Source organism: Scophthalmus maximus, chromosome 9, assembly GCF_022379125.1.
Source record: "Scophthalmus maximus strain ysfricsl-2021 chromosome 9, ASM2237912v1, whole genome shotgun sequence".
Taxonomy (NCBI): domain Eukaryota; kingdom Metazoa; phylum Chordata; class Actinopteri; order Pleuronectiformes; family Scophthalmidae; genus Scophthalmus; species Scophthalmus maximus.
The window spans coordinates 5179053-5251141 of record NC_061523.1 but is presented as its reverse complement, the minus strand read 5'-3'; the positions used below and the strand labels follow the sequence as shown (position 1 = coordinate 5251141).

General features: G+C 41.1%; 1 long non-coding RNA gene and 14 other non-coding genes across 15 annotated transcripts; 14 read left to right on the top strand and 1 right to left on the bottom strand.

Annotated features, from left to right (window-relative positions):
* Positions 1-43726: 43726 nt before the first annotated feature.
* Positions 43727-48512, bottom strand: LOC118320053. The gene is made up of 3 exons (XR_004796204.2): positions 48374-48512; positions 46823-46903; positions 43727-46406 (listed from the first exon to the last, which is right to left on the bottom strand). It is a non-coding gene; the product is annotated as an uncharacterized LOC118320053 (long non-coding RNA).
* A 531-nt stretch (positions 48513-49043) lies between these two features.
* Positions 49044-49136, top strand: trnar-ucu. The gene is made up of 2 exons: positions 49044-49080; positions 49101-49136. It is a non-coding gene; the product is annotated as a tRNA-Arg (tRNA).
* An 812-nt stretch (positions 49137-49948) lies between these two features.
* trnar-ucu lies at positions 49949-50041 on the top strand. The gene is made up of 2 exons: positions 49949-49985; positions 50006-50041. It is a non-coding gene; the product is annotated as a tRNA-Arg (tRNA).
* Positions 50042-51025: 984 nt separating this feature from the next.
* Positions 51026-51118, top strand: trnar-ucu. The gene is made up of 2 exons: positions 51026-51062; positions 51083-51118. It is a non-coding gene; the product is annotated as a tRNA-Arg (tRNA).
* A 991-nt stretch (positions 51119-52109) lies between these two features.
* Positions 52110-52202, top strand: trnar-ucu. The gene is made up of 2 exons: positions 52110-52146; positions 52167-52202. It is a non-coding gene; the product is annotated as a tRNA-Arg (tRNA).
* Positions 52203-53014: 812 nt separating this feature from the next.
* Positions 53015-53107, top strand: trnar-ucu. The gene is made up of 2 exons: positions 53015-53051; positions 53072-53107. It is a non-coding gene; the product is annotated as a tRNA-Arg (tRNA).
* Positions 53108-54053: 946 nt separating this feature from the next.
* On the top strand, positions 54054-54146 carry trnar-ucu. Its single transcript has 2 exons — positions 54054-54090; positions 54111-54146. It is a non-coding gene; the product is annotated as a tRNA-Arg (tRNA).
* A 983-nt stretch (positions 54147-55129) lies between these two features.
* On the top strand, positions 55130-55222 carry trnar-ucu. The gene is made up of 2 exons: positions 55130-55166; positions 55187-55222. It is a non-coding gene; the product is annotated as a tRNA-Arg (tRNA).
* A 946-nt stretch (positions 55223-56168) lies between these two features.
* trnar-ucu lies at positions 56169-56261 on the top strand. The gene is made up of 2 exons: positions 56169-56205; positions 56226-56261. It is a non-coding gene; the product is annotated as a tRNA-Arg (tRNA).
* A 983-nt stretch (positions 56262-57244) lies between these two features.
* Positions 57245-57337, top strand: trnar-ucu. Its single transcript has 2 exons — positions 57245-57281; positions 57302-57337. It is a non-coding gene; the product is annotated as a tRNA-Arg (tRNA).
* Positions 57338-58302: 965 nt separating this feature from the next.
* Positions 58303-58395, top strand: trnar-ucu. The gene is made up of 2 exons: positions 58303-58339; positions 58360-58395. It is a non-coding gene; the product is annotated as a tRNA-Arg (tRNA).
* Positions 58396-59188: 793 nt separating this feature from the next.
* Positions 59189-59281, top strand: trnar-ucu. Its single transcript has 2 exons — positions 59189-59225; positions 59246-59281. It is a non-coding gene; the product is annotated as a tRNA-Arg (tRNA).
* Positions 59282-60092: 811 nt separating this feature from the next.
* On the top strand, positions 60093-60185 carry trnar-ucu. Its single transcript has 2 exons — positions 60093-60129; positions 60150-60185. It is a non-coding gene; the product is annotated as a tRNA-Arg (tRNA).
* A 984-nt stretch (positions 60186-61169) lies between these two features.
* trnar-ucu lies at positions 61170-61262 on the top strand. The gene is made up of 2 exons: positions 61170-61206; positions 61227-61262. It is a non-coding gene; the product is annotated as a tRNA-Arg (tRNA).
* A 991-nt stretch (positions 61263-62253) lies between these two features.
* Positions 62254-62346, top strand: trnar-ucu. Its single transcript has 2 exons — positions 62254-62290; positions 62311-62346. It is a non-coding gene; the product is annotated as a tRNA-Arg (tRNA).
* Positions 62347-72089: the final 9743 nt, after the last annotated feature.

The following is a 72089-nucleotide window of genomic DNA, read 5'->3' as shown; positions in this document are numbered from 1 at the left end:
GTGAAAGCTCAGCCCTGATTAGTCTGAGTTTCTTTCTTTGTTGCCTTCCCTGTCCTCACCCCTTTGATTATTTCTCTCTCGTGCTTTCTTTTTCTTCGGCTCCAATTCAAGTTTTCTTTCCGCATGAATGGTTTTGAATAAACAGCGATCGCGGATGTTGGCTAGGTGCCACGGGAGATTGTATCTGTCACTTTAACACCAATCTAACCCATGACTTTAATTCCTCTTTCTACTTTAAGAGACGCAGAGGATTTAATGTTACATCTGCAGTGTCGAAGATGTGGGAAAGCAGAAAATATATACTGAGGCTATCCCACTCTGTGGTGTTCAGTTAGAAGGGTTGACGAGTCTAAATGTGATTTGATAAGAGGTGATGATCAAAGTCAGGATTGGCTATCTGACCTGTTCCCTTTCAGACAATTACCGGACTAATGAGGCATCCCTTATTTCTCCTATGAAACTTTTTAAGTTCATGTTGCCTTTAGTATGACACAGCCAGGGGTTGTTAAAGCATGGCTATGGATAAATGAATTATGAAAGACACAATGCAAACAATGCAAAGTACACTGCAAAAGAAGGAAGACACATTACTTCATCATTTTGAAATTTCAAATTGAGAGAACCAAAAATGCTGACTTGTAGTGAGACCCTTGGAGTTCCTGGTGGTGGGAGTGAAGGACAGATTTTCAAAGTGCACAAAGTCTTGAGCAGACATGGAGATCTTGAGGGCACATAATGCATCTAATTCATATGTAGGTGCACTCACACAGAGTACAGTGAAATCACATTAGTGCATCAGAAGATCACATTGTCCTGCTTGTTTCCCGACATTTGCCCAGGAAAGAAGCACGAAGCCCTTTTCGCATTGGACATCTTGAAGGTGTATGTCCTGGTATTCTTCATGCTACTTCCGTCTCACACTTTCATGTGGACACTTGAATAGAGCTGCAAGGAAAAACACCAGAATTGTCTTTAAAAGGACTCCCTATTTATTATACAGTGTAAAATCCTGCTCTGTATTCATCCATCAATTTATTTTTCAATATTTCACTAAAAAACAGTAAATTACTCTATATGGGGTGTGCACTACCCATATGTGCTGTAGGCATTCCATATCAGAAATATTCCATATTTCGCTCTCATTGAAGAGGCCTGGTGGGTCGCCAGGGCAACGAAAACAACCGGCAGTCCAAAACCCTCAAATGTTAAAAAAAAGAAAAAATGTAAAAGCCAATGTAATTAATTAGAAAATCAATATTCATTTGCACTGGGTAGCATCTGTGCAGTGCTGTGTGGGGTTGTTCCAGAACGTGAGTCAACCTCTGTGTCGTTGCCTGGGCAACTTTTGATGTGATGTGAGTCCTTAGAAATTGAAAGTGCGGCTATGAATATTGTTGATCCATTTGGACCTATTCACTGTAGCAACTATATTGCTGAATGCTATGTTATCAGGACCGGCAGAACTTATAGCAAGAGTTAAACCCCAAGAAGCAACAAACTGTTGTTTCTTCTTTTCCCAAAAAATCCCTGTGTAAATGTACCCATGGTTGTGACTGGACTCCCTCTGAGTGTGAGACTCATGCTTATTGCAGGTGGAAGGGCTGCTTCAGTCTGACAGCCGACACACAGGGCGTCACAGGTGTCTCGTCGCTCTGTGCACCAAGCAGCGTACCCTCTGTTGTACATCCGGCCGGTGTCTGTACTGACTGTGACAGGCTGAGAGGAAAGAGCTGCAGATCGCCACTGCGGCAGCTAGTGCCCCATATATTACAGTACACATGAACTTATGTGAGCAACCTTGGAAGAGCATAGTTCCAACGGGATTTTTTTAAAAACACAAACACAGCATTGTATAGGCTACATTAAAATGTAAAACGTGATCTCATATTGCATATCACGACATGGTTAAGTTGCAGTAGCCTATAGAAGATGACCTGGAACCAGTGTGAAGAGCTGGGGGGAACTGCGGAGTTGGGAGCATGTTCATCACTACGCACACAAACGATGAAATGTCTCCAGAGCAGGGCATAGTGTAAAGGAGCGGTCCAGCTCACAGAGCACGGCCGGAGCCCTCTGCAATGCAATGAACACCCACAGGCGCTCTAAGGTGCTGTGGTGGTTAAAATGACACCATTAAATATTAACCGGGAGAGTACAATTTTTCTACTGTATGTCTCTAATCCATTTCAGTTCACACTGGAGGGCGGAATAAATCCCCTCTGCCTCCAGGCTGGAGTTCAAGAGAACAACCCCCCTCCCCCCCCCCCCCCCCCCCCCCCCAACTGAGGATGAAGTGAGCCCACTTTCCACAGTTTTCTTCCTCACTCTGTCCGCCTATTGAGCACCGCTGACACATAGGCTCATTGTCAAATTGAGTAACAATCCACAAAATATGCCACACAATTGAGAGGACACAACTTTGTCTATCGCTCAGCATCAATTTCTCCGGACGTGTGTTTCCCCTCCTTAGACAAGAGTTACAAAAACACGACACACCCTTGACAGCCTTGACACCAACATCGTTGACCTTGAAATTGGTAGACCGGGTCACAACCACGGATGAATCCAGGCTCGTAAATCCAGGGCACAAACCCAGAGGCCACGAGACACAGCCTTTGGGGTGAACTGATTTCTAAATAATTCTTGTTTAAAAGTCGCCGAGGTCAGTTAAAAGATACAAAACAACTGCAAATGTAGTCATTTTGTGTCTCTGGGGCTACTATATGGGAGGGATTTGGGGCCATTTCCCTGTTGTATACTCAGGGCCCGATGTCTTTGGCCTCTCCTGGGACACATTGAAGACTGAGGAAAACTGGAATGGAATTTGACATGACCTGCAATAACTGCAAGGGGTAGGACAACTGTGAAATGACAGGTGACTGAACTACAACCACAATCAAAGTTTTAAATTATTATGTTTCATTGGCCGGTAGTTTGTTTGGTAACATAGAGTAGCTGAGAAGAAAGGAGATGGTGAAAGCTTCAGTCGATGTTGGACTTCTGGCCATTTCCTAAAAGCAGAACATAGCAGTGGAAACTCGATGTGTGTCAAACTTGCAATAAAGGACAGCCGCACTAAACAAATGGCACAATGTCAGTGTTATAAAAAAATAAGGGGAGGCTTTTCGGTGCATGTATTGATAATTAAGAGGGGAATTGAATTTCAGGATGCAGCTCTCTATCCTCTTTGGATAGAACAGAGAGTCAGTAGCAAGAATCAAATTACATGAAGTGTTGGAAGGATAGAGGTCAAATATACATCAACGCATGAATGTATTCCACGGGGTGCATGTTTTTGGCCCATATAATACATTAATGTCCCGATGAATGAAAATATAACCAGCTTATATTTGCCCCTAATTTTTCAAATGTCAAAGATTTAATTCGACCGTCAGGTCAGATTCTTGCGTTGCTTGTGGGATTTTCTCCCCACAGACACAAGGTTGTGTCGAAGCATGTGAGGTCTTTGAGCTGAGGTGAGTCACACACTGTATTCTGAGCACATACTTCAATATAACACATATATATGCCAATAAACCTCCTATCACAGTATTCCCAGGCACCGTAATTCTCTCTAAAACACTGAGGGCTGCTGGTTATTGCATGATGGCCCAACCTTACACACTGGATAACCCCAACCTCCTCATTCTGTTTCTATTTACTCTGCCTCCAGTGTAAATATACCGCCGTGTGGATTACATTACATACACATCTCGTCATGTACACACCGAAAAGCCGAGGAGTGTGTGATAATGTTGTTTGATGTGAAACCTGCAGTGTGAACCGAACTTTGCACCTGAACCTTGCATCTGGGATTCTATAAAGCTGTGTGTGTGCGTGTGTGTGTGTGTGTGTGAGAGAGAGAGAGAGAGAGAGAGAGAGAGAGAGAAAGAAAGGTGGGGTGGCAGCAAAGATCAGCAGGCCAACTATATTTACTGTTCCTCCCCTGTGCAGGGGGGGACGCAGTACACAGCGGCGTCATCCTCCTGCCGCGTGCGCTCGTGCGTGTGTGTCAGGACGGGTGCAGATGTCCGCTGTGTATTTGAATCAGCCACAGCACTCTGCCTCCCGACACAGCTGAAAGTCCCGTCTCACGTCTCACCGACAAAAGCAGTCCATTTGGACAGAGAGGCAGTGGAACGGCTGCTGCCTCCGCCTTTCATTTAGTGTCCCCAAATAAAATGATGATGATGAGTCGATGACTCACTCGGAAAAACCCCCAACTACGAGCGGAATCATTCTTAGGATAAAGTGCAAACCTTCACTATAAATAAGCCTTTATGGCTCCCTAAACTGGCGGGATTCGGTTTCACAAACGTCTGCCATACATCATACTTCTCGCGTTATTCCCGTAGTGCCATTCGCGCGACATCCGCGGCTTTGCATTGAATTTGTCTTATCGCGAGAACAAATTTGCGTCGCGTTCGGTGCGAATGCACCATAGGAGTAGGGGGTGTCTTCAGCTGAAGCTATAGCTGCCCTGCAACCCCACCGTGCCCAGCATTTGTCACACAAGTATTAGTAACAGCTTCTAACTGCGCCTCCTAAAGCCGCGAATGGTCGATCTTACACTTTTCCGCATCTGTAGTGATCACACAAACATGTCAGTCAGTGAGATTTACAAGCGTTGGAAGGCAGGTCTTGCTTTTTTTCTTCGCATTTACAGCTAAGTCCGCTAAGGGCCCCCTGTTTGACAAATAACTGACATGTAATATTGATCCTATTAAATAGGAGGATGAAGGGGTCTAAATGGGGTCTCCTTAAGCCTGGTTCCCACAAAGGACCAATACCAGTCATGATTAGTCTATATACACCCCCCCCCCCCACACACACACACACACACACACACACACACACACACACACACACACACACACAGCCAACTCTTCCCATCACATCCCTTGGCCCGCCAAGGCCAATTAAGCTGGCACTCTCTTCTGGCCTTTACTAAACTCTCTTTCTCTCTCTCTCTCTCTCTCTCACACACACACACACACACACACACACGCGTGCACACGTACATGCACATTTTCAATCAAAAACTAAGTCTCTCTGTGCATGTCTCTCCAGCCCTCACTCTGTCTGACAGGGACAGATGGACGTGCGCGGCTGATAAAGAAAGGTAGTCTCACTTGCTCCCCAGAAAGAGTTCAATGAAGATTAATAGCATCACTTAACTAAACACACACACACACACACTAACACACACACACACACACACACACACACACACACACACATTTTGATTAATATTCAGGCTCTCGGGAACTCTTCAGAGACTGTGTGTACCAGATGTCTGCAGAACACAGAAAACTTCAACTACCTTTGACTAGAACATCATTGGGTGCTGTCACTATCAAACTTCTCTGTCGCCTCTGAAGCTCTGCGTGTGTGCGTGCGGCTGGGTGTCATTCTGAATTAGGGCATACATGGGGACACATTTAGGACTTGACGCAGTTGAGTAAGAACAGCTTGTCAATGTAGGAACCAATGGTTGTATAGAAAGATCGACAACACGACAGCTCCACAAAAGTGAAGCCAAAACTTCTCAGTCAGCAAATGGGACGCGACACCTAAGGAAAAGAAAAAAGCCTTTCTTTTATGTTCTCGTTGAACCCATAACAACTAGGGATGGGAAAATGAATCGTAATTCCATATATCGCGCTCCAAAAATTTGAAGATCCATTTCGTCAGTCAGAAAAGGATACTGCGATATTCCCTGGTATAAGGAGATGATCTGGGACGACAACCCCAAAAAAATACCCCTGTCAGTAGTAACACACTTTAGACAACAGAGATCGCATTTGGCACTGTACGCAACAGAGCCTACAGCCGGACGTTCCCGGACTGAAGAGACAAAGAACAGCAGGAAGACCGCTACGACAGTCGTTTGTGACGACGAGAGGCTTGCTGTATCACGCATTGTGCCGCTTTGTGTGCATGATTGAGACGAGCATGTCACCCCATGAGGGGGACGCCCCCGTTGTAGCGAGTTTCACACGCTGAAAGACATCGGCCGGTATCCTGGCGAGCTGTATACGGATGTATGTGGATTTTTGGATTTTATCAACACAAGTAAGGGCGATGCCGGGGCGTTGGTTAGCTCACTTGGTAGCACCGGTGCCCCTCGTCCGGAGGCTTGAGTCCTCACGCCGGGGCCGTGGGTTCGACCGTGCGTGATATCGAATCGAATACTTCATATCATATATTGAACCGAATCATGAGATAACTGTACCCCTGATAACAAACCAGAATCAGCAAAAACCTAGCACCTGCCCTTCAAGTTAAAACACAGTTGCATATGGACAGCCCTGAGTGCACTGATATCAAGCAAACTATGGTAAAACTGCTGAGTTACAGCTTCTCTCACGCACAGGAGAAAACGTCAAATAGAGCAGTAGGCTGCTCGCAGACCACGTGCATATCCACTCCTGGGTTTTGGTTCTTAGGTTTCTTCAAAACAAGTATAACCATGATGCTCGACTATCATATCATGTTCTTTCTTACAACCAAAGGCCTTCTGTCTGGTAATTATAAATAGAACATTGCCTGTAAGCCGGACGTATGGGAAAAACCTGTTAACAATTTCTGTAAACGCTTTTTTCGCTGTTTCCCCCTTCCCCCTGCATTCTGCGAAGAAGACCCGCCCTACTCTGCCCCTGATTGGCTCTGTGTCTGAACCTAACCAATCCAACCAACGAAGGTAAAACGGGACGCAGCATTTGATTTTAAAATAGGGGATGATTCCGTATTATAAGGGTCGGCTGGCAACCCTCTCTCCAAGGCGCAGGAGAGTTACTTGCAAACACTCGGCGAGGAGACTAGATCTTGAAGATGTAAAAGTTCAGCCACGAACAATACCGCAGAGCAGATACAGGTACGGCAGCCGCACCTACTGGCCCACACTCCCACATACTCACACACACAACAGAGATAAAACAAAACAAAACGCAAAAACATGAACGCAGGAATCACAGCGAGAGCCGTGACGAAAGGTTTTACAACAATCTAGTCAAATATACTTTTTCATTCGGCTTTATTATTGTTTTTCACTATCTCTATGAACAAGCACGATTCCCACGTCCCCTGTTTGACTTAGTAATTTATAGTTAAGTAGACCCCGAGAAAAGGAACTTTCCAGGCGCATGCATTTGACTGACTGAAACCTGCAGAATAATCTCAAGTAGAGGTAGAAAGTCAGACTCGAGTAAACAGCCTCTCTTCTATGAGACATCTGTCCCAGTCCGCCCAGACACTGCTGTGAAACCTTCCACTGAAATGACAGAATGAAGCCCTTTTATTTGTCCTCTCTACTCTCTCTTTTTTTATTGTGTGTATGGGCGCGTGCGTGTGTGTTTGACAATGAGTATGTCACAAATGAGTAATCGCGCACTAACCTTTTATTTTAAATAAAATGTTCACTGTGATGCATTCTGAGCAGGTGTGTGTGTGTGTGTGTGTGTATGCGCTCTTGTGCTTGTTTCTCTCCCCAAGCCTCCAGCTTTGAAAAAGTTGCAAGAGAAAAACAGGAAAGAAAAGAAAAGAAAGAAAAGACCCGGGGATAAACCTTACTCCAGAGAAATGAAGACAGTCGAACGTATAAGCAAAGGCAGAGGGACACAAACGGCAGGCGCAGTATCAGCTGGATATCTAATTTGCTGTTAAGATCGAGACTGATGCCACTTTCCTTCCGGTGGCGTTCCCCTGATGTAACAAGAGCCGGTGGCTGACTCAAATTAACATCTCCTCTGACTCGGTGTCCCCACAAGCGCACATCAAGGTGCAGAATTACAAACAGGACCAGAGCAACAGAGCAAATCAATGCTGCCAGGCCCTCAAGTGTGAGTGTGTGTGTGTGTGTGTGTGTGTGTGTTAAAAGCACTCTCACCATTTGTTTTTTCTTTCAAGGAGGCTGCGGATTCCAAATTAAGAGACATACAACATTTTCAAAGGTGTTTTGAGTGCAGTCGCACTTAAACTAGTCTTACTGCTGGCACATTTAATAATTATGATTTTAGAAATTGTATATAACACAAACATGCTCACACACCCCACCTGACAGACTTGGTGTTGTATTCAAGAAATAGTCCGTTTTTTTGAATAAACTATAACCACGTCATAGCATGTCAGAAGCATATTTAGCTCCTGAAGTTGTCTAAGCTTTTATATTTTTTAAATGGCTTTTTGAAGTTTCTTCACTTTCTCTTATTGCTGTATTCCTATTGCGTTTGCTGCACGCTGAGTAACAGAGAGACGTAAGAAAGAAATACAGAAGAGGCAGAGAAAGTAACTGATTTTCACTCAAGCCATTTTATGCAAATTGGCCTGAACACTGACCAACAGATCAGTAAAGTCAGGCTTACAGTATGAGGGCCATTTTGTATTAAATGAAATCTGCCCAGTAAGTTTTTGTCTACATTTGTTTTGATGATAATTATGTGCATATATTGTGAACTGATCAATGCTGCCCTGGTCATGCTTGTGTTAACACAGACCCTGAGCTGATTCAAATGCAGCTGCTGGGATTAGATTCTACACAAGTCTGCGCATATCAACAGGATAAAAAAAACTAATTTATCAGCATCTTTAAGTCAAAACATGATTCTATTACATCACCCTTGTGAAAAAAAAAAATCCTTCTATAGCAACAAAATTAGTTGTCTGCCATTGCCCCCCAAAACATGACTGTATCGATTCTTGTTTTCTGCATCAGGAGTACATAGTGTTTTTCATGGGGGATGATAAATCTGCGGATGCTGAATATAGCCGGCAGCAGGACAGTGTACTGCATGTAGGATCAATTCACCGTTGGCTGAGGCCTTTCAAACAGATTCATAATTTGGAACATCACCACAAGAAAGTTTTGTGGAGCTACAAACAATGTCTTACAACAGAATGAATGTACGGAGAGAGCTAGATAACCACTCAGACTCGCTGTGAATTTGGCCAAGTTACGAACTCTGGTATTGCCCCTGCTGGACATGGTCAGTCATTAATCGTCATATTCTTAATTTTCTAACAGACCAGTGAGCTTCATCAGAGACGCCATATGGGAGGAGGCAAATCCTAATAAGAAAAGTCAGTAATGCCAAAGATGCTGGTTATATGACACATATTCCACTCTAACTCTAATATTCCAGTATAACATTTTAAAGGGGCAGTAAGCGATTTTAAAGCAATACACGTAAAAATCCTCGAATATTTCCTCGTCGTTCGCTAGCTGTCTGTTCTGTGTGTACGCTGGAAAAAATCTGGGTTTTCGGCTCAGCCCTGGCTCTGTAAAGTGGAAACAACAAAATGGTGCGGACCACACGGACGTGGTAGCGGGTGACGCTATGACACGGGGGTTTTGGCCTATAGTGGTATGCTTTCTCCAAAATCGACGACTGAAAGTGTCGTCATAGCTCCGTCTCCAATCATTTGTATTGGAGCCTGGTCTTGTTAGTCCAAAATAACTGAGTTAAGATGGCTGCCACATGGCGAGACTTGCCTGCAAGTCCAACATCAAGGCTACATCCAAATTTGCTCCAGACAGATAAGAGACAACATGACCCTGACTGTTACTTAACTTCAACCAAGCACTTTTGGGTGTCTTTAGTTAATCAAACCCTGACCATCGTGGTGGTTCTTCAGAGAACCGTCATATGAAATATTTTTGCAGGGATCTTTTCAGTTTAAAATGTCATCCTACTGGTAAGGGCGTCACATCCCAACACACAATATGGGACAGTTTGGCTGGCAAAATTGAGTAATTATACTTGAAAATATGTTTTTAGAGTTCTTTATCACATTTTATTGTATATATATTCTGTACATATTCTGTATATATTCTGTATATATTCTGTATATATCATTATACTTTGTGTGTATGTCCACGTTTTATGATTGATTAAAGTTTCGTTTGAAACCACCTTTAATTCTTAAAGTAGACAGTCGCTGACATTGCTGTCAGGAAAATGTCATTTTAATCATTTAAACAAATGATTCATGCTTTTTGTTTTTCCGGTGATCGCCCCCATGAAAGAAAAGAAAATAAAAGAAAATAAGCGCCCGAGATGGATCTGTGTTTGGTCTAAGAATGAATCCATTAGTGATGAGGGCCACAATCCTTTTTTCAGAGTTTTCTCCTAAATATCAGATTACTTATCAGATAAATTACTTCCATAACCATTAGTTGGTGCGTTAAAGTACCACCCGGTGCATTGTTACATCCATCAGCATGAAAATTGGTCAACAATTGCCGATATTTTAAAACAATAACAAACAACATAATGCTAATCAGTTACTTTTCCCTAATGCAGCTCCAGTCTGTAGTTTAGAACCGTCTTATAGCAGTGGGAAAACACATTTACATGATTCTCATTTTATTTTTGGTGGCATTTCCAGAGTTTGCTGGAAATTCCCCCGACAGCTGGATGGAAACATTCCTCGTCAACGAGAGAGGATACTCAATCTGTTTCATTTTTAAACCTTGCCTTGTTCATTTAGCACAAGGATGCCTTAGTCTTTATTCCATCTCTGCTCTGTCACAGCCTGTCCTCACAGATTCTGTCAGGGCTAGGCTCATCACTGGGACCGAGAGCTGAAATGCGAATCATATAAAAAATAAAGTTTTCTCCTGGCAGGGACTGACGACTGGGGCAAAATGGGGACACCAGGCAGAAATATTACTGTCATCAGAAGGGGGTAAAGTGACTAGAAGTTTTTGGGAACGAAGGACAGAAAGTTGTTCTCCAACTGGTGCTGTGGGTTCTTTGAAACTGGAACTGTTTTTTAATATTTGGAAGGGTCCAGAGGAAATTCAGACAAGTTTGGTGAAGAGACTAATTCAGTAACAATGGCCTGTGATGAAAATATAATATACAAAACAACATAATCTGAAATGGAGGTTGCGCTCATCGTTGTTCGATGAGAGGTCAGGACGGGACACTCAATCGTGATGAATTTTTGAACTCAGAAGCTGTGTTTGAAGTTTAGCCCCTTTAAACCACTGTACCGCAGATGAAAGTGAAACTGAAATCCCAGAGTATGTTCATCTTCGTTCATCCCATACACAGTTCTGGCCGTTACTGCTTCGGTCTGACTGATGCTAATTTTTTTTTTTTGGAGGAATGTTGTCACAGAATGTCACTTTCACTTGTAAATCAAATCATAACTAACATTCCCAGCAACAACTAAAATAAATATCATTTTAGAATTAACAGTTAGAGGCTCCTCTCTTCTGAACATTAAGGAGACTGTAGTTCAGACTGTAGTGCAAGCAGGCATTACTATTTTCTATTTTCTGTTTGTTGCCCTTTGGTGAGTATGGGTGAAAGTGACCCAGTTGAATGAAGTTCTCTCATCTGGATTATGGCAACTGGCAAGTGAGAGAACATGGTTGAAGCATGGTTGACCTTGTTGATGGATTCAAAATCTGAAAAAGGATGTTCAGTTTGATGTTCAGTTTGAGGCTGCTCACAACACCTGATGAATTACCAACAGCTCTTGGATGATCAGATGGATTTTCTAATCTAAGAAAATTTGGTCAACTGTCAACAAGTTTGAGCAGTTCCACTGTCTGATTTATGTGAGCTCTGCGTCCTGACCGGTCAATTTCGGCCCTACAGTGTGCGGATAAAAGTTGCATGCTCTGGCGACGTAGTCAGTTGTACTAAAAGTGCAAAAGCCGTACCCACTTGAGAGATCAGTGGGACAGTAAAATTTAAAAAAGGTGCAGCCCGAAAATAAACAGCTGTTCAAAAATGAGACTCATCAAATGGATCACTGTGTTTGATGAATGGTGCAACACTAAAACCCTTGCTGGATTAAATCTTCACACACACACACACACACACACACACACACACACACATATACACACACACATTGAGAAATTTGAACACTTACTATCAGCTCCCATGTCACAACACTGCAGTCGGACTTCGTCAGATAAAAACTTTCTTCTCCAAGCGGTCTGTCAGTACAACTTAAACCTAGCGTCTTTACCTGCCCATGTATTTGCCTGAAAGCTGTGTGTCTCTGTATTACCCTTGCGATGGTTTTTAATTACTTCCATGGTTAAAACACCAACAGCAGTGATATGCATTGTGTGGCATGCACCTCCTGCGGGGAAGGAATATTGCAGGCAATAATCACGCAGAACAAACAAAACACTCAAAGCAGCTATGCTATTCATACACATGATGGCAGAATAGGTTGCAACACAGGGCCTACCTCAACCTCTGCGGTGTTGCCAGTTTTGTCGGCTTTTTGGAGACGGCTGTTGGACTGATGAAGAATTATTGGGCTGGTATCAGATAATTTGGGGGATAAAAAAAATATATATATACAATATTTGGCACAGTGGGCATGTAACCTTGTCATGTGTGTTAGGGGGTTTACGATAATATTGGTAATGAAATAAAGTTGTTGAAAAGAGCGATCAGTTCAGCTATTGTAGGGTTTTATGCTTGCTAATGTGTAGTGTATAAAAAAACACCATTTCTTCGCACAAACCAGATGAAGAGAAACAAGACAGTAGCGTGCAGCAGCCAACAATCAAAACGAAGACAACACAGAGGTGACTGTTGTGGGAACTCTGCAGATGGTCAGCACGATAAAAAGAAAGGCATGAGCAGGGACGCAGATCCGACCCTTTGTATTTTCATACGGGACCACACACAACTGCATGGCTTGTGGTGTTTCATGGTTTTCCTATTGACTGTGTCCTGCCAGCGGGGCTCCCATGTAAAATAAGTATGCGACTGTTGTGGATGAAGGCTCACTGAATGACAAAAGCCACGAGACTCTGGGGACCAGGAATAAGCGCGCAAACCTTTGAGCCAAAGCCAAACTGGACTTCCAAAACTTCAAAGTAACTCCTCCCACGTCACCAGCCGGAGATCCAGCCTTTTCGTGGAAATGTGCACCATGATAGAATCAGGAGGCTCTTAAATGCAGATGGAGGAAACTACAAAAGGTTTCTTGTCATGTCAGGGTTTTTTTGTTTTTTTTTGACATTGCATTCTACCCCCTCTTCTCCCTCTTTTTTTGTACCTCTTTTTATCTTCACCTTTTATCACATCCAAACTGTTCTTCTATCTTCTCATCTTTGCTTAAGGGCTCCCTCCTCTCCTTTCATCATCTTCATGCTGTTGGAGCTTCCTCATCACCTGTGTGTTTGTATTGTCTTTTTGTTTCCTCCTCTCTCTCTCTCTCTCCCTCGTTCTCAATAGATCTGCTGTATTCCATCATCCTTTACTTTCTTGTTCCCCCATTTGTGTTTTACTTTGCCTTCATCATGTGCTATTTCTTTCTGCCCTTTTCCCCACTATCATATGATGTCACTTCCTTTCCCACATCCTGTGTCCCTCCCCACCTGTACTCTTATAATCATCTTCACGTCTCTGCCCTGGTCTTTCCTACACACCTCTCACATTCCCCTTCACTCCCTTCTCTCTCCTTCTTTTTACGTAGCCAACTTCTCTTTCCTTGTCCTCTCCTTTACTCATCTCTTCTCCTGGGTGTTTGACAGATTTGATAAAACTCCACTAAAAGCCCTCTGTCACAGCCTGCTGTTAGTACCGCACGATTCAACTTAATTTGCCTTCAGTGGAGAGAAAAAAAGGCTTTTACTGGCAGCCATTTTGGCAGTGTGCATGCATGGAGAGAATGTTAATGCCAGTTTAACAAGTTGCCTTTTAAAGCTCCCAAAAAACACCCGAAAGTCTGGGACAGTGTAATTCAGAGCTCTTGTAAGGATTATAGGGGAGCAACTCAACACCAGTTGCGCATTGATCTGATGAGATAACTTAAAGCTTTAGTATTGTATAAGAGTCACTGTAATTTACATTTTAAGAAGTAAATAGTTTTCATGCAGGCTGTCAGTGCCCAGTTAATCCTCTTTTTATTCCAAAGAAAATAAATAGAATAAATTCAGTGAACACTTTATTAATTAATTCCACGGGATGTTGTAAACTTTCCTTAGAGACTCTACTCCACGTTGGCACATTGACTGAATCATGTAATTTTGCCGATTTTTCAGCCACACGTTCCTGCAGGCCTGTTCTACCACATCCCAAAGGTGTTCTACTGGTAACACATATGGTGACTAGGGTGGCTACTGCCATGTTCATGAATCCAGTTTGAGGCTTTTGCTTTGTGACATGGAGCATTATCCTTTTGGAAGTAGCCATTACAAGATGGTAAACTGAGGCCATAAAGGGATTAACATGGTCAGCAACAATATTCATTCCCCACACCATTACACAGCCACCTGCTTGAACTGTTGACACGAGCAGTACATAGATCAATGATGTCGATGCTAAATTTTGGACCCAACCATCTGCTGCCTCAGCAAACATCCAGATTCATCAGAGAAGGCTACATTCTCCAAGTCTTCAGTTCTCTAGGTTTTGGTGAGTCTGTGTCAGTGGTTTCAACCAGTCAACTTTTGACCTCTCTCATCAACAAGGTGTTTCCATCTGCAGACATGCTGCTCACCGGATGTTTATTGAACTGGAAGTATTTATATCTTTACATTACCTAAATAACTTGAAAGTTAATTCAACAGTGCATTGTTGCAAAAAAGCCAACCGGACGCGCTGTAACTGAAATGTCATATGTATGTAAGTGTGTGTGTGTGGTGCTGAAAGAGGGTTAGATGAGAACGAAAGAATAGCTGGCTGACTAACAATAGATCCCTTGCCATCCACGGACTAAGGCATCAGTAAACAAGGCTTCAATCCCCCATTGGTTTCATGCGTGGACCATGTGTTTGATGGCGCTGGAAGCTCTGGCTCCATTGTCCTGCTGGTTTCAACGGAGAGAAAGTGTACTGTTTGTGACCCCCAGGACCAAATGAGAGCGACTGGCACTGGAAGGCAGCCATAACTAGCACACGAGGGACAGACAGACACACACACACACACACACAGTCGATGTTTTCTTTTTTTCCCCACTCAAACATGCATTTGCAATCCCTTGGTGCCCGTGGGTGTGTGTTTTGGGGTTTAATTACGGGATTTTCATGGCATAATCACTTGGCCCTAATAAAGCCAAGGCATTCTTGGGGGAGATGTGCACAAACATGCCTCCCTGTCTCTTTCAAACGCACAAACACACACATGCTTACATTCACAGCATGTTAAAATCATCAAAGCATTGTCATTTCCCAGTGTCTCTACATTTAATGATGTGTTGAGATGCCACATCGGCGTGGAAACGCAGTGGCCCAGAGGTGAACTATTTTCCTGAGGTACCCTGCCGTGCCCCACTTCTTGCACTGCTGGGAAGAAAGGTGCAGAAGGGGGTGTGGTGATTTGTGTCACGATCCGACAGGATCACAAACTCCTGTTGGAATATAAAAACTCTTGAAAGACTCTTGGTTACTTTTTGTCATAAAACCGGCAGCTCAAAGCAAGCGATCTGATTGGTCCATAGCTGTGGTGTAATGAGCAAATACCAGGGCTATGACCTCGAAACAGTTTGTACAGGTCCGTATCACTCTGTGAGAGCCTCTCAATTGTTCCCGGAGGTGAGCTGCAGCAGAATGGAGTCAATGGACTGAAGGGTAGGACAAATCAACATGCGCATTACAGCATTAAATTATTAATAAAACTTTACTTTAAAAAAAACATATTGATAAACTACAAAGAGTACTGTTGACGCTACTCTCTCTCTCTCAGCGGCTCGGGGGGGGGGGGGTCATCTGTTCAGTTATGGCTCCCTTTTGGTTTCTACTCTGGTTCTGTTTCTTGGTTATCCCCATATTTTTGGTTCCTAGGGTTTGTTCTTAGTGTGGATTACTCTTTTTAGGATTTTTTCTTTATTGACTGTAAGTTTGGTTGTTTAAATACACCTTGTTCCTGCACCTGCGTTTGGCACCTGCTTTACATAAAACCTCAATGTGAATCCAGAAATGCACTTCACTCTTGGTGCCAAGAGTTTTGCTTGGTCCCACACCTGTCAGACAATGTATTTTGTGTATGACTTGAATTCACGTACAGTAACTCTCTCTAGTATGTCTTTTTTGTATTTCTACTTTCATTTTACATTTTCAACCAGCCGACCAAAAAAACCCAAAACATGCTTACATAAACTGTATTTCTGTTTGGTCATCAGGACAACTAGACAGAATAAAGAATAATGAGTTACATTTCTCAGATCTGTAATACTCAAAAGTTATGCTTCCCATACACTAGACGAGTTTGAGAAGACACTGAAAAGACTTTTAAAAGACTTCAGTCTGACACCCTCTCACATCTAAAGACGATTTTTGTCATTAGTCAGGATTTGGCAAAGACTGGGGATCTTGCAGGGTCACTATTTACACGACTGCAACTAGATTCTTTGTTTGATAATTTCCTACCATGCTCCTGGTGAAGTTTACAGGAAGATAAATTGTTGAACAATAGACAAGAAATAGCATCGTATGAAATGGTTTGTACACGGAAAAAAAGCCAACAAGAAAAAGGGAAGACACTGCAATATGTGGAGACGACAGGAATACATGCTGCAACATCGCATGGAGACTCCGACAAAGCCTTGAACGCTGCAGTTTCCCTAACCCTCTTGTATTTGTGAAATTTGTTAATAGTTAATTTGCTTGAAAGTCGTTGAAAAGGCATTAGTTGGTAGCCTTTACTGTAGGTCTTTTCTTTATAGCGTGGAGTTTCTTTACAGTCCTCTGACGGCAACAGGTGGACTATATGTTCCACTCGCTGTCACTTTCACAAGTGATGTTGTCACCGTGAAGCCACAACTATGGCGGATCAGATGGTTAACTTTGGTGCTAACGGTAAACAGTTGATGCAAAATATCCATGGACACCTAAGGAACCTGACACAGAGAAAGCAGGTCAAAGTCTTTCATGAAATATCAATTAAAACATCACTCTCCACTAATAAATCTCTCATGACCAACTGTTCCCTCCCCCAATGTCTCCATCCAAAACAGTGGATAACTGCGGCAACGGTATGTTAACCGCAATCATATTTTTAATGTGTCTGGCCAATATAAGGCCTGGGGCTCTGCATTTGGAATTACAATACAGGTAATACAGCTTGCTGCGATTACCGACATGTGACAGAGACTGCTTGGGTTTTATAGCAATGGTTCCAAACCAAACAGTGATTTAAAGAACAATTCACATTTCTTGGTGGATCATAGCAGGATCATGTTGATGTCAAAATATGGAGGTGAAGCAGGCAAATATTTATTTACTAGACTGTCAGAAATCTTTGTTTTTCATTTGAAAAAAAATTAATTAATCTAGATTGAATTAAACAGTAAAAAAAAACATTTTCACTGTCCAAATGACACGTACAGTGTTATGTAATGGCAGACGGGTATGGATCATTGTATGACACATAAACTGGCGCTCTATTATGCATAGTAAACTTAATTATGGTAAGTCCTTCAAGTTGTCTGAGGTGAATCCAAAAGTTAGTTCAAATTTAAAAAGACATTTTGTGCTTCTGGCAGTGTATTTAAGCTAATTTATTCTTCGTTCAACTTCTAGGACAACAATACGTTTCCTCTGAGAAAAGCTCTCCTGCAAACAATGTGTCATGACAGGGGATCAAAGTAGTGCATGTGAAAGACATTAACCTCAAACAGACCCAACTGTAATGCGTTCTTTCTGATCCCAGCCCACTACCGAGTTTGCCTTTAAAAAAGAAGTGTGCTTGACACTTATTTTAGGCTTCACGAATAAGCAAACAAAAGACTATGACAAAAACAGAAAAAGGGGCGGAACGTTGTTAGCTAGCTAGCTAACAGCTAATATCTGTGCAGTTTGCACACTGGTTGTTTGAGTGGACAAACACAGACAACACAGACAGTCCAGTGGTCAAAGCTGCGTGAAATGTGCTTTGTCAAACTTTTTGTGTGTGTGTGTGTGTGTGTTTTGTCTGAATGCACCTGTTAATCCCCCAAAGGGATAAAGTTACAAAAACACAGAATCCTACATTCCAAACGCTTAAGCTTGATGGTTTCTTCGGCCCCCATCCCTTGGCCTCATCCTATAAATCAACTCAAGTACTTCCATTTGTGTTTTCTGCTCTGTCTCTGGCTCGGCCCCTGCTGACACCATCAGGCTTCTTCTTTTCTCAGACTCGGGCCACAGAAGACATTATAGAACTGTTTCCGAAGGCTGAGTGCCACTCACCATGACGTGAAGGCTAATTTTTCGTATTCACACAAAAATCGGCGGTGTGACGCTTCCATGTGATCGCATCATACTTTGTATTCTCGTATTATACTCATCGTATTGGTGTTATTTCAAAAATCACATTGCACTGACAATGTGTCTGTGGTGCTCACTCGAGTGTATAACAAGCCTATTGTGGCCTTTGACATCTGGGTTTGCTGCTTTATCCTCCTGTGAAAAGATTTTCTTCTTCATCAAATAATGAAAAAAAAATTTGAAACTCATCCTCCGTCATAGTTTACGACAAAAGATAATTTTCAGTACAAATCGGTGTCAGTTTTACTCTGTGAGATTAGAGAAGAGGGACTGTAGCTTGTGTGTCATCACTCAGTTTGCTCGATAGAGAAAAAAACCGACTTCCAAGTCTTCACTTTGAAGCTCTGTTTTAATGACACAGCCATCCAGGACTCCTAGTGAGGGGTTGACTGACATTTGTCTGAGGAGGCAAACCTCTCCAAATGTACTCCGTTTCATTTCACAGCCCAAAATAAGACCGAACGTCTGTCTGTGAACCGAGATGATGTCTTATCCGAGAAGGAACAATTGTGTGGGCTGAGTGTGCAGGCTATGTCGGGGTGTGTGTACATGTGTGTGTGTGCGTGTGTAAGTGTGTCGGTGGTTTTGAAGTTTTGTGGTCGTGATTCCCAAACTTCAGGAGCTTTTCCCCAGACACTGGAAATTCAAAGGGAGGCTCTTTGAAACCTCTTTGAGAGAGAACCCGAGTCTTTAGAAATGTCTTCAGGGAATGACAGAACTGTGTGTGTGTGTGTGTGTGTCTGCGTGTCTGTTTGTGTGTGTGTGCGTGTGTGTGTGTGTGTGTGTGTCTGCGTGTCTGTGTGTGTGTGTGTGTGCGTGTCTGCGTGTCTGTTTGTGTGTGTGTGTGCGTGCATGTGTGTGAAAGAGACAGAGAGGGAGATAACGTGAGAAGTTTCCCTTGATATGAAACACTTTTGTGAAAAACAGAGTTCTCAGAGCCCTGATGATGCATTCAATTGATAAGGATACTAGTTTAAAGCAGATTCAGGACTGGTTTGCTTCGTTCATTTTCCTGTGTGTGTGTGTGTGTGTGTGTGTGTGTGTGTGTGTGCGCGTGCGTGAGTAGGAAACTCATGAGTAGAGCTATTTGGACACACAACTCCATGGTAGCACCAAAGTGATTAATCTATTACTCTGTCATTGATTTCCCATCCCTGAGCTCATATACCGGACCGCTGTGAGCGCTTTAATTTGGGCGATGTGCACTTTCTGACAACAAAATGACTCCCTCCTGTTAGATCACACTATTAAACTGAAGTATACGGTAGATGGAAAGAGATACCACAGGAGTTACCATCCCAGTCTCCAACTTTAAGGGTAATAACGCTCACTTTTAATGATTCATTTAATCATGTATATGACGGCCAAATCAATAACTGTGAACATGAGCAACTCTCCCCTGAAGCGAGAGGCATCAAGTTCAAGGATCTAACATCTGGTGTCAAGGCCAGAAGGACAGAGCTGCTAGAAAAATATTGAATGGGAAGCTAATGTTGTAGAAGCAGTCGTAGCAGGCTACACAGTGTGATTTGACTGAGAGATGAGAACATATCCGGGTGCCTCACATTTAGCACTAAAGGGAATTTTTACGCACAAAGTCTTAATACAATGGAATTATCTATTCATGTCTCAGTGCCGGCAACAGCTGTGGAAAGTGGCATTGCGTTTTCAGGTTGTCCGTCCCATTCTCATGAACATGATATTTCCACTTTGGAAAAATTTCTTCAAATTTCCACTTGGAATCACAGATAAATTCATTTCCTCATGATGGACAAAGGTCAAGGTCACTGTGACCTTAAAAGTAAAATGTTTAGGCTGGTACTGAGGAAATCATATGCTAATCAATACAAAAAATATCACAAATGTCTACTATGATGACTTTATATATCCAATGGGAAAGCACACCTGACTTTTAAATGTAATGGGTGATGGCTTGGACTTACTATACTGCATGTTACGCACTCACCCATGACCTTTTTTTGTGCTTTCCGCCAAGTCGTTAGATTAGTTCAAATAGAGCCCTTGATCTTTATTCTGCAAATATAATGATTACATCTCTGGAAAATGTTTGAAGGAAAATAGGACATTGTCAAAACTGCACTGGGGTGATTAAAAGCCTCACTTTGCTAGAAGTGCAACATATGAGCAGTTGTCAGTACTGAAGGTGGGGAGTTCATTTTGAAGGGGATAGGGCATGATAATGTTGGACGTGAAATACAGCTAATATTGTTAAGAAGAGAAACTAATGTATGAACTGCCCCCACCCCATGGCAGAGAGAAGCTGGACTTAATGATAAAAGCAGCAATGGCAAAGTAGCACACAAGATCATGATCAAGCATTTGCATGCATGCGTGTTTAAGTGTATTGCACTGTCTATGTATGTACCAGGGTGTGTGTGTGTGTGTGTGTGTGTGTGTGTGTGTGTGTGTGTGCGTGTGTGTGTATGTGTGTGTTTAAAACACAGATAGGACCATACGTTTTCCAGCCAGGGCCCATTTTCAAAATGGCCTGGCAGGTTAAATGTCATTAGAACCACAGTGAATCAGACAGAGGGAAGCTTTCAGAGTAATGGACTAATGGACAACACACACACACACACACACACTCACACACACACACACACACTATATGGGGCCTTCCAGAGTAATATGTTCGAAAGGGACATATATGTCACTACTGAGAGGCAGAGGGGCCACGGAACACTTCATAAATATGGAAGAAGAAAACCCATGTGCTGCTCTATGTGAATACAAAGAAGAGGTGTCAAGGGTGTCTGTGGAGTGGTCTGCAGGAGGAAACGAAGGGTGAGAGTGGATACAAAATGACAGAGAGAGAGAGAGAAAAGCAGCATGTAGCAGCTCATGAATCCAGAGCCACTCAGAGCTGGGACCAAAATATGGCCGGTTACACCCCTTAGGACCTTGGCTGACTTCACAATAGAAGGAAACAAAAAATGATTATGGGATTTACTGGAGCATCTAAATAATCCATCACCTTACAAACTGCAGCTACAGATCTAAACTGAATTATGTCAGTTGTAACCTAAGTCACTCAGTTGATACGTCGTTTATACATTTGCTAAGGGATTTCAAATGAGAGTATGAGGAACTGATGAACAGATTCTACCGTAAGACAGGATTCAGATGGCATTCGCAGCCAACAATGCCAAGAAATCACTGATTGAATAACAAATTCGATAGACAATCCTGATTTTAAGACTGAATATAGTATAATATAATATAATAAGCTTTATTAATATAGAACCTTTAAAAACACGGTTTACAAATTGGTATGACAGACAAAGCAGACAAAAGATACCTGGGGCAGTTTAAGAATGCATTTACACAAATGAAACACAAGAAATCAAAGCAATGAAAGGACAACCTTTTTGTAAAAACAGTAAATACAAATTAAAAGAAAAGGACGACATATATATATATATATATACTGTATATATATACATATATAAATGTTATATCATCTTATATAACACTATGATGTAATGTAATATAATTTAATTTAATAATGTATACTCACTCTGATGGCACAAATTAATCGACTGTTATGATGATTTGGATAAACCAAGATAGTTGTTTGTCATCCTGAAATCAAATTTATCATTAAGGTCCGAATGTGAAAACATGTCAGGTCTTTTCTGAAAGATACAATACAACCAGTATTCAAACACACACACACACACACACATCCACACACTGACAAGTTAACAGCAGCACCTGACAAGACATCAAACCGAAACCTGTGATTTGAGCAATCACTTCCTAATCCACCCTTTTTGTTTTCTCCTTTGCCCTCTGTCTGTCTCCCCCTTCACCTTGTTTTGCTCCTGTCACTCTTTTCTTTTCGCAGCCGTCATCGCTCTTCCTCCTTATGGCCATGCAAAGCACACACCCCAGCTAATGTGAACACATGCCTCTCACTCATTTCCAGCAGGCTCGTCTCTGACTGACAGAGAATTAGGTAAGAGTGTGGTGGAAGAAGGGAGGGGGGTGGCAAAGGGAGAGAAGGTCACCTTGGGAGAGCTGGTTATCGAACGAATGACTGAAAAAAAGAGAACAAGAGGAAGAGGAAGAACAAAAAGGGAACCTCCCTCTTCGTGTTGCCATGAGATGATTTGAGCTCAAGTAGCCGGAAACAGGTGACACAAAGGTTCTACGGCTGTTGCTGTCACTTTTATAGCAGCTAGTCCCATTAGCACTATTTCTGCTGCTAAGACCAGGGCTACTGTCACTATTGGTGAAGACCTAGTGGAAGCGAATCAAAACTGCACAGCTGTTGCTATAGTGCTGCAGCTACAACTCCTGCTATCTATTAATGTTGCTACTAGTGAGGTGGTGTTGTAAACTAAGTAAGCTTAGTTAAAGATACTGAAGGATACATTGAATCATTCATCTGAGGTTTATCCTTGAAAATGGCTGCTGAAAGAAATATATAGGCTTTAAAGAAGATACCTAATAATAAAAGTTGTGAATGATTGAATATGTTACTGTCCAATATCACTAAGTGATCAATAACTGTCACTGTTGGACCAATTTGCGGATGTAGACCCAAATGTTTCAATCTGATTTGAGATTGTCTTGTGGTCCCTTCAAAAAACGCAAGCCTCACCAATAGTGTTTTCTAAAAAAGAGTGGATGGCTAGTGTACGAAGCAAAAATCTGTCACAAGAGACTGGGATTAACACCTGTGGTTACGTTTAGGCATGTACTGGAGTCATGTATTTTCTCTCCCCTCCATATGATAATGGTAAAAAAGGAACCGGTTACAACGCCACATTCTACAGAGCATATTTGCTGTTGCAATATTGGGTTGAGAAAAATGATGTGCGAAGAAGCTCTGGTCAGAAGGATGATGCAACAACATGTAGCTCACATGTATTATTAGTATGTGTGTGTAGCAGCACCCTAGAGGGTACATGATGCAAACATAGCGTACACATTGAAAATAGCATTGGTAGCCATATTTATAATCGGTCAAGAAGATGTTGCCACTGTCATAATTATTTTGCATTTCCATTTTAAGTCAGATTTTTTTTCCCCATTAACCAGACACTTAATCATCACCAATGCATCAATAAAAATACAGTCAACAAAGATTCACGATGCACCAATAACCAAAATGCTTTGTAAGCAGTGACACGGGTGATTAATCAAGACGACATTAATTGACGCCGGTTTGTCTCACACTTTAAAGCTGCACTGAGTAATATTTTTATTTTAACAACTGATCAAATGGCTGCATTTAATTAGTTACAGGGATCGGATGAAAGAAAATGATAACATTTAACACAGCTAAGAGCCGAGTTAGGTGTCAGCGACATGGGCATCAAATCACTGCTCAGTGTCTGCTGGATGTGTAAACACATTAGCTGTCAACTATATAAGGCTATGACTGAGTAATGCAGTATGCATTACTTTTGTGCCAACTGTCTGACTAAAGCGAAGTCATCAGGGATAGTCTTTGTAATGAGAGGCTGCTGTGTTGAGACGATACCGGGTTTATCTCACATACATCAGTATCGGCTTATATGTTGTCCAAAATGTGAGGATATGGAAACTTGTTTTAATAGAACATGGTGCTAATATTGACCAATAGGATGATATTTGATATTTTCCACTCCTTATGATCGGTATCGGTCTGACTCTACTGCTGTGAGTGTTGCGGCTAGGAGAGAACTGTGAATTATTTTCACATCTGATCGCTGCGAATGAAAAGTGAGCTCTTTTCGAGAAAGGGAACAGAAGCGGTTGTTAGCCTGTAGCCACCAATAAACCAATTCAAGCAACACCAACATCTATTCAGCACCAGACAACCACTTCGACAGAAGGGCAATACTGGGTATACAGATATAAAGTAAAAAAAAAAGGAACTGTTAACCCCTGTGTATTGAAATAATAAACCCTGATTAGGACAGTCTTTTTTTTTATCCTAATGGCCCAAACTAACACACTGAAGCTACTAAAGTGCGCTGCTTCTCCTGTAGTTCATAAAAAGGAAGTTCATTTACCTGATGAATACATGTAAGTCAATTCAGACTTAATTATACCATAAATTATGGGCATATGTTGAAAAGAACCTACACACACTCACACGCACACACACACACACACAAATACGTGATGGTAGCAATGGTCTGGGGTAGCCTGGGACCCAGACGAATCCTGAGAGCTCATTTAAATTTGCTCTGCTAGAATACGGTCTGGATCCCTTCCATTTGGAAGTGATTTCCCTCCGGCAGAAAACTTGCCGATCCAATCGCAACCGATTATCTGATAATGGGCGGGGTTTACACCACGACGCGGAAGGAAGTGACTTTTGTCAACAACCGAGGCTGCCGCTGAGGATGAGCATTTGACTACAAGTACCCGATTTCTTCAAATTTCTCCAACAAAAACGGTAACACTCGTTCACAGACATCTCTCCTCTCTGCTCTAGTTTGTTGACATTTTCACATGATTCGTCTGTGTCCTTTGGTAACGCCTCTTGGTAATCGAAAATGAACCAAGAGGTCCCAGACTAATACTCATTTAGTATTTTAATACGCGGAATCAGGCTTATAGTCGCCTTATTCCGCCAGGTTAGTTCTGGGGCACAAAAACGGATAGAAAAGTGCTGTGTGTTGATTTTAAATGTATGTGCACTAATGGATGTCTCCACACCTATTGTACAGTGTTTTTGATTCATCCTTGCATTGTATACTAGTCAGGCAGCAAGTTATACAACTTTTCAAAGCCTCTTTGGAGGCTCAGCTCTTCCAGGATGTTCACAAGGACGTCAGGTTGTCGAGTTCACTGCACTGCGCTTGTTGAACACACCTAAAGACATGTGGGCAGGTGTTCCAGACTGTGGAAGGCCAGGATTAGCTTTGTGCTGCTGAATTTAAAGGCTACAGAGGAGAGATAGTGGCACACGTCTGGATTAACACCGGATTAAATTGTATTCTGGGTCTTTCCCCGTCATTGAGAGTGGGAGTGAGTTACCTTTCCCAAGGTGATTTGGCTCGGTCTCCAAGAGAAGAAACTTTATATATATGGAATTCACTGTCATTCATCTTATTTTACACACACACAAACACACACACAGGCACACACACACACACACACACAAGTAGCAATAAAATAATTCTAATACGCTTAAACAGAATTACAATTTGAAAAAATAAATGATGGAATTAACAATATTAAACTGTAATGTTTAACCCTTAAAACGCACACCCTGGGTCTTTAGTGACATAAAACTAGATGTTCAGTTCTCTTTATTCTTTACTCCAGAGCAGCTTTTCCTTCACCATTGGTGGATTTTAATGACATCAGCCCTGCAAATGTAAATACACCCGAGGCCACTGATGATGATGAACTAGAACCAATTATGGTCATAATACCAGTCATTCACTGGACTTGACCTGCTGATAATTCTATGAGAAATGGAGGTGTGCTCAAACTTTTGTCTAATAGAGCAAAAAATATATAGAGCATAATACGACACCAACACTGGACACAAATAATTGATCAAAATCTGTATTTACCAAAAGCAAGCCCATCCAATGAAGTCTCAGTTCAATTTCAAAGCAATGACTGTTCTGTACGCTGAGGGATCATATTTCCTTTGAGTTTAATTGCAGCATTACTCAAACTTTTATTAGCAATTAGCAGAGGACATATCTGCGTAGAATGCCTGTCAAAGCGCCAGCTGTAATCGTCTCTTTAGATAGCTCTTTGGTTAAAATGGGACCCTAATTGAGCATAATGACCTGTCTCTGTCTGTCCCTTCTTTAGATGTCACTTAGTGAAATAGTGCTCTTTTTGTGGGGGTGACGTCTCTGTCTGCTCCAGCCATCTTAAATGAATCATTAACAATGCCCATCACGGCATGAGGCTCCTCTGCAAAGGAAATTGACAAATACAACTGACTGTCACTGTCAAACAATTGTAAGGAACTGTCTTTAACTGTAAGGTTGTTTTGTGCACGTGCGTGTGTGTGTGTTTTTTGGGGGTGGGGGGTAGTTTTTTTATTTATTACATACTCCCTTTTTACTCAACTGAGAACTAGCTGCAGTCAGAACCTGTTCCAGGGGGATCGTAGGACCAGAATGGGCCACAACTAGCAGTATGTGAAATGTATACAAACAATGCTGTCTCCTACAAATTTAATTTCCATACTAGAAATGACATTTGCTGTGTCAGAAATGTTCAGTGAGGATGGTGGCCAAACACATTGGTTATGCTAAGGCAACTTTGCTTAAGCTTCAGTAAAGATCTAGTTCTTTGGTCAAATTTTGAAAATAGAAATTGATAGTGTCTCAAGATTGACGTCTGTGTGGACTACTTCTGTTTTAACTAAGACCACAATCTTTCCATAACCTTAACCAAGTACTGCGAGTGCCTATACAGTATATTGTATTGTGAGGTTAGAATTTTTGGCAGGATACAAATATATCATTGATATATAGTAACCCCCGTTGGGTAGACCCAGTTGGATCTACCCAGAAGACTGTCCAGGATGCCTCCTGACCAGATGCCTGAAATACATTAGGTGTCTCCTTTCAATCCAAAGGAGCAGCAGCTCAATTCTGAGCTCTACACAGAACGTATTCTTGTTCCTTTGGTCACTGCCCAAAGCTCATGACCAAAGGTGGGGTGAGGGTTGGATTGAAGATCGACTGGTAAATCAAGGGCTCTCCCTTCTGGCTCAGGTCCATGACTGCTTTACAGCCGACACTGCCCCAATCCAGTTGTCAATCTTTCACTCCATTCTCCCATTACTCAAGACCCTGATATACTTGAATTCCTTCAAAAAAACCTTAACAAAACTTGTTCGGGAGAGGATACAGTAAAGATCAAAGCCTTAACAAATAAAATATTCCTCCACCCCCTATATTACAGGGCTGTACAAGGACACATATCAAAGATTCCTTCCTACCAACCAAATTGCACTTTCTGTGTGTGGTGAGACAATGTCCACCCAACATATGATGATGACAAGGCAAACACTTGGGTGATGATTCTCACCAGTGTAGAACATCTGTGTTTCAGGTCCGAGCTGCCCGGTCATTGAATTCACAAGGATGATCTGTACTGACAGCAAAGCCAAAATATAATAAGTCAGGTAAATTTTTTCATCCTGTATCCAGACTTGTCATGCTGCATCCAAGATAATTAAATTCGACTAATCTCCCTGTGCTGGCATATCAGTTCACTCTTGTCATTATCGAGTCAAATTATGAAGTTAAAAGTGTCTTGAAATGAAATGAAAACGAATTGCAGGTTGGGTAAATGTAAAAGCCTGACTTAAGATGCTCTGAAATAAACTTTAGCAGTGTGACAATGAAAACCAATGACAGGCATGTCATATTTCTATATGAGATAGGATGCGATTTAGGATTTAGCTCAGTTTCAAATCATATTAATTCTCTGATTATATTTTAAAAACAGTATTTTCGTCAGAGGAGGAAGAAGGCCGGACTTTCATTTTTACTTTTATTTGACTTAACTCGACTAAACCAAATTTGAATCCACGAATACAAATAAATGCAGTAATGCAGGAACAGTTCAATACATTTTAACCTTTTTATAATTTCTTGGTATGTGAAGGATAATATACTTTACATTGCTGCTGTTTGCTGTTCACCGGCCAATTCATGCAATTGTCCAGTCAGCAAATCATGGGCCAGAAGTGCAGTGCACAAAATCTTGCACGCACCGTAGCTTCAGTTAATGTTTCAAACATCAAACATTAGAAAGAAGAAAAAAATAAATTATCACACAGTGACTTTTCCTGAACAGAATACACAACACATCCAACCTTGATGTAGATGTCCTTCAACACATTTTGGTCCACTTCTGTGGACAACAACAGAAATCTGAGGCTGCTAAGGGCACAGAGGAAAAATGCAGTCTGGTGTGATGAGTCTGGATTTCTGTCCCACTTTGGACCAATTGAGACCAAAGAATCATTATTTGAAAAACATATATCTGAGTATTGTTGGTGACCATGTGCTCCTGTTTATGGCATTGTAAAGGCTCCTTCCAGCATTTTAATGCACCATGCAAGCTGTCTCAAGATTATTGCAATGAGTTCAGTCTACTTCAGTGGCCTCCACAGTCACTGAATCAGACTTCAAGACAGGAAGTGGGAGAAGGGAGGGGAAAGTAACAACATATGATGCTTCATTTAAATGCCACACATGATTTATAGTTGAGTTGATTCACACAGATTTCAGAGCCAATTCTCTTAAAATATTTCATGGAACTTTAAGTGATTTGTACCATAAAGAGGCAGAAACAATAAAATGTAGCAATGGATTTAGCAAAAAAAGTCATACCATGATTAGCTTTAGGTTCCGTTAAACTGGATGGAGCACAACCGAGAGTCGCAATGAATTTGTGTGGTGCCATTAGTAAAAATATCAACTCTCCATGGATCTCCATGGATGGTCTATGGAACAAAGGTCCAGGGGCCAAGCATCCAGGAGCCCCCTCACCTGCAAAATGTCACTGAAAGAGATATTCACATAAACTCAGGGACACAAAGAGCCACAAAAAACTACATGGAGACAAAAACAACTACAAAAAGACTAAAATCACGATAGAGAAACCCAGCTTCGAGCTGAGAAAAAAGGTTTTGATTATGTTTGGTTCATTTTTCATTTAATTCCCAGTTGATTTGATGTAAATACAATTATAAAGAGGAAACAAGGGGGATAATAGAAGTAACAATAACACCAAACTATACAGAAACTCATTCACAGTTATTTTAGACTCCCCCAAGTGAGCAGCTAAGACCTCTGTCTTTTATTGCATAAAACTCTCAGCATGCATTGGTCATTTTCTCTCACATTCTGTTTCGCTATAAGCTAAGGGGGAGAAATTAACACACACAAAATTGATTTTGAAGTGAACCCAGTGTGTCATCCTCTGCTTCATTTTACAGAGGCAGAGAAATGGTAATGGCAGGGGGAAGTGTGGAAACAGGAAATGAAAAGGAAAGAGAGACATGATTGATAATTGTATTCATTTATGTCTTTCCTGTCCTTAATCTTTCCTGCCCCCTGGACTTGTGCTCACTTTGACCTCTGAATACAGTTTAAATGTGTTTATTTAACATGTTAGGCTTGCTAAAGCCTCACTACTGTCATGTTGATACATTAGTGTAATTACAGTAAGCACAAGACACGTAACCATATTAGATGTACAGGTGCTGCAGGGACAAAATCTTCACGCCTCAGCAGAGATCCATCTCCACAGTATATTCTGATAAACAGGTTTCAAGTTTGTGCATCCGGTGAGGGATGGTGGAAGGTTCTTGCTGCGCTGGTAACTCCCACTGCTTGGTTTGGGTTCGGGACATGAATATGGATCTTTCCTTCTGGTTCCATAGTTTTGTCACAGATTAAGACACAATGACACAACCCACATTTTGAGTTGACATAGGCCTCTCATTAATATTGGCCTTATGGTTTATCCATCAAGTATGCTATCACTGATGACTTAATGAAGCACTGTATGTATGTCTTGCCAGTCAGCAAGCATGCAAGATACAAGAGCTCTGAGAACTGCCATTTGTTGACAATCCTTTTTTCCTTAATTTTGAGCACAATAAATGAAGGTCTTTAACTTTAACGGCTCAACATTATGATGACAGTACATATGCTACTAAAATCTGCAGCTTAGTAGCTTCCCACTGTCACCCCACGTAACCCTTTCAACAAGTTTATTGAGAGGTAGCTAGCAATTAAATTGACATATTGTTGTTCGACCCTGTTGTTCTGAAATGTCTTGGGATCTTCTGGAGATTGGTGGAGTGGGCTGCCAAGATTATTGGTGGGGAGGTCCTGTGTCTTTGTTTTTGTTAGTGTGGTAAGACTTACATTCTGCACATGGCCATTGAGTTAGGTGGGAAATCACAAAATCATCAGTCATTGCAGTTGACAAAAACAGGTCCACAAATGTTGTTTGTTTTGAAAGACTGTTTCTGCTCTGATGGATCAGTTTGACAACTGAATATTCGGTATGGGCGAAGAAGGCCGTGTACAAGAACCTCTGAAGACTTGTCTTTCGTATACTAAATAAATGCATACAAAATATTATTAAATGCTAAATTTATTCTTCTACCACCTGTTTGTAGTAGTTACCTGACAGCTCGAGGTGCATTGGCGCCACCCGCTGGGCTGGAGTAGGGCACATTCTGATTTGCTTGTGGCATCAGGAAAACCAAGAAAGATTGCAGATTGCAAGAAAAGATTGTGATCAGGCCATCAGAGACACATGATGTGAGTGTAAATGAAAGTGTCTTGAATCTGACCTGGCTATTGGCCAGACACTTGTACATCATGTGTTCAAGTGTTTGGCTAAAAGCCAGGCCCAATTTTCAAAAGAAACCTCATATTCTATTTAAAATGGTGCAGTACGGACACTCCAAAAGGCCACAGCCCCTCATTAAATTTAACTGGGACACCTTTGGCATCTTATCGTCATTTTATTGAGAGCAAGCATGAACTTAGTGGCAAATAACATGACCAGCTAGTCGAACATTTGCAGTCAAAGAAATAAACACAACCTGTGCAAGTTTTAATTAGGTGTCCTCTGACAAAGGTTGGGCTCTGGCCAGTCTTTGTTCTAAGCGAAGCAACTGTAGACGAGAGAGTGCTATTGATCTTCCGCTTAAATCTAAGCAAGAAAGCCCATGCGCTTTTTTCCCCAAAAATGTCACACCTGTGCCCACCCATGTCCACACTGACACACACAGAAACACAGCTTGACCTAAGATGTCATCTGTGGAATTGAGTGGTGTTTGGGGAATGAGATCTCACTCGTCTGGGCCCCCAGGCGTTCAATCCCACTTAGGACAACCTGTCTGTTGAGCCCATAAATGCCACAGTCGCCTTAAGAAATAAGAGCTGTGATGGCAGTTCAGCGCCAAGGTGAATGACTAGCAGGACAAATGATGCTGGAGTACAGTGGGATGTTTTCATGTTGCACATAATTGTTATAAAGCTGTTTATGGTTGCAAATGCAACCACGCCATTTGAACCTGTTGCTCTGCCATAATTCAGGATGTTATAAAACACGACTATATCCATTTATTGAAAATATCTAGTAATTCTCTGCTTTACTCTAGGCAGCTGGTGGAAGAAATGCATAAAATTACAGACTTGCTTTTTGTCATTGAGGTGTAGCAGGAGTGGAGACTCTGGGTTTAATTTTTTTCCCCCAACAAAAATATATAAAATTGACCCCAAATCTTTCAGAACGTACATTGAATGCTTTCTTTTCTACTCAATGCTGGATGGTTTTATTTGTAAGATTCTTTTAACAGTGTACTTCCACAGGTTTGAAAAGCTGAATGTGATTGCTAAAAACATTTTACTACTTACACCAATGAAAATGTCAGTACAACTACTGATAAAAATAAAGTGCAAGGTTGCAAAGACTTTGCTATTGAAAGCTGCACATTTTTTAATATGCAAAATACAAAGGGACACAAGCCGTTTGATGGTTGAGGAAGGCCATCTGTCTTTGTGAAAGAAAATATAGCAACAGCACATGTTCTCCTTTGTAACCTTACCACCGCTACATTACTAAGTAAAAAGTACAGTGTTACCGCACTGTTCATCTTATAGGATACAATCTACAGGTGATACCGTGTTGGTCCTTTAGTAAGTGGGAATTGTTTTGAAAGTTTTTAAATAGGCATCTTACTTGTTTCAACAAAATGTGACCCAGAGGCAGACCGCCCATCTGGAGGCTCTAGAATTTAACAGCTGTTACTACTCGCAGGTCATCCAACAGAAGTTTACCTGGCCCATTTGGCCAAGCACATAGTATTAGAGCTGCTGTCCTGGCTCATTCAGTTACACCTGTGTTGGCTCAAATCAGTCACAAAGATTTTCATTTCATTTGAAATAATGGCTCTAGTTTTCTCATTTCTAAAAATGTGAAATAAAGATATACATATGCAAGTATTCTGTAGATGCATGTGAGTTAATGCAGCTTTTATGTCACAATTTCCACTTCTGTATCTCAAATGTGGCTGCGTTGTACGGGATTGCAGTGTCACATAGGTTCAAGTGATCACATGGCTAAAACAGGGTGAAGCAACAAGGCTAATTAAGTCAACTCAATGCAATCCACAATTACAAGTAAGTTCTGTGTCACTGTTGTGATAAACAGCAATAGTGACAGAATCCAACCGATAGGTGCCGGGAGCCAGACACGTAAGATTGGGATTTGTGTGTGTTAAGGAAATGTTAATTATTTTTGCTGCAACTAGTGGGAGACAAAAAAATATTTAAAAGATTATTCAACTTTAATAAAAGTGTATGGGTGAATCATAAAAGAACACAAACAACATTCAAAACTTTTTTTATATGATTCCAGTTGTTTTATGCAGAGAAAACCTGTGAGCAATTGTATTAAATTCACATTGGTGCTGTGAAAAATGCTTGTCTCCTATGGTCAACTTTGTAAGTGTCTATTTGAACCTGGGTGAGATTCGTGACTAAGCAGGTGTTTACACCCATATAGAAATCCCAATGCCTCCCAAGGTATTTTGTTTTTTGTTTTTTTTCACCCTTGCCACCCAAGTTTTTTTGTAAAAAGATTTGTAATGTATAGCGCAAACTGTTGCAATACTCTGTTTAATAAGCATCATGCGCCGGGTGGGGCGGTGTTCTAAACCTCTGCTGCCATAAGGCCCTTATTAAAATGGCGCTGACTAGCAGAAAGACTCTACAAAGTCAGGTGAGGTTGTATAAAGAGCGACAAAGCCTGCATGTGGAAGATCCCCGGCATGCGCCTACTTTAAGCCACAGCTTTTTAGTTTTTATTTTAACTCATGCCACAACGCTCCTGTTACGCCTGGAACTGCAACATGTAACGTTGGTGAACCATGCACGATACATGCAAACAATCAGAGCTGGAGCTCTCTGAACCAACGTGTCTTAAAACAGACTCATTGTCGGCAAGTCGTATTTGCACTTATTTACCAGAGGGCGGGTGCCATTCGCATTGCTACTTAGGGCGGCAAAGATAGGCAGAGGGTTTTGAGGGCAATGTTTAGGCAGTGATAGCGGGGTGTTGTGCTGAAATAAGCATACCTGCCGTTTCGGAAAACCACCTAAACACGTCAAATTCAGGTCAAATTAAAGTCCAGATACAATTATAGTGTGCCAGCCATTGAATGAGCTTTTTCTTAATTAAAAATTACCTTGACTGAAATTCAAGTCCTCCATCCTATAGACTTCAAACTCTTTTTTCCCCCACTCAGTTGCATCTGCATCTTTGCATATGAAATAAATGGAAATAACAGGATAATAAAAAAGCATTTCAGAATGTTTTAAGGTTTATAAATACTGTGTTGTTACCATATATTCTGGCTACAAATGAAGATAAAAAAGTCTATGTGTTGCTCTTTACTGAGTCATGGCCCGCATAGCTCATAAGTCTTTATTTTAATGTCTCAGCATTGCATTACTTTATTTTGGCTGGTTTTCACGTCAGAACTTACAGATTTACAACTCATCTGCCCTCTGAGGATCTTGACTGGCTACAATGTGGACTCGGAAATTGTGGACAGCTGGATGAGTGAGAGACCGAAAGAGAGTGAGAGAGGGAAGAGAGAGCAACCTTTAGGAGAGGGAAGCGGGGCAGAAAGAAAATAGATAGTGTTTATTGAACACAAATCAAAGTTTGTCTTGACACAGCACTTTGTCTGTAGGCCTCATAAAATGCATCTACTATTCCCTTCAAGGACACACGTACACACACACACACACACACACACACACACACACACACACACACACACACACACACAACTACTGGGAGAAACCTGACTATCCCTAGATATGCTTCATCAAAATTTAACATCTGTCTTTTGACAGCCACAGAAAATCTGTGCCGTACAGTGTGTAGGTGGAGGAAGCACAAGGACATGAGAAGAATGTTTTCCAGTGTTGACAACCTGAGAGGTAAGTACAACATGTTATCAGTGTATTGCTTGTGTCCAGGCTGGCTGGCAAACTGTAAGATGGACTAAGAGCTTGTAATTAATGTCAAATTCATGTTGATTATTTACCAAAGATCATGGCCATAAAGCCTACATGATAACGAAATAGTGCTGATACTACACTCTAACAAACCTCTTAACGAACACATTTGCTCAGATAAAAACTGGTTGTGAGTTAAAAGCCGGGACTCCAATAATGGAATTATAATCTGAATACCCATGATTTCACTGGGCAACACTTTACATAAACACAAGATTAAAAAAACTTACTCCAACAAGTTTTATCATCAATTGTTAAATTGCAGGTTTCTTAAATAGTCATATTAAATCATTTGAGATAAAGACTGAAGTGTGGTTAATTTTTTAGCTCAGTTTTATTTTTGGTTTGCAAATGCACATCAAACAACGGACACTGATCAGGTTGGGGTTAGGGCGTAATATGTCCCCAACCTTAATACATACGTCACCAAAAATCCTCGCTCAGGATGATTTTCTAATTTATCTGTCAATACAGAGAAATACAAGAATGCACACACGATCTCAAACTAAAGTGCTCTTAAAGAGTTCGACCCCATGCATTAGCCGCCGTGGTCTTGCGTACACACATTTCCACACAATGTGTCTGTGTACACACATCGCCACACAAGCATGCTCAAACACTGCACGCTCATTCTTACACGACATATGCGCTCACATCAGCATGCACCATGAATCTCGGAGCCTAAAGGTTGGCTCTGCCCTGAGGGTTGGAGAGATTATGGGCCGGAGAGCGAGAGAGACAAGAAATGAGCCTCTGATTCTCTGGGAAAGGGGGCTACTGCTGAAAAAGAAATACTCCCCGGTTTACAAGCCTGACTCATTTTGCCTGCAGTTAAATACATTAGGCTTCTACAGATGTACCCTCAAATTGAGCCCACATCCAGCATCTTCATCCATTTCTAATTAGTGTATTCTCTACATGAATACCAGATAACTGTTTGGTTGCAACATGCTGCTGTTCAGGTATTTTCTGTTTCATGTCACTCTGTTTTTTAGTAATTCCCTTAAACTACCCTGTTTACATTTGTGTCCCAAGCCACAGTGGGTTGCAGATGCTGTACAAATGGGTCACAACATGATATCCTAGTATGAACAGTTGATGTTGCAGAGTTGCTCCCATTGAGGCTCTCCATTGACATCTACTTAATTATTGCTCATATTTTGTGTTTAGTGACTACATTTCTGAACTATTATACGTATATGTACTTTGTTGCCTTTTAGTTCAGTGCAACGTTATTACAGAAGGTCCAACAGTAGTAAGTGAAAAGTCATAGTGACATGTAACTGACTGGCTGGATGGTTCTGGTGCCTGTTATTAGGCACCAACAGCATAACATGGACCCATGCTGGGGAAATCTAATTCCACTGAGTGACATCAGGTCATGCAGCACTTGAGCCTGGTGCGTTTACTCTGGTGGGCTACTGTATTATTACAGTTAAAGTGCTGTGAGGTTCAAGTGTTTTTTTTATTATTATTCCCATCACGATATCCTGGGTCTGCACCTTTAAAATAAATCTTGTGTTTTGATTATTTCAAGCATTGGATGTTGCAAACCTTTCAGACCACATGACACCAGAGCGCAGTACACGCCGACATGATATGTGTTGGCATCTATCTAATAGGCATTATAAGCCTCCCAAAATATTAACTTGGGGTCTACATGAAGCTGAAAAATTATGAAATCAATGTGTTTTTCCCCTCTGAATTTACTGTATCTGTAATTGTGTTGATATGTACTTTGACAATATATAAACAAAATGTATGTCTTGGTATCTATGCCGATCTATTGGTGGACTATATATAAGGAAACAGGAAACAACCTCAGACGTCAACATGATGAGGCCAAAAATAAAAAGGTTTGATGAATGAAGCACCGCTGGGGAAGGATCATTGTGATGGACTGTTCACTGAAGCTCACACTGGTCTGCCATTTTACTTAATTTTACATTTATCACACAACAAGCATCTGCCCTTTTGTGCTCTTGAACAAGGAACTGACCTCTACCAGTCACATGACCTCTGACCTCCCAGTGGAGAGGGAAAAGAGACACCTGCGATCGCACGGTATGAAATGGAATGCAGTAAGAGAAAGCTGGTGGAAGAGAGAAGGGGAGTAAGGCAGAAAGGGACAGATGAGGAGGTGAGAGAAGGCAACAAGGAGACAGACAGATAGAGTCAGAGTGGGATTATGGAAATGTAATATCCGGCTGATAAATCATAGTGACTGTCATGTGCTCAGTCATCTGATAATATGACAGACAGAGGCAAGACGGCTTCCTCTCCAGCCCACTGCTAATTATAGACAGACATAATGAACTCGCATTTCAGTGTGTGTGTGTGTGTGTGTGTGTGTGTGTTTGAAAGAGAAAGAGAGAGAGCGAGATCAAGCGTGTGTGAAAATAATCCCTCATTGTTTGTTGTAAGTGGTTCATTTTTGGTGTATGCATATTTCAGTGTTTTAATGTGCTAAAACAAACAATGTCCTTCATGTGCAATTGTGGTGAAATAATTTAATATATATTCTACTCTATATTCTAAGTGCCTCACACTCACCCTTTTTTTTCGAGTATTAAATGTACAGTAATTGTTTTATATTATCACATTATATTTTTTGATATTATTTATAGTTTACATAAACTTTGTCATACTATATTTTCAGTAGTGAGTGTTCTTAGCATGCTTTCGAACTAGCACAAATTAAGAACAGATTGGTGACATTCATTCTATATGGACAGTTGTTCAGATGCAGACCAAAAGAACATGTTGGAGTTCTGAATGAGCTGGTCACAGATCTGTTCCGTTAAAAATGAACTTGCAATCAGATTGAAGTCTGTCCTAACATGTCCTAACAACTTCATGTTTAATACCACAAATGTTTGCTCTCCCGTAAGTTGTGTTTACATGTCTTTGCTGTCCTTTACACCGTTCTCCATACAAGGTTTTGTGTGTGTGTGTGTGTGTGTGTGTGTGTGTGTGTATGTGTGTGCGAGACAACAGAATCTTTCACTAACCTCAACAAAGAGTGTAAGTATTTACACATTGTCATACAAACTTTGATGAATGTCACTTCCAAGTGGTGATTGAACTGTGAGATGAAATATTCTGGGGGAAAACAATTATATTCTCTGCAAACATGTTACCAATATGTTCAGGGTCAGCACATTTGGCACACATTCTTGTTGTTATATTGATACGAAACTTAATCTGATCACAATTATTTCAACTACACAACTTGATTTAGTTCTTTTTACCACACTCAGATGTTTCCAGGTTGTTGTTTTTTTAAGATATTTAGAATTCAAGTGAGAATATCAGATTCCAAGTATCCCCAAAATCTGAAGAAACAAAGTGCAGTTGTTGTGATACTAGACTGGATAATTAGCCACAAGACTAAAACAGGGAACCGGTTTTATTGACGGGGCTGATTAGTGTACTGTAGGGTAAGATGCCGTCTCTGTCTCATGATAGATGGATGTTGCAGGGTGAGGTGCAACTACGTGCACGTTGAATGTTGTAAAAGTTGTGAAGCAGCGGTTCAGGGGGAGCCGGATGAGTAGAAAATGAAATGACTCAGAAGAGGAAAAGAGGATGAGACCTTTGAGAGTGGAACCTCTTCAAAGTGGTGGCTTCAATCTTGCCCCTGAGGACTTACAAAGTTCTGCTGTAGAGTTTGTCAGTAATGGTTCGACGTCCTTCACATGCCCTTCAGCACTTGCTATATGCGGCTTTTTTTTTGACATCACATGAGGGGATCAGAGAGTTGGAAGTGAGACACAGTTGTCCTCCACTGGGTCCAACAACTGGAACTAACAAATGATCATTAAGAATACTCATAACATGGCAAATGGGCAGATGGCGTTGCAGTGGTTAGCACTCGCCTCACAGTAAGAGGGCTATTATATTAAATTTGTAGCTCATGACCAATGACTGTATATAAAGATGGATGACATGACAGCTCCCCAAAAGGGAAGCCAAATATTTTGATCAACCCCCTGTGGCTGCAATAGAGGTCGTAAACTTAGCTCCCTCCACATTAGCAGATGGTATATGGGCCAAATAGAAATTACACAAACATGTCAAATTATTGTTTCCAAAGATGGTGTCTTTCATTTCAGCTCATTTTTAACACACATTATTTACATGAAATGTATGTTCAAGGGTTCATTGTACTTAGAAGTTTGGTTTTGATTAGTTATTTGATGATATCAAAATCGTTTAAAATATTAGGAATTACAGCTGAGACCAACTCCATTGGACTCTATTGACATCAACAGCGCAAAATGACAGCACCCGTAACCCGTAGGACACTTTGGCTTCATTATTGTACAATGGGAGGAAGTCATTGCTCATGATTACGAACACAACTTTTACATCCAAAGCAGTCAATAAAACAATTTCGACAGAAACAAATAAAGGTGGGAAAAGGTATTTAAGTAATGGATTTGGGTACTTTTCTGAAATTGTATGTTTTCTTTAAATGCATGTTGCTTAATGTATTGTCCTGCATAATGATTTCTTACATTGGTCTTCTTACAACCAAGCACCAACAACATTCAATAGGAGATGAAGCATTCTAGCTAAGAGGGAGGCAGAGAAACAAAGTGGAAAAAACAGGGAGTGAGCTCTACATTCACAAGTTCATGCAATATTAATCAGTAATTAAAAGACCTGAGCTGCTCCAAGGCGAATAAGACAGAGAAGGAGAGGCCTAGCTGGACTAAGTAGTGTGTATTTCACTTTTAACAGCTCATCCTATTAGAGCAGTGACCATGGGTTTAAAAAGGAGGGTCAGCCTTACCTTACCTGAAATGACCCCCCTCGCTAAACTTTCATGGTGCAGCACCCAATCAATTGTGAGATGGCATGATAAATCTAATGTGGTCATCAAATGTTGTACACATTTGACAAAAGCAAATAATTGTTCATAAAAACACTGAGGCATCTATCTGTCTGGCAGAAGTTTTAGGAATGTTTTTATGACCAGGTATTATCACATTTCCAAATGATTACATTTTCAGTTTTAACAACACTAAGCCATACAATTGGTTCTGTGACATACAGTGGTGCTTTGAGCTAAAAACAGGATTGAGAACACAAGGTTAACATGATGATATTTAACAGTTATAATGATATCCATCTGGTGTATTTGCAAGCTATCTGCTGAGGATGATGGGGATCTCACTAGTTTTACGGGTAACACAATAGATCCTGATGAGGACATTAATGTACCACCTTTCATAGCAAAACATAGAGTAGTTTAAACTCTTAAAATGTCAACTCCATGGTGCCTTAAGAGGGAATGTCATTCAGTTAATCCTCTGGGCACCATGACTCTCTGTACACAATCTAATGTCAATTCCTTTGAGTGATTGTTGAATTATTTCAGCCAGAGCAAAACCGGATGGACTGTCCAACCAACATTCCCACACTTTGAGTGAAGCCACTAGCACAAACATTACAGGGACTTGATGCAAGTGTGATATGATGAAACTCAATGCACAGACCCAGAATAAACTAGGACCATCTGGTTTTTCATCCATCGTCTACTGCTTTATCCATTTTAGGGTCGCAGGGGGGCTGGAGCCAATCCAAGCTAACATTGGGCGAGAGGCAGGGTTCACCCTGGACAGGTCGCCAGCCTATCGCAGGGCCACATACAGAGACGGACAACCATTCACTTTCACATTCACACCTACGGTCAATTTAAGGTGTCCAATGAACCTAACCCCATTCTGCATGTCTTTGGACTGTGGGAGGAAGCCGGAGAACCCGGAGAGAACCCACCCAAACATGGGGAGAACATACAAACTCCACACAGAAAGGCCCTGGTTGGTTTAAACCGCGATTCAAACCCAGAACCCTCTAGCTGTGAGGCGAAAGTGCTACCCACTACACCACCATGCAGTATCTGTTCATCCTATTAGAAGTTTTAATTTCAAAACTACTAATTTGCAAGATCATTGAATTGACCTATATCATTTTGAGCACTTCCAGTTTAAAACAGGGTAAAGACAAATTAAATAGTATTGCATGAACAAAGAAAACATTTTGTTTCTTGCTTCTCACCCTCGACTCACCTCCTTCTACTACTACACTATCATTTCTTCCAGCTCGTATGAGCTCTTTGCCTGGGCCTTAAAAACAATAACCTCACAACTTTTAAAGGAATGATCAGCATCAGTGAAAACTTCATTCTAAGCAGAAATTCTCCCTCCATCTCTCTCCCTCATCTCTATTCTCCCTCAGGCAACAAAAAATAAATGCTGACCAAGACTTAGCCAGCCATCGAGAGTTACAATTTCCCCTTTATCCGCAGTTCACTTCATGTCAAGTCTGCTTATAACGGAGACCAATAAACTTAGATGTTCTCATTTTGACCAGGCGAGGAGAGATCTCTGAGTCGGGATACATTTTCATCAATGCTAGAAATGTACACTTTGGTTTCAACTTTTTGAACCGATGCCTGCAGTGTTTTTTTTTGTGAGCACTGTAACAGAGAGTCAAAGGTCTATGGTCTGTCTATATTGGCTTGTCCACTAATGTGTGTTTGGCAGAAACCTCCCATTTACCTCAATAGTTTTGTTTTTTCAAGAGTAATCAAGGGCCATTTAAAGAACTGCACCTCAAAGGATAGATTAACATTTAATTTCCAACTCTTAATGTAACATTGCCGTTCCCTCAAGTACATTGTAAGACTTAGTGGTCTTTGTTTTTATTCCAACACAAAGATCCCTTTGTAACGTTATTCAAATGTGAAAAATATGGGACAATATCTGTACCATTCTGACTGCAAGTAAAAGTGCATTGTAAAATTCATCTAAAGTGAATGTGAGCCTGCAGCACTCAGACTTAATCAAACCACATCCATGTCTTTCAAATTTTGCTTCCCTTTTGCTTCACCGTCCCTCTGTCAGCAAAGGAAGCAGTGTCCAACCAAAGAGTTTTTCTGTCCCTGTTTTTTTTACGTGTTTATTTATTCTTTGTTGTTGTTGTTTTTCTGACTCTGTATGGTGGCATTGGGTACTTTGAAAGGTGCTATATAAATCAAAAATTATTTTTATTATTAGTAATAGTAGTAGTATTGGTGAAGTAAAACTAGAATGACCCTCAGTAGAGAAGATACCTCCACCAAGGCACCATTAAATTAAATCAAGCTGCTTCCAAGTCAATACTTAGATAGATATCAGTCCTTAAATACGCCTGATTTGTTTTCCGTCAAGATCCCTTAATTATTCACTGAGAAATTGGTGAAAATGTCAAAAAATCTCACAATGTTTTTGATCTGATCCTTTGCCCAGATCTATAAGGTTCTTTCTTGGGACATGTCCCATCCTTCCAACAAGTTTTGTGGAAATATGTTCAGTATGCCAGAGGCAAACAAAGAAACAAAGAAACCATTTTTACCTCCTTGATGGGCGTACAAATCTAGAATGATATAAAAGTCAGAAAATTGGACCCAATATTTCATATGGAAATGTTTTTTTCTCTATTCCCTTTAGCCATCTGGTGACCCCCTCAGACTTGTCTTAGGACCAATGTTGGACTGGCCATAGGGCATACCGGGACTAGTTGCAGTGGGTCGCCATCCAGGAGGGCTGTTGGACCCAGTCATGATCAGTGTCAGTGGTCCTCCCCCACTCCACCTCCAGGACAGTCAAAGTGGTACTGGAAACACAACAGTACAACTCCCCATTTGGGTTGTTTAAGATCTATGGAAGATAGATTGCATGATATTAAGCTTTAAAAAGCAGTTTTGCTACCTTTTCTTTGACAATGTTAAATCTGGGTATCCAGCAGAACCATTATGTCTATGTTCATTCTAATTTCAACCAGTTGAGGAACTCATTGTTTGAAAAGTTTAATATGAATTGTAAAAGACTAACAGTTATTGAACCCATGTTAGGCCTTGAACAACTTCGACAGATTGGTGTTGATTTTGTGCCAAAATGTCCAGATCATGTTTAAATAAACACCACGAGACGTGTCTGAGAATAATGAAAATCCAAAACGATCACACAGCTGTTTAACCTGTTTCCCCCTAAGTTGATATACTGGCATGTATTTGTCAGTTAGAAAACAAGCTCTCCGGAAATTATACATCCTGTGTCAGCTTTCTTTCAAGCAGGTACTTGTAAACTCAGCATAGATCATGTAAAAAGCTGCTAACCATGTGTAGATTAATGTCTTAAGTCTACATTGCAATGTCTCATGTTACCCTCCTCTCGTCTCGCCTCTCGATTTCCCATCCCTCTTTACTCTGCTCTCTTCCAGCCTCCATCCATCCCTGCCAACTGATGTGATGGAGTGTAGGTTGGGGGAATGTTTAGGGGGAGAAGAGAGACTAATGGTGGACATTCTAGTGACAAGCTCAGAGTCACAGTAGAAAGAAAGACAAATAAAGTCAGAGAAGGCAGGCAGGGATGAATTTACAGAGTAATGAAACCAGAAAGGAAAGGATCCAGAGCAAAGGATAGATAGAGGAAAGATTGAGATACAAGAAAAGAGAGAGCGGGAGAGAAACTGGAAGTAAGAATAAGTGTGTAATAGTGCACACCTGAGGACCAGTGGCGCCCGACGCCATTTCTGCCAGTATCCTGTAGGAGGAGCTGGAAAGCAGGTGTTCATTTATTTATTATTACACAATAATAAATACGAACCTTTCTTCACATGATATCATTAAAGTAGTTCACTCTTCTGTCATTTGATGAAGCCATTTCAAACTGTGATTTACAAAAAAAAGTTTACTAATGTAGTTAGTTAATTTGTTAACTCTTCAAATTGATCATCAATCAGGTCCAAGATTAAGATAAGAATACTGGGCCATCTGCAGTGTTAGCTGTATGCAATAGAGCAGTGCCGGATGTAAAGGAAGTATTTTGTACTGAATCAGTCTCAAGGTTAGTATTGTTCATACTGGGTCCAATTTGGTAGATACAGATTCCAAAGTTCAATTATTTTCACAAGGCTAGATGAAAAAGACTGACACCTGATGCCAGTGGCTTGGAGCTGTGACAGTGACAGCGTGTGGAACATAAATTTCCGCAAAAGTGCAACAAGGATATTTTCCATGTGTGGCTGTTGCTTAGGGACAAGGAAAGGTTGAACAGATAGTGTCGACATGTGGTACTTTTATTTTGTAGGACACAATGAATTTGGTTAGGTGTCTTCTTCTGGCTGCTCCAGATCGCTCCGTTTCTCCAAAGCAAAATTACTTCTGCTGATGCAGAAAATGAAGTTTGTTTTGTAAGATGTACATTTTTGGCTCCTTCACAATAAAAACGAGCCCATGTCTTGCCAGTTTGGACACTTTTGATGTGAAGTAGCTGTGGGATGTTACATTTGAACCAGCAGTAATTCAACAGGGGAGAGTAAACGGTGCAGCTGATATTAAATGAGATGGATCCCTTGGGTTTAGGCAATCTGAATCCATCGGGAAGAAGTCAACTCTGCCACAACCAATAAAGTATCCATACTGGAGTTTGATGACATGACGGTCTTTATAGCACACAACGAGTTGTAGAACATCTACATTTTGAGCATCACAAAGATACAGGTATTTGTTGCAGGGCTGATGAATCAGTTTGACTAGCTTGAATTTGTTATTTGATCTACGTTTCACCTCTGATGACCGCTGCTCTTTATTGCTTTCGAGTCAGCTCTGACACTTCATGAAGTGACGTCATTGTGTTCAGAAGCAGAATGAAGTGTTTAATCACCTGGAAGCTAATGGACTCAGACACGCACACACACACACACGCACACACACATGCTCCCTTCTCTCTTCTTTTGCCTGCCTTAGGGAAATTTGTGTGAAAGTACTTTGCAGTCGGCTTTTGCCCAACTTACCCATTAAGTCGTCCATGTATTATTTATGTGGGATTTCAGATGAGCTGTTGCTTTCACTGACATGCAATAGTTCTGGACATAGAGACACTGACAACTGTCCGCTCTAACTAGATTTACTTTTATACGCATGCAAGGAATGTGGAATTACATCGGAAACAAGATTCTCCAGAAGACATCTTAAAACTCAACACGCACCACTTTAAGACCTGGTAAAATGACATTTGAATTAAACTTGCGAGTGAAAGATGAGAGGAAGGATAGTGAGAGCAGGACAAAAATGAAGAAAGAAGACCAGGAGTTAAGGGTGTACAGAAAATAAATATGAACAAATGGGAGGCAGAGAGGGGGAGAGAGAGAAAAAAGAAAGCAAGAGTGACAATTGTGAAGGGACAACATGCAAGTAGAAAGACAATCTCCATTTAACTTCTTGAACTTTTTTTCAAACAAATGTCTACACTCAGATGGAAGGATGGAGAAAGACATAGAGACAACAGGGAAGGATGGAAAAGATAGACAGGTCTGACTGTCCTTTCCACCACAATGAACAGCACTGTTGTCAGTCTACAAAACATGGCCATTAACTGGCTTTAAAGATGCATACAGGCACACACCTATATCCACACACACATGGACACACACAGATAAAAACAAAAATAAACAATTGCAAACAGGATATTGATTGCTTCTTCATGTTTTCGATACATCGTAAAGATTAAATGAAGGTTGTATTACATCTCATCACATTACATGCCATTATTACATCATGAGACACTTCAGTTAAGAACCACATTCGTAGGTGCTTTGAAATGTCACTAATGCACATAATCTGAAATACGAAACATATTTTACATCACATGTCAATGAGAGAATGATATCATTAACATATAAGATAGCTATAATGGTGCGCTCACATTGGACGTGACACAGATTTTAAGTTTGGTCGTGTGAGTAAATTAGTTTGGTCGCTGGAACATTTGTGCTTATTCACGTCATTTACCCGAATAAGACAAATACTTGACTTTTTTTTCCTTCAACTTTCTCTGCCAAACCTCTAAAAAATCAGGCACACAAATACACAGACAGACAGAAACACACACATGAATGAAAAAAAGGCAGACAGGAAGCCCTACAAAGAGGTTGTGCTAACCTCTGCGAAAGCTATCTTCTTACTTCTTCATCACTTTCTGCCAAGCCCTCTCCTTCTTGGCCGGGCCACGATACAAATAGCATCTCATGTCGGACTGCCCACACACAGCGACAGTAGTTATGCTCCATTTCTGTTACAATGACGGGACGTAGGGAGGATGTCAACTCCAATTGGCTATCTCGTCAAAGCGCAGTGCAAATATTTCAGTATAAATATTTCAACTCGAGTGACTTAAACGGAAGAGATTCCATACAAAGTATAATGCAAAGACACAACTAGATGCAAATGTAACGCCTTTCGCGTCGCGGAGCTGGGAAACATTGCTGTGGAGAGGAACGTCTGGACTACTTTTGCTTAACCTGCTTCCATCACGACCTGACAGCAACAAAAACATTTTGAAAATGGATGGAAGAGGCCAAGACACCAGTGTCTCTGCAGACTCTAGCGCTGGTTCCCCCAGAATGAAATGTGGCAATGCAGGCACGGAGGCAATGTGCATCCAGTAAATCCCATATGTTCTTTTGTTTTCTAAAACTCATGGAGTGGAAGCCTCGGATCAGGTGCATGTCCATTACTAGCAGGCTATGTTACAGGGTGACAGCTTTGTAGCTCTGTTTGTATGGGGTGGATTACTTTTTTTTTTTGTTGAAGAACTTTTGTTCCGACTGATTGGGTTATTCTCCAACCTCTGTATCTCGTCCCTTTTGTCTGGTTCAGTACAGTCGTTCATCCTATTTTCCAGTGACTCAGTGAACTGGAACGACTGGAGAGACATGCTGCTGCGTTCACTGCATCCTCTAACCCTGTCTGTGTCACTGTCCCCTAATCCCTGTCCACATCCTGAGTAACTTCACAAAAACCTTTATTTCTCAGCATCTGAAGCAGAGAGAAACATGAAATGAAAACAATTTGAGAGTTTAAACATTTGGCTCTCGCTGTGAATCTCATACAGCTCGAGGGGGACAGGCAAAACAGCTGTCACACCCGGTGAGATACGTGCATGCCGTATGTTGCATCTGGTCATGAAGGGGTTCAAAAAGTGTTCTGAGAATATCTTGCTTTCTTTTCTTTAACTGTCTTTTGTGTGTGTCCATGTGTGAGGGGCCATCTGTCTTGTCAGCTACACCGTTGCACATGCAGACAGAAACACAAATAAAAATCACAAAACGGAAAAGTTTGAACCAAGTTAAAAGTTACGCAAAGACTGCACATTATCAGGCCCATAGAAAAAGAGCATGAGTGTAAAACATACACGCCCACACTTTTGAAGAAAGCAGGGCATCAGGAAGGTCATAACCAAGGCAGAGCCCTGAGGATTTCTAGGCTGATATTAAACCGGTTGAAGACATATTACAGTGGACAGATGGAGGTGCGCGCGGACACACACGCACACACACATACACACACACACACACACACACACACACACACACACATCACGGTCCTCTTGGCAACCAAAAAGGGAAAAATTATGATTGTTACAAGTGAGTTCTTTTCTTATGAACTTTTTTAAAAAAAACAAAAAAAAACTGTCACCTTGCAGCAAGAAGGTTCCCAATTCCAATCCCGGTTTGGACCAATCAGTTTGCTCTGGGTACTCCGGTTTCCTCCCACAGTCTAAAGATATGCAGATTGGGGTTAGGTTAATTGGACACTTTAAATTGACCATAGATGTACGTGGATTCATTTTTCTTTGTTGTAATCACTTTACAACATGCTTTGAAACAGGAGTTGCACTAATTATTCCATTTCCATGTGACATTTCACCAGTGGGTGGTTAGGAAAATATCACAGTATCTTTTTTTTCATTCAAAATTTCACAGTTTAAAATAGCGGAGACTCCTTAAGGTATTATGCTCTTTATAGAAACTGTTAAAAAAAATGAAGGTCAAGCTCCTTGTGTTTGTGAGACTTGATGTGATGACAGGTCAGAAGGAATGTTTGACATATTGACTTTAACCTTTTACAGGCTGCTGAAAGTCATGAATTAAGATGCAACTAGGCTGTGAAACACTGCAGATGAGAGAGAATCCGAATGTTTGTTGCGTGTATCACAGTTACACAAACACACACTCAACTAAAAGTGATGAAAATTTATTGTTTGTTTAGTTTTTCTGTAGAACATGGTTTTTTTTGATTAAGTCATGAAAAAAAATGCTTTTGTTAGTGGTTTCCAATAATTTTGCCTTGTGACAAATTACAAGAAAATTTCACAAGATGAAATTTCTGTTCCACTGAGAGTCCAAACAAACATAAAGACAAGGATTTTGTATGATTGAATTGAAAAAAACGTCACCAGCCCTATGATCATTGTCTAATTTCAGAGCTACCTGATCCTCTGAGTTTCACATCCATCTATCAGAGTCAAGGCTTGGAAAACCAGGGCCTTAACAGAGCAATAAGGAAACACACTGGCCCTTCTCCTCCTCCAACCTGTGTGAGGGCCCCCAGCCCTTCTCCTCTGGCTACAATTCCTCTCCAAAGTACTGGATAAAGTATTTGCTGCTCACCTTCAGAATCACCTCCACCTATTTGTAAAGAATTCAGTCTGGTTTCAGCTCTGCTCACAACACAAACACAGCTCTGGTTAGAGTCAGAGACGACTTACTGATGGCAGCTGATGCTGGCTCACCTTCCCTCCTCATTCTCCTTGATTGGTTGACCATGGTATATACATTGCACTCAAATGAATAGCTCATTGGACTTCTAGCTTGAACACCAAGTAATTGATGGAAATATTGTGGGATGGAGTCCCACCAGAGTCGAGACTTATGAATCAGTTAGCCGAAAAGTGTCTATACTGTCTACTGGCGGAACTTCCTGATCTCCTGAGGTTCACAATGCATGACAAAACGTTTTCCATGAACTCTCATACCAAGACATTAATGCCATGCAAATAACTCATGAACGTGCATAACCTTGCAAAGTAATCTGTTAATGCGGTGTCTTATACCTTTAAGGCGCAAAAATATTAGAAAATTGTTCAAGATCACAGAGGAAGCGTACTCTGGGCCCATAACCCAGAGGTCCATGGATCAAAGCCACCCTCTGCTAAAGGAAACTTGTGAGGCTCCATCTTGTCCCTACCTTGCCTTTTTGTTGATGGAAAACTTTGGTCAAGTGTCACTAGACATCATGGAGTTAATTGTGATGAGACTTCAGAAAGGTCCTAACAACAGTGCCGATATCCTCCTCAGTGTTCCCAATTTCTCGGTTTACACGTGAGCTAAACAGTGATTCAAGGTGCATACATATTAAATAATTGATTACGACCACAGGTTTTTTCGGCTGGGGACAGGGGTTTTTTTCGGCAAAAAACAGCATAAAGCCGTAGAGGAAGCATGCTGGGCCCATGACCTAGAGGTCGACGAATAGAAACCATCCTCTTCTAAAGGAAAGTTGCGGGGCTCAATGTTTTCCCTACCTTGACCTTCCATTGTCATGGGAAGGAACTTCATTGCCTATGAAGCATTTACATCTTATGCCACAAAGTGTTATTACACACTGACAAATGCTGGTAGGAGTGTCTGCGTTTTTTGTAGCATCATTGCCTATGAAGCACAGTGCATCTAGGCAATGTCTACTCCCCCTACCTGAAAGAACTACTCACAAAACTAACCTCAGCACAATAGTTAAGGGTACCAAATGATGGTACTACAAGTGACTACGTTACACCTTCTAAATGGAAAACCTAGCTTCTGTGATCATTTTAGGGCTTTCAAAGAAAGTATTTTTTGAATGGCACTGTGCATGAAAAGGCTCTGTGGCGCAATGGCCAGCGCATTGGACTTCTAGCTTAAACACTAAGTAAATGATTCAAAGGTTGTGGGTTCGAGTCCCACCGGAGTCGTGACTTATGATTCAGGTAGCTGTCTACTGGTTGAACTTCCTGATCTCCTGAGTTTCACAATGCATGACAAACCGTTTTCAGTGAACTCTCATACCAAGACATTAATGCCATGCAAATAACTCATGAACGTGCATAACCCTGCAAAGTAATCTGTTAATGCGGTGTCTTATACCTTTAAGGCGCAAAAATATTAGAAAATTGTTCAAGATCACAGAGGAAGCGTACTCTGGGCCCATAACCCAGAGGTCCATCCTCCTCAGTGTTCACAATTTCTCGGTTTACACGTGAGCTAAACAGTGATTCAAGGTGCATACATATTAAAAAATTGATTAAGACCACAGGTTTTTTTCGGCTGGGGACAGGTTTTTTTTTCGGTAAAAACAGCATAAAGGCGTAGAGGAAGCAAGCTGGGCCCATGACCCAGAGGTCGACGAATAGAAACCATCCTCTTCTAAAGCAAAGTTGCGGGGCTCAATGTTTTCCCTACCTTGACCTTCCATTGTCATGGGAAGGAACTTCATTGCCTATGAAGCCTTTACATCTTATGCCACAAAGTGGTATTACACACTGACAAATGCTGGTAGGAGTGTCTGCGTTTTTTGTAGCATCATTGCCTATGAAGCACAGTGCATCTAGGCAATGTCTACTCCCCCTACCTGAAAGAACTACTCACAAAACTAACCTCAGCACAATAGTTAACCAAATGATGGTACTACAAGTGACTACGTTACACCTTCTAAATGGAAAACCTAGCTGTTATCATTTTAGGGCTTTCAAACAAAGTATTTTTTGAATGGCACTGTGCATGAAAAGGCTCTGTGGCGCAATGGACAGCGCATTGGACTTCTAGCTTAAACACTAAGTAAGTGATTCAAAGGTTGTGGGTTCGAGTCCCACCAGAGTCGAGACTTATAAATCAGGTAGCTGAAAAGTGTCTATGCTGTCCACTGGTGGAACTTCCTGATCTCCTGAGTTTCACAATGCATGACAAACCGTTTTCAGTGAACTCTCATACCAAGACATTAATGCCATGCAAATAACTCATGAACGTGCATAACCTTGCAAAGTAATCTGTTAATGCGGTGTCTTATACCTTTAAGGCGCAAAAATATTAGAAAATTGTTCAAGATCACAGAGGAAGCGTACTCTGGGCCCATAACCCAGAGGTCCATGGATCAAAGCCACCCTCTGCTAAAGGAAACTTGTGAGGCTCCATCTTATCCCTACCTTGCCTTTTTGTTGATGGAAAACTTTGGTCAAGTGTCACTAGACATCATGGAGTTAATTCTGATGAGACTTCAGAAAGGTCCTAACAACAGTGCCGATATCCTCCTCAGTGTTCACAATTTCTCGGTTTACACGTGAGCTAAACAATGATTCAAGGTGCATACATATTAAATAATTGATTACGACCACAGGTTTTTTCGGCTGGGGACAGGTTTTTTTTTCGGTAAAAAACAGCATAAAGCCGTAGAGGAAGCATGCTGGGCCCATGACCTAGAGGTCGACGAATAGAAACCATCCTCTTCTAAAGGAAAGTTGCGGGGCTCAATGTTTTCCCTACCTTGACCTTCCATTGTCACGGGAAGGAACTTCATTGCCTATGAAGCATTTACATCTTATGCCACAAAGTGGTATTACACACTGACAAATGCTGGTAGGAGTGTCTGCGTTTTTTGTAGCATCATTGCCTATGAAGCACAGTGCATCTAGGCAATGTCTACTCCACCTACCTGAAAGAACTACTCACAAAACTAACCTCAGCACAATAGTTAACCAAATGATGGTACTACAAGTGACTACGTTACACCTTCTAAATGGAAAACCTAGCTGTTATCATTTTAGGGCTTTCAAACAAAGTATTTTTTGAATGGCACTGCGCATGAAAAGGCTCTGTGGCGCAATGGACAGCGCATTGGACTTCTAGCTTAAACACTAAGTAAGTGATTCAAAGGTTGTGGGTTCGAGTCCCACCAGAGTCGAGACTTATAAATCAGGTAGCTGAAAAGTGTCTATACTGTCCACTGGTGGAACTTCCTGATCTCCTGAGTTTCACAATGCATGACAAACCGTTTTCAGTGAACTCTCATACCAAGACATTAATGCCATGCAAATAACTCATGAACGTGCATAACCTTGCAAAGTAATCTGTTAATGCGGTGTCTTATACATTTAAGGCGCAAAAATATTAGAAAATTGTTCAAGATCACAGAGGAAGCGTACTCTGGGCCCATAACCCAGAGGTCCATGGATCAAAGCCACCCTCTGCTAAAGGAAACTTGTGAGGCTCCATCTTATCCCTACCTTGCCTTTTTGTTGATGGAAAACTTTGGTCAAGTGTCACTAGACATCATGGAGTTAATTGTGATGAGACTTCAGAAAGGTCCTAACAACAGTGCCGATATCCTCCTCAGTGTTCACAATTTCTCGGTTTACACGTGAGCTAAACAGTGATTCAAGGTGCATACATATTAAATAATTGATTACGACCACAGGTTTTTTCGGCTGGGGACAGGTTTTTTTTCGGTAAAAAACAGCATAAAGGCGTACAGGAAGCATGCTGGGCCCATGACCTAGAGGTCGACGAATAGAAACCATCCTCTTCTAAAGGAAAGTTGCGGGGCTCAATGTTTTCCCTACCTTGACCTTCCATTGTCATGGGAAGGAACTTAATTGCCTATGAAGCATTTACATCTTATGCCACAAAGTGGTATTACACACTGACAAATGCTGGTAGGAGTGTCTGCGTTTTTTGTAGCATCATTGCCTATGAAGCACAGTGCATCTAGGCAATGTCTACTCCCCCTACCTGAAAGAACTACTCACAAAACTAACCCCAGCACAATAGTTAAGGGTACCAAATGATGGTACTGCAAGTGACTACGTTACACCTTCTAAATGGAAAACCTAGCTTCTGTGATCATTTTAGGGCTTTCAAAGAAAGTATTTTTTGAATGGCACTGTGCATGAAAAGGCTCTGTGGCGCAATGGCCAGCGCATTGGACTTCTAGCTTAAACACTAAGTAAATGATTCAAAGGTTGTGGGTTCGAGTCCCACCGGAGTCGTGACTTGTGATTCAGGTAGCTGTCTACTGGTTGAACTTCCTGATCTCCTGAGTTTCACAATGCATGACAAACCGTTTTCAGTGAACTCTCATACCAAGACATTAATGCCATGCAAATAACTCATGAACGTGCATAACCCTGCAAAGTAATCTGTTAATGCGGTGTCTTATACCTTTAAGGCGCAAAAATATTAGAAAATTGTTCAAGATCACAGAGGAAGCGTACTCTGGGCCCATAACCCAGAGGTCCATCCTCCTCAGTGTTCACAATTTCTCGGTTTACACGTGAGCTAAACAGTGATTCAAGGTGCATACATATTAAAAAATTGATTAAGACCACAGGTTTTTTTCGGCTGGGGACAGGTTTTTTTTTCGGTAAAAACAGCATAAAGGCGTAGAGGAAGCAAGCTGGGCCCATGACCCAGAGGTCGACGAATAGAAACCATCCTCTTCTAAAGCAAAGTTGCGGGGCTCAATGTTTTCCCTACCTTGACCTTCCATTGTCATGGGAAGGAACTTCATTGCCTATGAAGCCTTTACATCTTATGCCACAAAGTGGTATTACACACTGACAAATGCTGGTAGGAGCGTCTGCGTTTTTTGTAGCATCATTGCCTATGAAGCACAGTGCATCTAGGCAATGTCTACTCCCCCTACCTGAAAGAACTACTCACAAAACTAACCTCAGCACAATAGTTAACCAAATGATGGTACTACAAGTGACTACGTTACACCTTCTAAATGGAAAACCTAGCTGTTATCATTTTAGGGCTTTCAAACAAAGTATTTTTTGAATGGCACTGTGCATGAAAAGGCTCTGTGGCGCAATGGACAGCGCATTGGACTTCTAGCTTAAACACTAAGTAAGTGATTCAAAGGTTGTGGGTTCGAGTCCCACCAGAGTCGAGACTTATAAATCAGGTAGCTGAAAAGTGTCTATACTGTCCACTGGTGGAACTTCCTGATCTCCTGAGTTTCACAATGCATGACAAACCGTTTTCAGTGAACTCTCATACCAAGACATTAATGCCATGCAAATAACTCATGAACGTGCATAACCTTGCAAAGTAATCTGTTAATGCGGTGTCTTATACCTTTAAGGCGCAAAAATATTAGAAAATTGTTCGAGTTCACAGAGGAAGCGTACTCTGGGCCCATAACCCAGAGGTCCATGGATCAAAGCCACCCTCTGCTAAAGGAAACTTGTGAGGCTCCATCTTATCCCTACCTTGCCTTTTTGTTGATGGAAAACTTTGGTCAAGTGTCACTAGACATCATGGAGTTAATTGTGATGAGACTTCAGAAAGGTCCTAACAACAGTGCCGATATCCTCCTCAGTGTTCACAATTTCTCGGTTTACACGTGGTGCATACATATTAAATAATTGATTACGACCACAGGTTTTTTCGGCTGGGGACAGGTTTTTTTTCGGTAAAAAACAGCATAAAGGCGTAGAGGAAGCATGCTGGGCCCATGACCTAGAGGTCGACGAATAGAAACCATCCTCTTCTAAAGGAAAGTTGCGGGGCTCAATGTTTTCCCTACCTTGACCTTCCATTGTCATGGGAAGGAACTTCATTGCCTATGAAGCATTTACATCTTATGCCACAAAGTGGTATTACACACTGACAAATGCTGGTAGGAGTGTCTGCGTTTTTTGTAGCATCATTGCCTATGAAGCACAGTGCATCTAGGCAATGTCTACTCCACCTACCTGAAAGAACTACTCACAAAACTAACCTCAGCACAATAGTTAAGGGTACCAAATGATGGTACTACAAGTGAAAACCTAGCTGTTATCATTTTAGGGCTTTCAAACAAAGTATTTTTTGAATGGCACTGTGCATGAAAAGGCTCTGTGGCGCAATGGACAGCGCATTGGACTTCTAGCTTAAACACTAAGTAAGTGATTCAAAGGTTGTGGGTTCGAGTCCCACCAGAGTCGAGACTTATAAATCAGGTAGCCGAAAAGTGTCTATACTGTCCATTGGTGGAACTTCCTGATCTTCTGAGTTTCACAATGCATGACAAACCGTTTTCAGTGAACTCTCATACCAAGATGTAAATGCCATGCAAATAACTCATGAACGTGCATAACCTTGCAAAGTAATCTGTTAATGCGGTGTCTTATACCTTTAAGGCGCAAAAATATTAGAAAATTGTTCAAGATCACAGAGGAAGCGTACTCTGGGCCCATAACCCAGAGGTCCATGGATCAAAGCCACCCTCTGCTAAAGGAAACTTGTGAGGCTCCATCTTATCCCTACCTTGCCTTTTTGTTGATGGAAAACTTTGGTCAAGTGTCACTAGACATCATGGAGTTAATTGTGATGAGACTTCAGAAAGGTCCTAACAACAGTGCCGATATCCTCCTCAGTGTTCACAATTTCTCGGTTTACACGTGAGCTAAACAGTGATTCAAGGTGCATACATATTAAATAATTGATTACGACCACAGGTTTTTTCGGCTGGGGACAGGGTTTTTTTCGGTAAAAAACAGCATAAAGCCGTAGAGGAAGCATGCTGGGCCCATGACCTAGAGGTCGACGAATAGAAACCATCCTCTTCTAAAGGAAAGTTGCGGGGCTCAATGTTTTCCCTACCTTGACCTTCCATTGTCATGGGAAGGAACTTCATTGCCTATGAAGCATTTACATCTTATGCCACAAAGTGGTATTACACACTGACAAATGCTGGTAGGAGCGTCTGCGTTTTTTGTAGCATCATTGCCTATGAAGCACAGTGCATCTAGGCAATGTCTACTCCCCCTACCTGAAAGAACTACTCACAAAACTAACCTCAGCACAATAGTTAACCAAATGATGGTACTACAAGTGACTACGTTACACCTTCTAAATGGAAAACCTAGCTGTTATCATTTTAGGGCTTTCAAACAAAGTATTTTTTGAATGGCACTGTGCATGAAAAGGCTCTGTGGCGCAATGGACAGCGCATTGGACTTCTAGCTTAAACACTAAGTAAGTGATTCAAAGGTTGTAGGTTCGAGTCCCACCAGAGTCGAGACTTATAAATCAGGTAGCTGAAAAGTGTCTATACTGTCCACTGGTGGAACTTCCTGATCTCCTGAGTTTCACAATGCATGACAAACCGTTTTCAGTGAACTCTCATACCAAGACATTAATGCCATGCAAATAACTCATGAACGTGCATAACCTTGCAAAGTAATCTGTTAATGCGGTGTCTTATACCTTTAAGGCGCAAAAATATTAGAAAATTGTTCGAGTTCACAGAGGAAGCGTACTCTGGGCCCATAACCCAGAGGTCCATGGATCAAAGCCACCCTCTGCTAAAGGAAACTTGTGAGGCTCCATCTTATCCCTACCTTGCCTTTTTGTTGATGGAAAACTTTGGTCAAGTGTCACTAGACATCATGGAGTTAATTGTGATGAGACTTCAGAAAGGTCCTAACAACAGTGCCGATATCCTCCTCAGTGTTCACAATTTCTCGGTTTACACGTGGTGCATACATATTAAATAATTGATTACGACCACAGGTTTTTTCGGCTGGGGACAGGTTTTTTTTCGGTAAAAAACAGCATAAAGGCGTAGAGGAAGCATGCTGGGCCCATGACCTAGAGGTCGACGAATAGAAACCATCCTCTTCTAAAGGAAAGTTGCGGGGCTCAATGTTTTCCCTACCTTGACCTTCCATTGTCATGGGAAGGAACTTCATTGCCTATGAAGCATTTACATCTTATGCCACAAAGTGGTATTACACACTGACAAATGCTGGTAGGAGTGTCTGCGTTTTTTGTAGCATCATTGCCTATGAAGCACAGTGCATCTAGGCAATGTCTACTCCACCTACCTGAAAGAACTACTCACAAAACTAACCTCAGCACAATAGTTAAGGGTACCAAATGATGGTACTACAAGTGAAAACCTAGCTGTTATCATTTTAGGGCTTTCAAACAAAGTATTTTTTGAATGGCACTGTGCATGAAAAGGCTCTGTGGCGCAATGGACAGCGCATTGGACTTCTAGCTTAAACACTAAGTAAGTGATTCAAAGGTTGTGGGTTCGAGTCCCACCAGAGTCGAGACTTATAAATCAGGTAGCCGAAAAGTGTCTATGCTGTCCACTGGTGGAACTTCCTGATCTTCTGAGTTTCACAATGCATGACAAACCGTTTTCAGTGAACTCTCATACCAAGACATTAATGCCATGCAAATAACTCATGAATGTGCATAACCTTGCAAAGTAATCTGTTAATACGGTGTCTTATACCTTTAAGGCGCAAAAATATTAGAAAATTATTCAAGATCACAGAGGAAGCGTACTCTGGGCCCATAACCCAGAGGTCCATGGATCAAAGCCACCCTCTGCTAAAGGAAACTTGTGAGGCTCCATCTTATCCCTACCTTGCCTTTTTGTTGATGGAAAACTTTGGTCAAGTGTCACTAGACATCATGGAGTTAATTGTGATGAGACTTCAGAAAGGTCCTAACAACAGTGCCGATATCCTCCTCAGTGTTCACAATTTCTCGGTTTACACGTGAGCTAAACAGTGATTCAAGGTGCATACATATTAAATAATTGATTACGACCACAGGTTTTTTCGGCTGGGGACAGGGTTTTTTTCGGTAAAAAACAGCATAAAGCCGTAGAGGAAGCATGCTGGGCCCATGACCTAGAGGTCGACGAATAGAAACCATCCTCTTCTAAAGGAAAGTTGCGGGGCTCAATGTTTTCCCTACCTTGACCTTCCATTGTCATGGGAAGGAACTTCATTGCCTATGAAGCATTTACATCTTATGCCACAAAGTGGTATTACACACTGACAAATGCTGGTAGGAGTGTCTGCGTTTTTTGTAGCATCATTGCCTATGAAGCACAGTGCATCTAGGCAATGTCTACTCCCCCTACCTGAAAGAACTACTCACAAAACTAACCTCAGCACAATAGTTAACCAAATGATGGTACTACAAGTGACTACGTTACACCTTCTAAATGGAAAACCTAGCTGTTATCATTTTAGGGCTTTCAAACAAAGTATTTTTTGAATGGCACTGTGCATGAAAAGGCTCTGTGGCGCAATGGACAGCGCATTGGACTTCTAGCTTAAACACTAAGTAAGTGATTCAAAGGTTGTGGGTTCGAGTCCCACCAGAGTCGAGACTTATAAATCAGGTAGCCGAAAAGTGTCTATACTGTCCACTGGTGGAACTTCCTGATCTTCTGAGTTTCACAATGCATGACAAACCGTTTTCAGTGAACTCTCATACCAAGACATTAATGCCATGCAAATAACTCATGAATGTGCATAACCTTGCAAAGTAATCTGTTAATACGGTGTCTTATACCTTTAAGGCGCAAAAATATTAGAAAATTATTCAAGATCACAGAGGAAGCGTACTCTGGGCCCATAACCCAGAGGTCCATGGATCAAAGCCACCCTCTGCTAAAGGAAACTTGTGAGGCTCCATCTTATCCCTACCTTGCCTTTTTGTTGATGGAAAACTTTGGTCAAGTGTCACTAGACATCATGGAGTTAATTGTGATGAGACTTCAGAAAGGTCCTAACAACAGTGCCGATATCCTCCTCAGTGTTCACAATTTCTCGGTTTACACGTGAGCTAAACAGTGATTCAAGGTGCATACATATTAAATAATTGATTACGACCACAGGTTTTTTCGGCTGGGGACAGGGTTTTTTTCGGTAAAAAACAGCATAAAGCCGTAGAGGAAGCATGCTGGGCCCATGACCTAGAGGTCGACGAATAGAAACCATCCTCTTCTAAAGGAAAGTTGCGGGGCTCAATGTTTTCCCTACCTTGACCTTCCATTGTCATGGGAAGGAACTTCATTGCCTATGAAGCATTTACATCTTATGCCACAAAGTGGTATTACACACTTACAAATGCTGGTAGGAGTGTCTGCGTTTTTTGTAGCATCATTGCCTATGAAGCACAGTGCATCTAGGCAATGTCTACTCCACCTACCTGAAAGAACTACTCACAAAACTAACCTCAGCACAATAGTTAAGGGTACCAAATGATGGTACTACAAGTGAAAACCTAGCTGTTATCATTTTAGGGCTTTCAAACAAAGTATTTTTTGAATGGCACTGTGCATGAAAAGGCTCTGTGGCGCAATGGCCAGCGCATTGGACTTCTAGCTTAAACACTAAGTAAATGATTCAAAGGTTGTGGGTTCGAGTCCCACTGGAGTCGTGACTTATGATTCAGGTAGCTGTCTACTGGTTGAACTTCCTGATCTCCTGAGTTTCACAATGCATGACAAACCGTTTTCAGTGAACTCTCATACCAAGACATTAATGCCATGCAAATAACTCATGAACGTGCATAACCCTGCAAAGTAATCTGTTAATGCGGTGTCTTATACCTTTAAGGCGCAAAAATATTAGAAAATTGTTCAAGATCACAGAGGAAGCGTACTCTGGGCCCATAACCCAGAGGTCCATCCTCCTCAGTGTTCACAATTTCTCGGTTTACACGTGAGCTAAACAGTGATTCAAGGTGCATACATATTAAATAATTGATTACGACCACAGGTTTTTTCGGCTGGGGACAGGGTTTTTTTCGGTAAAAAACAGCATAAAGCCGTAGAGGAAGCATGCTGGGCCCATGACCTAGAGGTCGACGAATAGAAACCATCCTCTTCTAAAGGAAAGTTGCGGGGCTCAATGTTTTCCCTACCTTGACCTTCCATTGTCATGGGAAGGAACTTCATTGCCTATGAAGCATTTACATCTTATGCCACAAAGTGGTATTACACACTGACAAATGCTGGTAGGAGCGTCTGCGTTTTTTGTAGCATCATTGCCTATGAAGCACAGTGCATCTAGGCAATGTCTACTCCACCTACCTGAAAGAACTACTCACAAAACTAACCTCAGCACAATAGTTAAGGGTACCAAATGATGGTACTACAAGTGAAAACCTAGCTGTTATCATTTTAGGGCTTTCAAACAAAGTATTTTTTGAATGGCACTGTGCATGAAAAGGCTCTGTGGCGCAATGGCCAGCGCATTGGACTTCTAGCTTAAACACTAAGTAAATGATTCAAAGGTTGTGGGTTCGAGTCCCACTGGAGTCGTGACTTATGATTCAGGTAGCTGTCTACTGGTTGAACTTCCTGATCTCCTGAGTTTCACAATGCATGACAAACCGTTTTCAGTGAACTCTCATACCAAGACATTAATGCCATGCAAATAACTCATGAACGTGCATAACCCTGCAAAGTAATCTGTTAATGCGGTGTCTTATACCTTTAAGGCGCAAAAATATTAGAAAATTGTTCAAGATCACAGAGGAAGCGTACTCTGGGCCCATAACCCAGAGGTCCATCCTCCTCAGTGTTCACAATTTCTCGGTTTACACGTGAGCTAAACAGTGATTCAAGGTGCATACATATTAAATAATTGATTACGACCACAGGTTTTTTCGGCTGGGGACAGGGTTTTTTTCGGTAAAAAACAGCATAAAGCCGTAGAGGAAGCATGCTGGGCCCATGACCTAGAGGTCGACGAATAGAAACCATCCTCTTCTAAAGGAAAGTTGCGGGGCTCAATGTTTTCCCTACCTTGACCTTCCATTGTCATGGGAAGGAACTTCATTGCCTATGAAGCATTTACATCTTATGCCACAAAGTGGTATTACACACTGACAAATGCTGGTAGGAGCGTCTGCGTTTTTTGTAGCATCATTGCCTATGAAGCACAGTGCATCTAGGCAATGTCTACTCCACCTACCTGAAAGAACTACTCACAAAACTAACCTCAGCACAATAGTTAACCAAATGATGGTACTACAAGTGACTACGTTACACCTTCTAAATGGAAAACCTAGCTGTTATCATTTTAGGGCTTTCAAACAAAGTATTTTTTGAATGGCACTGTGCATGAAAAGGCTCTGTGGCGCAATGGACAGCGCATTGGACTTCTAGCTTAAACACTAAGTAAGTGATTCAAAGGTTGTGGGTTCGAGTCCCACCAGAGTCGAGACTTATAAATCAGCTAGCTGAAAAGTGTCTATACTGTCCACTGGTGGAACTTCCTGATCTCCTGAGTTTCAAAATGCATGACAAACCGTTTTCAGTGAACTCTCATACCAAGACATTAATGCCATGCAAATAACTCATGAACGTGCATAACCTTGCAAAGTAATCTGTTAATGCGGTGTCTTATACATTTAAGGCGCAAAAATATTAGAAAATTGTTCAAGATCACAGAGGAAGCGTACTCTGGGCCCATAACCCAGAGGTCCATGGATCAAAGCCACCCTCTGCTAAAGGAAACTTGTGAGGCTCCATCTTATCCCTACCTTGCCTTTTTGTTGATGGAAAACTTTGGTCAAGTGTCACTAGACATCATGGAGTTAATTGTGATGAGACTTCAGAAAGGTCCTAACAACAGTGCCGATATCCTCCTCAGTGTTCCCAATTTCTCGGTTTACACGTGAGCTAAACAGTGATTCAAGGTGCATACATATTAAATAATTGATTACGACCACAGGTTTTTTCGGCTGGGGACAGGGTTTTTTTTAGGTAAAAAACAGCATAAAGCCGTAGAGGAAGCATGCTGGGCCCATGACCTAGAGGTCGACGAATAGAAACCATCCTCTTCTAAAGGAAAGTTGCGGGGCTCAATGTTTTCCCTACCTTGACCTTCCATTGTCATGGGAAGGAACTTCATTGCCTATGAAGCATTTACATCTTATGCCACAAAGTGTTATTACACACTGACAAATGCTGGTAGGAGTGTCTGCGTTTTTTGTAGCATCATTGCCTATGAAGCACAGTCCATCTAGGCAATGTCTACTCCACCTACCTGAAAGAACTACTCACAAAACTAACCTCAGCACAATAGTTAACCAAATGATGGTACTACAAGTGACTACGTTACACCTTCTAAATGGAAAACCTAGCTGTTATCATTTTAGGGCTTTCAAAGAAAGTATTTTTTGAATGGCACTGTGCATGAAAAGGCTATGTGGCGCAATGGACAGCGCATTGGACTTCTAGCTTAAACACTAAGTAAGTGATTCAAAGGTTGTGGGTTCGAGTCCCACCAGAGTCGAGACTTATAAATCAGGTAGCTGAAAAGTGTCTATACTGTCCACTGGTGGAACTTCCTGATCTCCTGAGTTTCACAATGCATGACAAACCGTTTTCAGTGAACTCTCATACCAAGACATTAATGCCATGCAAATAACTCATGAACGTGCATAACCTTGCAAAGTAATCTGTTAATGCGGTGTCTTATACCTTTAAGGCGCAAAAATATTAGAAAATTGTTCAAGATCACAGAGGAAGCGTACTCTGGGCCCATAACCCAGAGGTCCATGGATCAAAGCCACCCTCTGCTAAAGGAAACTTGTGAGGCTCCATCTTATCCCTACCTTGCCTTTTTGTTGATGGAAAACTTTGGTCAAGTGTCACTAGACATCATGGAGTTAATTGTGATGAGACTTCAGAAAGGTCCTAACAACAGTGCCGATATCCTCCTCAGTGTTCACAATTTCTCGGTTTACACGTGAGCTAAACAGTGATTCAAGGTGCATACATATTAAATAATTGATTACGACCACAGGTTTTTTCGGCTGGGGACAGGGTTTTTTTCGGTAAAAAACAGCATAAAGCCGTAGAGGAAGCATGCTGGGCCCATGACCCAGAGGTCGACGAATAGAAACCATCCTCTTCTAAAGGAAAGTTGCGGGGCTCAATGTTTTCCCTACCTTGACCTTCCATTGTCATGGGAAGGAACTTCATTGCCTATGAAGCATTTACATCTTATGCCACAAAGTGGTATTACACACTGACAAATGCTGGTAGGAGTGTCTGCGTTTTTTGTAGCATCATTGCCTATGAAGCACAGTCCATCTAGGCAATGTCTACTCCCCCTACCTGAAAGAACTACTCACAAAACTAACCTCAGCACAATAGTTAAGGGTACCAAATGATGGTACTACAAGTGACTACGTTACACCTTCTAAATGGAAAACCTAGCTTCTGTGATCATTTTAGGGGTTTCAAAGAAAGTATTTTTTGAATGGCACTGTGCATGAAAAGGCTCTGTGGCGCAATGGCCAGCGCATTGGACTTCTAGCTTAAACACTAAGTAAATGATTCAAAGGTTGTGGGTTCGAGTCCCACCGGAGTCGTGACTTATGATTCAGGTAGCTGTCTACTGGTTGAACTTCCTGATCTCCTGAGTTTCACAATGCATGACAAACCGTTTTCAGTGAACTCTCATACCAAGACATTAATGCCATGCAAATAACTCATGAACGTGCATAACCCTGCAAAGTAATCTGTTAATGCGGTGTCTTATACCTTTAAGGCGCAAAAATATTAGAAAATTGTTCAAGATCACAGAGGAAGCGTACTCTGGGCCCATAACCCAGAGGTCCATCCTCCTCAGTGTTCACAATTTCTCGGTTTACACGTGAGCTAAACAGTGATTCAAGGTGCATACATTTTAAAAAATTGATTAAGACCACAGGTTTTTTTCGGCTGGGGACAGGTTTTTTTTTCGGTAAAAACAGCATAAAGGCGTAGAGGAAGCAAGCTGGGCCCATGACCCAGAGGTCGACGAATAGAAACCATCCTCTTCTAAAGCAAAGTTGCGGGGCTCAATGTTTTCCCTACCTTGACCTTCCATTGTCATGGGAAGGAACTTCATTGCCTATGAAGCATTTACATCTTATGCCACAAAGTGGTATTACACACTGACAAATGCTGGTAGGAGTGTCTGCGTTTTTTGTAGCATCATTGCCTATGAAGCACAGTCCATCTAGGCAATGTCTACTCCACCTACCTGAAAGAACTACTCACAAAACTAACCTCAGCACAATAGTTAACCAAATGATGGTACTACAAGTGACTACGTTACACCTTCTAAATGGAAAACCTAGCTTCTGTGATCATTTTAGGGCTTTCAAAGAAAGTATTTTTTGAATGGCACTGTGCATGAAAAGGCTCTGTGACGCAATGGACAGCGCATTGGACTTCTAGCTTAAACACTAAGTAAGTGATTCAAAGTACATCTTATGCCACAAAGTGGTATTACACACTGACAAATGATGGTAGGAGTGTCTGGGTTTTTTGTAGTCCATCTTCAGAAATTTGTTTTCCATTCAGGTCAAGGAATAGTAATAATTAAGTAATAATTTATAAATTGCGGTTATATTAAACGCGGGTCGACCCGAGTTTTATAATCGGCAATTGGACCCTGTTCTATACCTCATCGATGATCTGGATTCTGTTTGTCGTTACCACCAGAGAGCTGTCTTGCTTGCAATAACAAGATGTAGATTGTTTGTTATTAAGCCAGCAGCATTTGGTTCCCATAGTCAATTAGAGCTACGCAGCTTGGTTAATAACATTTAAATCTTCATCTGATTGTCCCCAGAATCCCATGCATTCAAGCTGGTATGAAACAGAATAAGTACACACATATCTGTGTTTATGTAATCCAATGTTAAATGACATGTGTGAGGATAGATCAGGGGACAAAAGTGAACCTGCTTGGGACCTACATATCCACTTCGCAAGTGGTTAATGAAGAGCTCACTTGAGTGCAGTGGTGACAGGAACAGTGTTCTTAATTCAAGGTGGATGATCCTCCTCAAGAGGAATGACTTCCACTTTACTCAAGATGGAAGTGGCATTCGATGCCTTTTTTTAAATTTAGGAGCAAAAGGAGTCTTAGTCACTGACCTTAAAACTATTTAAAGCAGATTAAGGTGATTTCATACTATTGAGTTGCTTGTATTATGATTCTCAAAATCAATAAACAATATGATTGTGTCAGAGGACTAACAAGACCAATTTAGGCCCCGTTTGTTCCAAACAGGCCAGTATTTGCATTAACATTATTTGATTGGCTGGTGCCTGCGCTGCTGCTTGAAAAGTTGTGCTTTGCTCTACCACTTGCAGCGCAAGCAAAGTGAGGCAACAGAACAACAATGCTGTTTGGCAACACATGCCATCACCCCGTTCACTTGAGCAGTGTTTCAGTTGAAGCCTCCAATGCATGCGTGTGAATTTTCTGTCGGGAATCTCTAAAAATTCAACATGATGTTACAATGTTTTGAATAGAGTATGTTTACACTTATTTCACTAGATTAGGCCATAAAAATAGCTTTAACTTGGTGAAGCAAACGTGAATTATTGTCATCCCTAACATCAAGGACTGGGACTTAAGGGGGTGTCTGCATGAAAAAGTGAAGGAGTCAACAAAACAGTTAATGGGCAAATGAGAGAATAGGTTTTGAGCTTCAGTAAAGTGGCCCAGGAAAGTGCCTCTTAGGTCACTCAAAACCTATGATAAATAAATCTGAAACCAAAATGTTTGAAGAAATGCTGAGAAGTGCTTCCTTCCATTCCTCTCTCTGGAGCTAAAACATCAGCAATCGAATATGGAGCTGCCTAAAGCCAAGCTCATGTGTGTTCTGCGTGCTGAAAAACACTTGCAAAAAGATGTCTTTGGAAAAGAAATGCAGTAAACAGCCATTTAGAATGAGCGAGATGACCCAATGAGGAGATGTCAAGGCAGTAGCCTTCTCCTTTTACACACTGTTTGACACACTTATGTCCACGAAATAATATGTCCAAGGCCAGAGAGAGAAAAAAATACTTTTTAAAATTCCTATTTCCCTGGCAACCGTTAAAAGCAAAGATGATTCTTAAGAAAGTACCATGACTTCCTGACCTCACATTTGTCAGCTAATATTAAAGACACTATTCAGCTCATCCAATATAAACCAAGATATTTAACTTGAAGCTTTGGTTAAGTCTTTTTTCACAACTGTTGTGAATGTGTTATATGAGGGCAGATTTGTCCTTCCATGATTAATAGCTTGACTTAATTTATCCATATCAAATGAATACTAAATATGAGGGAATGTAGATTAGAATGAAGAAAAACAGAATAAACACTGGCTAGAGAGAAATCATTCTAATTATTCATTAGTTATCATTACTTATAATACTTTTTCACTATACACATAATCATACATTTTATTGTTGACACACAATGTTAAAGTTGATCAAAATTCATACAGCGTATAAAAAACAGTTTGTCTACTGACAGCATGTAATTTTTTTTCAAAGTCTGGTTCAGCTGAATTCTGTGGCCTCTCTCTAACCTTCAAGACTCCCCTTAAAGTTGAAGATCATAGCACCAGTGGCCCTTTATCTTCCCCCTGACAGTCTATACTGGATACATCTCAGAAATATTCTTGCCTAGATATTAGATAGTGATGATTCAGAAATCATACAGTAGTTACTTTCTACATTTTACATTTACAGCAGCTTTTATTATTCAATGGTGCTCAGGGAATCCCAAGTCACCCACCTTCACTGCAAAGACAGTAATTCAGTGTTAATCAAAGCTTCAGCAGGTGGAGCAGAGGCAATGGAGATAATCGGATTAGGGGGCGTGAATGAACAGCAGGGAGAATCTACGTTTGCCCCAGCCACTGGAAACCTATACAACTGCTACACTACAAAACTACTTCATCTGCTTCTGCTGAAACATAGTCTTATTTGCATGCTGTAAATGACTGCAAATACATTCAGCTGCAATAAACACTATAGACTGGGTTCCAGAAGAATGTCCTTGTTAACTGTATAGAAAATGGACAAAGTCAGTCAGGTGTGGAAAGTGAGAAGTGCCTGTATTCTCTGGAATCATCAGCAGAGGTCGACTCCATTGGTTCCAAAAGGAGGTCAGTTTCCTTAGAAGTTTATGAGAACATTATTCTACTTCTCACTTGATTCATAATATCAGTAAACATTTTCCTGAGGAGCTAATGGTCTCAATTTTTAGTTTCAAGCATGCCTTGGGTCAGGGATAAAGCGTGATTGTCAGCATGGCTGAAGGTGTAGGTGGAAGTGCACTGGGCGAGCTCTCATACGACACTGCCATGTGTGCCCTGGGTCGATACATACATTACTTCAGCTACAGCTGACTTACTGATACATTAAAGACAAATTTATTTTCTATCTTAAAATTGCATTACAGGATTTCTATATTGCGAATCCACCCGTTGACTCAGTCACCCTTAATTGTGACCACACTGTTTTCATCTTTCTTTCCCAAAGTTAGAATAGATTTTACTTTTACCCCCTTACCCTTGGTGTTAAAGGAGACATATTATGCCCATATTCAGATTCATAATTGTAATTTGGGTTATCACTTGAAAAGGTTTACATGTTCTAATATTCAGCAAAGATTTTCCTCATACTCTCCATTCCTGTAGCTCCTCTTTCCAACCTCTGTCTAAAATGCTTGTTTTTAAGGCCCCCTTCCCAATGAGGCCCAGTCTGCTCTGATTGGCCAGCTGGCGTGATGGTCAACCGCCGTAGGAAGTGTCTGCCTCCACTCTCGCTTTACCTGGCTTTGTTTGGGGGGGCCCGCCAGACTAACCGTTATGTGTGCCTTGTGCACTTCTCTGCCATTGTGATGTCAAAATGTTACTGAAGCATCGGCTGAACCACTACACACAAAGTGTTTCAGGAGTTTTAAGAGCAGTGATTTCTGTCAAGGAGCGGAGCTCCCCAAAGTTTGGGTTTTATATCTCAACGGACCTTTTATATACACAAAAAAACTATATAACACACTAGAGGACAGGGTAAAAAAAAACCTAAATGGACATAATATATGTAGTGTAGTCTTTGCCAGGTAAGGTTTTTTATACTGAAAAATAATAATATACTTTTTGGAGATCTAGTATACCCATACTTGCCAACACTACCAATATTCCTGGGGAACTCCCAATGTTCACTACTCTCTCCTGTTTTCTTCCCATGGTCCAAATTCTCCCACATTTATCCCGATTTCTGACAAGATTTCACACCTTTCCCCTCTTTCGTCATCACAACCTGTTCTGCGGAAAAGCGCTACATCCATGTCCGCGCCGGGAGTGGGCAGTAGTGCAACATTAAGGATGCAAGCTGTCGTTAAATCCCAGAGAAGAAGAAGAAGGCGACAAAGAAGACATCAGCATTTCCCCTGGACAACGTCATCCTCAAGGACCAGGTCAAGGCATCAGTTGTCCCCTAAATCAGGCGTGGTAATGCAAGTTTCCCTTTGCAGTAATAGTGCTAAGGAAAGGACTGCCACAGCTCAGGTTGGACCTGGCTAGCCTCAGAAAAGAAGTTGTGGAGTACCAGGTGGTTGACAAGCAGAACTTCCTGAGGACGCAAGGACTGAAAGGTTTTGGACTATAATGGCAAAAGATGGGATGTTCAGGAATCTGAGTGGGTTTTCAGTATGGTCAGAAAGATAGTGACAGAGAATAGAATGAGGATGGACAACTCTCCCTTTAAAGTTCACATTTTTCTGAGGGGGGATCCCCATGCCCTTGCTTTGGTTTTGGAATTCCTATTTTTTATGTCTCAGGGTTGGCAAGTATGAGTGTACTGTATGATCTGGAAGTCACTAATTAGCCAATAGAATTTGGATTCTAACTGCTATATATATCCATCCAAAAGTTGTGTGATAAGCTGAACACTCCTAACCTGCTACAATGGCTGCAACAGTGAACACAGCATCATGTAATGTAAATTTTGGTTATACATTTCTATACCACTATAAGTACCACACAACCGTTGTTGGTAAGAAGCCATCAACATTTTTTTAATGTTGTCATATGTAATGATTTGCTATCGTGAATGATAATACCAATGCTGGCTAGCTAACTTAACAGTGGTGATCTTGATTTGAGACAACACTGCCAAATCACAATTCACACACTACCACAAGTAAGAGTTTACAGTGTACAACACGGAACAACAGTATCTGAAATCAATTTTTTTTATCGGAAATGTATCAACAATACATGAAAATATGTCCAACAGGGCAGAAATAATGTCTATTAATCCCCTTTTGTGTGCATAGGAATATACACTGTATCTACTACAAATCAACAACTTTGTCTATTTATAATTCAAAGTATGGGAGTCACTATTTACAGGCTATCATCCCAGTATTGCAGAAATTACTTCCACACTTGTGGATTCTGCACCTTATGATTTTCCTCCAATGGATGGGAAGGTTGGCACTGATCTTCAGTGCTTCTGAATGAGCCTACTGAGCGCAACCACTTTGGTGAGTACAATGTTATATTCACAAGCACCCGAAGCACATCTCTCAAGATGTAGCAGCCTCCACACTCAAGTCATCCATTGTATCTGCACTTATAATGATGCTGAGCTGCAGCTCTCTGCCTCATTTTTTCTTTTCTTATTTTTTATTTCTTAGAATTCTTGGAATGGGTGGTTGCTGCCTTTGGGTATGCACTGTAGATTTTTCCTCCTAAGGCCTCCCCTAGGTTGAAAGCATCGATGACCGTGTGTGTGTGTTGAAGTATTCATAGCCACGTGATTTATAGAAAGTTGATTGATATCTAATTCAAATTTATGGCAAAATCTTGCAGGAAAGAGGTTAAAAAAAGAGACTTTTCAGATGTTTCTACTTAGGAAAAGCCAAGCTCATTACTGAATCCTGGGCCGCACAGAATAATAAATCATATCTCTGCTTCATGATAAGATTCCCTTCCTCCAATGATGCGTGTTCAGTTACGGACAACGTATCTTACTTTTTCAAAGAGCTAAAATCACAAATTTTAATAATTAGGATGACGTTTCTTGATGTGTGTCATGTGACTAATGTTAATGTACAGTAGCAATATTTCATTGACATTATGCAATGCCCAGTCAATTAATGAAGGCAATGTTGGCCTCAAGCCTCTAGATGACAGTGCCAATAAAAATAACTGCATCAAGTTCAACACGCTGCATGAATTACAGAGCCCATTTGAATTTCAAAAAAGCCCCCGTGAGTTAAAGGGGGTTATCAGCTTTTAGTGCAGCAGCACAGGGCACAGGGCTAACCAGACTACTGAGACAGCAGTAAAGACCGAGACGATCAGGAAGTGTCAAACTAGTTAGACAGCTGAGACGAAGAGACCAACTGGATGGGGATGACGTCTTGTAATATCTCCGACAGCCAGTTGAAGACTGGCGAGACTGAGTTCCATTGGAGAGTTCTCAAAGTGAAAGGCACATTATATTCCTATAACCCACCTATTATTCTTTTTCTGTTTAATCTTAATAATTGTCTCTCTACTTTGTTTCTGTCTTACTCTCTTTTTGTTGTTATGTGATGACTTTTATCTTATTGTTCTTTTTATCCAGTTACCTTTTGTAACTTCTGAAGTAATTGCAGCCTGTTAGCAACTGGGTTGTGTACAGATGCTGGTACAGTTAAGTGTACAGAGCGATTTCCCAATTGTTACTACAAAGTTCCAATTCACGTTAAATCAAAGAGCTTAAAGAACTATATAGGGCTAACGTGACTTCACAGGGCGATGGTGAGCTGCAAGTGTGGTTAAACTGTTCATGTCTAACCTGAGGAAATGGTCGGCCAATGATAGCACACTTTGCCCTCCAGTGCAGAAGACCTGAACTCTCCATGGACTCATGAAATGAGTCTTTGACAAATGAATCTCCACCTTTGGGTAATTAATTAGCTAGTTGGGTTAAGTTGATTTTGGCATTTTCACTGGCATCAACCTACACTCAGCCACTTGCAGCTTTCAAAATTCCTCACCAACACACTATGTAATATGCTAAAATTTAATGATATTTTTTTTTCAATATGCCTGAAACCAATAGTATATGAATGGGACACTGTTAATGGGGAAATATTACAGTAGCCACTATGCCAACACTGCAATACCGATGGGAGCATTATAACAGATGGTGCAAGTGTTACCAGCGCAACTGGTATGCGCTGGTAACACTTGCTGAGTGATTGATGGATAATCAGTGATTTATGATTCAAGAGTAACAGCACGGCAGAATCCATCCAAACACCAACACACCATCTGCACAAATGTTCTCTTCCTGGTGGGACATACACGCACAAACACACACACACGCACACACACTTTTACAGCCTGAGTTACATATACTGTATACCAAAGCATGTTTGTTATCGTATACACAGGAGAAATGTGGGTGGGAAGACAGTCTGCGCACAATTTGGGAGAATGTCAGTTACTTTTCTTTTCTTTTTCAGGATTCTTTTTGCATCATTCATGAAGGGAAACACTTGAAACAGAAGTTACTTTGCTTGAAAAGATTTCATATAAATTCATATTGGCATTTAGTTTGATGACATATTTTAGCCACAGTGAGAAGGCTTGCAGGGTTGTGATTGGGTGAGCTCTCATCTCTTCAGAGTGGCCAAGCCACCGACAGCCAATGCCTGGTGCACATCTCGTTACTTCCCTGCTCAGTGCAGAATGTGGTCAAATCATGTAGGTATGATGTAAATATAAATTATGCCCTGTGTTCCCTTCTAATTCTTGCTAGGAGTGCCATTTTCATTTTTATTATTACTGATTGTTAGCATTGCGCTAAGAGCTGATTGGTTCCTGCTAAACAGTCTACCTTGTAGCCGACTTGCAGTGAACGGAAAAGTTAGCTTATATAATACGGAAAATGCCAAAAGCACACGAGGACCATATTGTGATTCAAATTCATTTATCTTGTGTTATTTTGAGTTATATATGGAGGCCCAGAAGTTCAGAACAGAGTAATGCAAACAGTTTGTGTAAATACAGACTGGCAAGCTCATACGGAAAAATATATCATGTGACTTAAGGCCCTTACAACAATAAATATAATATCCACAAAGACAGATGAAGAGATATAAGATATAATTCTAACAAAAAGAAAAAAACATACAAAGAGTTTCCAGTTTGCAATCTTGCACGGACTAAATAAGGAGCTTTTAATTGGGCACCTCCTCTTTTCCACATGTAGGTTACACTGATACAGTCAGTGAAGGTAAAAGCCCCAGTAACATACTGAATCCCCTCCTTTTATTTAATGGACAATATGTAAAAGGAAAATAATAACATGTATTTTTTCTTATATTACTTCTTTGTCTGTGTCCATTACTTCCTGTCAAATCTAAGCCCATTATATAATTTGCCACAGTTTGAAGGTTCTATTATCTACAGCAGGTTTGCTCTAACTCTTCCCATTAGTCAGCCCTCACTGCTTTATAAAATGTATCCAATACATTTTGCACAGTGCTGCACCGGCAACTGATGACCCATCATTTAAAATAACAAATGGACAGATCCCGCTTACCACCGAGCCACTGTGGACATGTGAATTGAAGTGATAAAGGAAGAAGGCACTCCGTAAAAATACATTTGTTACCCTTTGAGCTTCCAGACAACTGATGTGTGATTTACTGATGTAAGATAAACTGCAACTCAGTCACAGGATGTCCCTGAATCAGAGTATGTAACACAAGCAAACCTGAGCATCATTGCATTGTTGCACTCAGAACCAAACAAATCAATCACACAACAAGACTCTCGCTGGGAGAAGTGAGCCATCAAAATTCTCAATAGCCTCTTTTTTTTTTTTATGAAGTGCGCAGTTAAGATCTTATTGAAATTAAAATGCTGGGTAAGCTCTGATATTGTCACTGTTGTTATACCATGCAATGTAAATAAACTATTCCAGGAGTGATTTAATCAGGGCTTGTAACATTATCAGCCTACACCAGACAATTTATGATGTGCACATGTGAAAACTAAAACCATGTCACTTGAGATGGTTTTATTATTCGATGCATGTTATGAGATACTGATTCATAATCCGCACGTAATTGGATTTTCCAAATGGCGTACTCCAGCTAATATTCACAGTATACACAAAACAAAACATTTACACTTAAATGGATCCATTAAAGATAGTAAATCGTATTTACTCTCCCCTGATCATTTCAGCTTCAGGTATGAAGGGCCCGCCAACAGAAATTTTACCCTATACATCCTTTAAATTTGAATTCTCCACACTTTTGGAAATACAG